This window comes from Alnus glutinosa, chromosome 9 (assembly GCF_958979055.1).
Source record: "Alnus glutinosa chromosome 9, dhAlnGlut1.1, whole genome shotgun sequence".
NCBI classification, from domain to species: Eukaryota; Viridiplantae; Streptophyta; class Magnoliopsida; order Fagales; family Betulaceae; genus Alnus; species Alnus glutinosa.
This window is the reverse complement of record NC_084894.1, coordinates 11,964,202-12,036,290: the sequence shown is the minus strand read 5'-3', so window position 1 is coordinate 12,036,290 and position 72,089 is coordinate 11,964,202. Positions and strand designations below refer to the sequence as shown.

The window sequence follows — 72,089 nt, the reverse complement described above, 5'->3', positions numbered from 1 at the left end:
AAAAAAAAAAAAAAAAATTACATATTAAAGGAAAATGCATAAGAGATAAATCTGACTTATATAAAAGATAGATTAAACAAGGTAATCTATCAAGCTAAAGAGGCAATAGATGACCTCATCCATATATATTAGGATCGGCATAAAGACCCTAACCGTCCTGACCTTCCTCCTCCATTCCTGCACAATCATCCTAATTGTGGGCATTACCACAATCCCATATGCAATTAAATGAGTCAACCGTTTTAATAATATAATAGTTACTGATTTCTTTAGGAGCACATAATAAAAAATATATATAATATAACCTTATGTCAATATATATATATATATAAACAATTCATGATCAATAGTCATGAAGTGAATATATATATAAAGCAACAAAGCAATGATATGATGTAAAGAAAGTTTTGTATGCAAAATCTTATTTATTTTCTTTCACTCCATTCGTTTAGAGCCAACACTCGGTTAACAAATATTTTTGGAGCCAACACTCCCACCATGTAAAGCTTATTTGTTTGTTGCTGGAAGCTTATGGTCCCCTGATTGAAAGCCTAAGGTCTCAGTCTTGTTTATTTTTAAATCTTTCACGGGAGCCTAAGGTCCCACTAGCAGCCATTTCACTCCCTGCTACTCACTAACTTTGTTATTAACATATTCATTAGTCACAATAGTATACATAATATGCAATGTTTTATTCACACACATACATTTAAACAAACCTGCAATCATTATATTATGGAAATCAATATCATATCTCAGTAAGTAATTTATACTTATTATTCTCCACTTTTAGAGAATATCCACACAAGTGATTACTGTAACAAAATTTTGTACATGTGATAGTAAATTAGTATAAATTGCTAAAAAGATTATTTTATCACTTTTGCCACTTTTGACTTTTAAATAAATTATCATAGCTCCTAATGCTATTTAGACATTATATTGGTGTATAAAAATAGATATATAGCATTACCACATATTTTCATATGGGTATCACTACAACATTTATATAGTTAATGCTTAAAATACTTTTAAACTAAACTAGGCATCATAACGGCATTAGTATGCTAAAAGCTTAATATTTTTGTATAAAAATGGACATAGTATCCCCATTAGTATAAATAATAGTTACAATATTTAAAAACACACGGGCAGCATAATGGCATAATTATGGATAGTTCCTATCATATTCTTTGTAAAATTTTGGCAGAATAACGGCATTAGTGTAACTAATATTTTAAAACATTGGACAGCGTAACGGTGCATTTATAGAATACTCAAATGATTTTGGACATTATAATAGTATTTTTGATAAACAAATATACCACTTTTGAATATAAATCTAAAAATACTATTTTAAGCCTATATTAAACTTAAAACAACATTATAACCTTAAAGTTACAAAAATTAAGGAAATATACTTTTAAGAACTCACCAAAACGCTCCTAAAAGAAGTTGAAATGCTATGCCCAAGATACCCAAATGCTGCTAGTCGAGAGAGTAAAATTTGAGAGTTGTTTTCTGTTATAAAAAAGAGGAGTGAATGCGACGTGAAAGGGCTACCTTTTATAAACATTTGAAGGGCTGAGATTATTTTGCTTCGGTTAGATCAAGGGCTGGGGAGACAATCATTCACGTGGCCATTGGTTTCAGTGAGAAGGAATAAAGCCAATTAATGATGGCTTTTATATAATATATCTTATCTCTAAGCTATAGTGTTTAGGTTCTAACTAAAATGAAAATTAGTCATTAACTAAGGCTCCTCATAAGGCTTGTTTTGTCTTCATTAATGTCTAAGGATTGCAATCTGATGAGTTTGAGAATAAATTAGAAGGAAAAATCAAAGTAAGTAATGATTACTTTTCATGATATCTAAAAAAATATCAATCCAATAGTGTTGGACGTGAATGCTGCACCCTATAGCTAGTATTTTCGTCCAGCCCAACAGCTGTACATTCCGCGAGTGTTTTTCACATCTTTATCGAAGTCCAAAAATCATGAAATTTGGAGGGTATATAGAGGATTCCGAGTAGAGTTTTCTAGATTTTGAATTAGCTAAATTAGAGTTCGTTTGACCCTATTTTCGTCATTCCAAAGTTTAAGGTCCATTAAATTTTTTCATCACATTGGAGCCTTAAATGTACTCCAATTGACTCCAAATTTCTACTATGTGTTCTTCACACTTTTAATTCGTAGTGGTAATAATTTTTTCATAAAAATCTTTTTAAAATTGAATCCTAATTTGTAGTCACGTGATTGAGTAATAAAAGAAAAAATATTCTTTATTATTTCTCATAAAACATTGCAATTTCCTTAATACTTCTAAGGCTATTTTATGACTTTAAATAATTATTTCCTTGGGCGTTACACTTTTAAGTATTTAGTTGTTTAGATTTTTAAATACGTCATTATAATGCTCAAGTATTTTTTTTTTTTATAGAAATTGGTAAATATTATAATAATGTCATAATAATGGTCATATAAAGTTATAAGTGAAAAATCTATATTGTTGTTATATTGCTCGGATAACATTATAATATTTTTGTTATGAATATTACAAGGTTATATATAATGTATAAATTGTGATATGGTGACTATATTAATATACTTTGTGTGGCGGGATATTGTTTAAATGTTACTCGCATGAAACCCACGTAAAAATGGGCATGCACGAGTATAAATTACGCACGTAAACACGTTGTTAAAAGAAAAGATGTTTCAAAGAAAACGTTTCATAAAAAGTCAAGGATTGGAGGGAAAATCAGTTTTACAAAAATGTCATAATATTGCATGTGAAAGAAAATACATGTTTATGTTAAAAGTATGATGTGATAAAATGATTTGATGAAATGATGAAGGTAGTTATCCGGCGGTTAAGTGGTGTTATACACTTAACACTTCGATGTTAGAAATGGGAAAAAAAAGTTGTCTAACTGACTCGACAGTTAAATGGGATTATACATTTAGCACCTTTGAACTATAAGAGGGATAAATTTGTAGCAACCCGGCACATTAAGTGGTGGTATTTGATAAGTGTTGAATGTTTACATTCAAAGCCCCTTAATTCGCACATGTTAAACCCTAAAATGTATTTTTAGATAGTATGTTATTGTATTTTAGTGTTTTAACTATTTTTTAGGTCCTAATTGGAAACGAGAGCAAAATCATCAAAATTAGGCCTAAGATACATCAAGGACAAAATTGAAGACATTTGAGGTTCAAGTGCTCTTGCCAAGAAGAGAAAAAAATCGATCAAGTATAATTGATCAATCTAAAATTCCATGCATAAAGAATGCGATTGATCGATTCATCAGTCGATCTAAAAGCGATCGATCTATATGCGACCGATCGAAAATTTCAAGGTTAAATAATCGATCGATCGACTTCAGATATTTTAGAAAAGATCTTCAGATGTTGACATATTTTTGTGTGATCCAAATTCGTCCTCCAGCTGTGCGGTTATAATCAGATGTTGTCACCCTTCATTTGTGCGGCTGAAAGTGATTGAATGGGATAGATTCGTTATATCGAATTCTCTATAAATAGAGAATGAACGTGAGAGTTAAAAGGGATAGAGTTTTTAGTCTTTATATTTTAGTTTTAGTTTTTGTGCATTTCTTTTGATGCACCATTTCCTTCATATTTTCCAGAGAGCTTAGATTTAGTATATTTTAGTTTTGTAACTCAATTTAATTCCGTTTTTATTCAAGTAAAGTTTGAAATTAGTTTAATGCAATTTTCCTTTATATTTTCCAGCAACTTCTTTCTTATTCCTTTCTTGTTTGTTTCATTTTATGTTTGATACAACCTTGGAATCCGAAAATTCCAGAGAGTTTGGCATTAAAGCTAGTTCCTTTAATGCTTTTCTTTAGATTTTCCTTTCCTTCATTCTTGTTTTTAATTGTTCTTAGTTATTAGTTTAGTTTCTTTGATTAAAATAAGTTGTTTACATATTGTTGGCTTGATTTATAGTCTCTAAATCATCTTAGAGAAATGGGTTCTTCTTATTCTATAAGAGAATCTCATATCTCCATGATTAGCTAAACTAGTTATAGGGTATTGATGAAACTCCTTCCAATTGCCATGGTTTGATTGTGTTATTTTTAGATTTCTATACATGTGTGATGATTACATAGCTTAGAGGTTTGCAAAACTCTTGTGAATGTTCTTCAAAACAAATTCAATCTTGAAAAGAATGATCTATTGTCTATGAGAATCCTTTGATTCTTAATTGAGCTCAACATTTCTTTTCTTTTCTTTTTTTATTAAGGGAATGATGGTTATGTAATGGTGCTTGTGACATAATTTATGTGAACTTGATGAATCATGCTAGGGAATATGTATTACTCCACATCCTTTTAGTTTAATTGTTGTTTAGATGCTTTTCAATTATAGTGTAATTTTATGTGGAGGTTATGTACTAAACTAAGATGGTTTATGCTTTTTCCATAGATATGTATGCTTATTGAGAGGTCTTATAGTCCATACTAGGGAGCATTAATCATTCATGCATAGATATTAGTTGGATGACTATTGTATAAGTAGATGGATTATCATTACCTTTTAATTAGAGTAATTTCATGTTGAGGTCGTCGTGTGATTGACAATCATTACGCGCTCGTATTATACATGTAAAGGAAATCCGAGATAGACATAATATGCCATGTATGAGGATTGAGTGAAATCAATTCCCTATATTTTTCATTTTCTTAAATCTCTCTACTTTTAAATCGTTTTTAGTTCATGCTAGCTTAGTGATAAAAATCAAACAAAATATCTTTTTTTAGTTAAATTGGAGAGCGTCTTAAGTATTTCATAGCCAAACAACCCCCAATCCTTGTGGTACGACACCCTCCTTAGTCCTATTCTGCAAAGTCTCGTACTATTGCGAGTGGTTACAAATATTAAAATCCACGTAGTTGTGAAAACCGATTAAGTTTCAAAACCAAAATTCTTTATTTTTAATCATCGGTTGGAACACTACCAGTATTCGCTTAACAAACTCCATAGTTCAAATAGCAGTATGGATTCACTTGTCTTTGAGAAACAGAAATGTATGTGAGAAGAAAAAAATGTGAAAAAGGAAAATAATATGAAAAATAAATGATGTTGAATTTGCATGTCTATTTAAAGAATGAGAGTTAAGCTTATTATATTATATTCTATATGTTGTTTTCAGTATCATGTTATGAAATGTTTTTATTACTCCATATTATGTGATATGGAATTATATGTATATTGAAAAGAAAATGCCAAGGAAAAATAAAGAGGACTTTTGTATGTATATGTATAAACTTCTCTAAGAGAGTGGTCATTTCATCAGTTATGACATTTTTGGTGGCAAACTATATTTTAGGGAGAACTCTGGAATAACTGTTATTATAAACTTCCATTAGAGGTATCTTAAAAAATAGGGCTTTTATTATAAATGATAAGTTTGATTAAACTTATTGAACTGTGAACTCATACATTCACCTGTAAAATTGCAGTAATTTTACAGATGTTGCAGGTGAAGAAGAAGATGACGATCCATATGCATGTCTTGGGTTTTGTGTTTGATTCTGATTGGAAGCCTCAATCTTTTGGATGACTAACTGATTTTTATTAGTAAATTTATTATATGTTGATGTGTTGCATGTGGCACATTTTGATAAACAGCATGTAGATATGTGTATATTAAGTTTGTAATAACAATGTTTATTTAAATAGAGGTTTGTCTAGAAGCTAAGGTATATTATTATTGAGATGAGTTTGTGGTGTCATATGATGAAAAGAAAATTTTATTCGTGATTATTTTTTGTTGCAATATTTTTGATTTTACATGATATAGTAGTGTCACATGAAAAATTTGTTCTAATTGTGACTTGTTAATAAGTCATGGCATTACAGGATGTGAGGAGTCTTTAAAGTCAACAAAACATATTATGAGTTGCTAATGCAGTTGATTGCACTCGAACCTCAAATCAACAAAGCTTGTAAGATGTAGCAGAAAGTAAGCTTGAAAACATTGTCAGCGGAGGATTACTCTAATGCTTAAATTAGATGGAACCTTTGGAGAAGAGAATTAGACAACTCTTTAGCTAGTGAATAGATCAAAGGGATGAAATAAGACTTGAATGAGTTGTCCTCTTTGATTTTTTATACACAACATCCATTTACTGTGCCTTTGTTACTGGGCATTGTTAACCGGTGGATCATGGGTTTGGGGGAGTAATGGAATTGGATTCCCACCCTTTTTAGTAGCCCCATTGTTGCCTTATTCTTTGTTGAGAATATCAGAGCAATTAAGGTGATATGATTGGGTTATTATCCTCTACATTATTCCATTTTTCCTGCTCATGTGTCTATGTTGATAAGTGGCTTGGTTTGTCAATGGTTCAAGTTTAAATCATATATTATTGGATTAAGGACCCAAGGCTTCCTATGTCGAGGACCTCAGACCTAGTTAAGTGTATATTGGATCCACCAGTTTCCCTCTATTGCCACGTCAGATGAATTTGTTTAATCGGACAGGGGAATCTTGTCGAGCACACTTCCTCCTCTGGATTGTAACAGCCTTTGTCTCGAGAGTCGTATGACCACATTGATTGCAATATGCGTTTGCTAGTGGTGTTGTGTATCTGATGGTTGGGATAACACGTGACAACCTTTTGTCATTTCGACCGAGGCTCTTGGGAACCTACTATCCCGAGCTTGGTCGATCGAGGGGGTCATTGGAAGCACTTAGATTTCTAAAAAAATGCTCCAAAAACCCGCCTTTTGATCTATTTTCACTTCAACGAGTCCATAGATATCCTTTAAAATGTCTATACATTGAAAACTACCGATTGAAAATGTTGAAAAACGTCCAACTTTTGAATCCATGAACAAAACCCTAGTTTTGTAAAAATTATATTTTTATACCTCATGTTCGTCATAAAAAAAATTTAGGTAGTACAACAATGCATTAATGCAAGTTTTCCACATACGATGCAAACCCCTTTTTGTATTTGTATCAAAATAACTCTAAAACTCATTTTATCAATATACAACACAATAATAAAACTACTCATGTGGTATCACAATATTGTCAATATTTTACTCTAGTATAGTCATGTACAATATCTATATGGGAACTATAACGATGTTATAATAACTATAAGAATGGACAAAGCGAAAGTGTGAGAGTTATACCTCTCAAGCTTTATCTCGCGAGCACTTCCTTACTCTGCATGTTGGGATTTCACTCCTGTAGGGCTTCGCCACTCCTAAAACCTCCATCTCAAGCCTCACACAGGTCACTCAGCATTTCAAAAGAAGAGACTAAAAGTTCTGGCACTTGTCTTAAGGTTTTAAGCTCTATTTATAAAGTTTCACACTAATGCTACAATTAGGCTCTGTCGATCGAGATCTTTTTCATCTTAACCATGCATCAAGTGACATGTGTCTCAATCGATCGAGTTTGACACTCGGTCGACCAATTCATCATGATTTGCATTTAATGCTGGTCAAATTCAAGTCATCTCAGTCTAGCACACCCACAATGTGTAGGCTTTGTCGATCAACCACGTGGCTTGATAGATCTGGATTGACTTTTTCCCAATTAAATTTTCTCAGCCTGCCACGTGTCCACTCTCGTTCAATCAAGCTTGTTGCGATAAACCTAAACTTCATGATTTCAAACTCGTTTTTTTGTCATGTTTCATTATATCTTCCTTGAGTACTTTCGTACTTAATCGATCATATATATATATATATATGCATTTCATCCCTATATTGATATTTTGCCAAAAAACTGTCTTACACGATGATATGTTTTACTTTGAAACCTATTTTTTTCTTTTTTCTTTTTTCTTTTTTCTTTTTCTTTTTAACAAAACTTATGAGTTCATTGCTTATATAATTACCTTTCATGTGATATTTACTCATTAATTCGTGGACTTATACTTGATTTGTATCCACCTGTAAAAACATGTTTGTTTTACAGTTAGTTAGCTAATAGATAGCAAATCCTGTGAGGAGGTATATGGTTGTGGATAACTTAGCCAGGCTAGCAGTTATGGAGCTAGACCCTGACTGATGGCATTATATGTGGTTGGGTTTTAGGGTTGATCTAATGAATTCATTGAAGTGCTATTCTTGGTGTATTGTGCCTGTTGTTGATTGAATATCATAGAATGGTTTTCTGCAGGCGTGGATGACTTAGATTCGCATGCTTAGTTTTGATTTTGTGATAATGATATTTGGTGACATTATTTTCTATTATGTTGCTTTAAAGATATTTTTGGAGAGTTGTTTTAGGTTTTAGATTTTGATGGTTTTATTTTACTTTGGAAGACTAGTATATTTACTCTTCATTTCTTTTACTTTTCACATTTCGACTTTCCATATAATTGAGCTTTTTTTAGGTCATTTCATTTCCTTGAGCCGAGTGCACTAATGCCATGATGCAATGCATTCATTAATGTTTCTCGATTGCTGTTGCAGAACATATTTCTAAAGATCTTTCTGTTGAAGCTTTTGTGGATGAGAAACAATGGCTATGGTTACATTCCAATAATCCATGTGGGAATGTCTTTACATACCAACATTTGAAAAAGGTACATGTATGTTTATCTATGTTGTAAATTTTGAAACACGCGTTTTTCTTCAATTTTGTTTTTACTTTTTACTATTTCGGAAATATTGGATGACAACTAGATGAAGTGCGTGTCATTTAGTGAAAACACAATATTTTTATGGACAGATACCATCTTATATTTGGTTAGAAACTCATGAAATAAATTGAAATTTTATCATTTCACGCTGAGGGTTAATTTGGAAAACCCCTTACTCTCCCCCCAACACACTGTACCGTGCCAGACGTTTGTTGTGAATTTGCGTGAAAAGTAAGCTTTTTTCTCTTGCAAACCGGCTGTTGACTGAAGCGTGAAAAGTGACTAATGAAAGACCTTCAACAACAACTTACTTTTTCACGCAAAATGACCAACTTGCCACAAAAAAAAAAAAAAAAAAAAAAAAAAAAAAAAAACTCTAGAATGTTAGCACATGAATGTACTTTATTCTACCTTCTTCAATGCAAAGACTGGCAATGAGCCCGCGCCTCTTCTTTCTCTCTCTCTGTTTGAAGTAGCCACCTCTACCAGCTCCATGATGTCGTTGTCCCTGTCCACCTTGGCGAGTCAACGACCACTCAACCCCAACGACACCTCCATGACCTTGATCGGCTAGCTTTTCCTCCATTACAAGAATACCTTGTGTGCCCCCTCTCTCTCTCTCTCTCTCATTTTTCCATTTGTTTTCATAGAATTTAGGAAAAGCAATTAGCGGTATTTTAACGGTTAACAATTTTAGCTTTTTTAGCCAATAATCGCTAATCATAATCGCTAATCATAACCGCCTTTTCAGCCCTAGCATTGACAAAGGAGCGAGTGGATGCACAATTGATCAGGCTTTCAAGTTTGAGACAAAAGGAGAGAAAAATAGAGAGAAAAAAAAATGTGGGAATGAGAAAAGAGAAGGTTGAGTTTTTCCCTCCTCCCCGATCAACACTCACAAAGAGGAGAAAAACTCATCGGGGAGTGGTGAAGGCTCCACAGGGGAGCAGATGCACGATTTTATTTTTTCCTACTTAATACGATTGGTTTTACATCGAAAGGTTCACAAGTCTTCTTTTTTCTAATTTTGGTTGACCTCTAGTAGATTATGATGATCTTTTATTCTTTACAATGAAGTAACCGGCTAAAATGTTTAGTAGCAATTAAATATTTGAAAATATTTTCTATATCATTTTTAATGATTTAACCAAACAATTGAAAATAAGTTACTTTTCACAAAATTTCTTTTAATCCTCAAAAAATATTTTATCTCAAAACAAAACTAATTTATAGGTGAAATTTGGTTAAATCAAATCATCCACATATTGCAAGGTATTTTTGTCATTCAAGATTTTTCGGAATTTAGGTTTGAGGTTTCTGTCTTTCATGGATTATACAAAAAAATATTTTTTTTAGTAGAACTTAGGACACTTTCAGGGTTTGGTATGGGACCATTAGTCCCTACACACGGCTAAGGGTGTACAACCGGTTGCAGTTATTCCCTCCTAACCATAACTAGTTTACGCAGTTATTCATTTTTAAATAACCACAACTACAATCGCTAGGCCGATTAGCAATTAACCGCAACCGGCGGTTATGCGGTTATTGGAGGCCGGTAATCGCTTTTCATAAAGATTTAAAACACCATTTTTTTAGCCAAAAATTGTTGCACTATTTCAATTTTTTTTTTTTGAAATAACCGCATATTAAAATAAATGACAGAATGACTTTTTGATGAATAAAATTTGGATGGAAATAGGCTATTTTGATATGGATTATATTGCTAGGTTGGGTGGAAAGATGATGGTGAAAATTCACTTTGAATTTGTGTTGAATTGAGTTCTGAATTCCAATTCATTAAGCATATAATACTGGACATAAATGTATATCTTAGCTATCTTGAAGATTGCCACTGAACTTATTTTGCTGCAGATATTTCTAATAATTCAAAATGCTGGGAATGAGATTGTTCCTTGCATGTTCATAATAAGGTTGTGATTATTTGCGGTTAGTGGTTGTTAGCTGTAATACCCAAAAATAATAAAATAAAGATAACAAGTAAATAACCATTATATACTCATACTACTAATTTATTCAACTAGTACCCTAAAATAATTTTCTTATATATATATGTTAACCCCTGCCCGAACATTCGATGAGTTGTTGTGAGTTTTAAAAGTATTCGCAAGCGCACGAATCGTTTGCAATATAGTGTATGTGCAAGTGCGAGGTCGATCCCACAGGAAATTGTATTGTGAAAATTAATCTCTATTTAAACTAATCCTATTTTAATCTAGTTCCGAATTTTTGGATTTTTTTTTAGAATCAAAACACAAAAGAAAAAATGATTAACTAAACAGAAAGAAAAGCACTAAGGTTTTGGAATCCACCAAACCAAATCAAACACCACATTCTTGCATGCTAATTATAAATCCGATTGAAATGAGTTGGCTATTCAAGTTCTTTAATAGATCATAAATCATTTGATGAATCCAACTCTAAGACAAATCACAACGATTATCCCTTTGAGATCAAATCATTCATTGTATCCGTTTGTCAAACAAATCACAATGGATATCCATTCTCAACGAAATCAATCGATGTATCCATCGGTTGAAACACATCAAATATCTACTAGAAAATAAAATATTCAATTTAAAGACATGAGTCAATAAACTGAATTAGAACTTGAATTTTATAAAATATCGAATTTATAAATTTCATGACAAGAATGTTGGTGTTATCATTGATGAGGTTTTATCCTCAACCTTAGTTGAAGATTTTAGCCTACCATAACTAAAAACACCAAACAAGAATAAACTTGTAATGAAAACATGAAATAAAACTAAGACAGAAAATAAAATAAATGGAGAAGGTAGAATGACAGAAATTAAACTAAATTAAACATAAAATAAAAGAAACTAAAGAGATGAAAAAGATAAAAAGACAGAAATTAAACTAAAGTACAAAAGAAAGAAAAGAACTTGTAATGCAAACATAAAACTATTGAAAGGTAGAATAGAGAAGATAGAAATAAAGAATTAATCTAAATTAAAAAAAAAAAAATAGAAAAACAATGCTTTGCAAAGAAAATGTGTATATACAATGATCGATATATCCTAAGTGGTGCCTAGCATGGGGTTTTTTATAGCAAAACATTAGGTTAAACCCCATATTTTCAAAATGGCACATCTACCCCTCAAAATCCTAATAAGAGAAAATAATGTTAGGGTTTTGAGTGTCTGCAACGGCCAAGTGCAAAGAAATTCGTGTACTTATATTGCGAGGCACTTATAACATAGAAGATGTTCGAATTAGGAAAATCCTATTTCACAATGATTTGTAGAATTTTGAATTAGCTTTCCAACACTACTAATTTCACTTTAATTTGATAATTGAGCTGAAAGTTATGGTCAAAATACTCTGACTTGTGCAGAACCTGAAATTTAATCCAATCCGATTTTGACTATAACTAGAGAAATTTCGATTTAATTCTTTCATTGATTTAATTAAACATAACCATATCATCTAGGTCTTTTCAAAGTGTGCTTTCTTCCAAATTTTACATTTTTTCACTTTAAAACTGCCGTTTTCTCTCTATGATCTACAAAATACCAAAATACAAAAACTAACCAAAAAGATTAAAAAATAACAAAACTAAAGGTTTAACAAATTTGAATTAAGGGGTCAAAATATACAATATTTGGCACTCATCAAATACCAACAAACTTACATTTTGCTAGTCCCTTAGCAAAACAAAATGAAAAATAAAATCAAAGCAAGAAACATAAGTCCGCTGTCGTAGGAGAGATGATTGCATTTAACATATGCAACAAGCCTTTTCAATCCATAGGAATCCCTAGTGGACGAGTGAAGTCTCGTGAGGGTTTGCTAGAAATGATACCCACAAACATTTTAGAGCACTTTGTTGTTGACAAACAATGATTTTCACACAAACACATGGTTCATACATCATGAGTAGGTTTAACAAGGTGAACACCACATCATCAGGACATAAAAAATCAATCAACTCATAGCTAGAAAATTGAGACAACACATGCTCCAATCAGTGCAACGTGAGATTACTATAGACTCATGAGGTTTCAATTTTTCTCAAAATTTGTGTACCCCAAAATTCATAGGAATTTTATCAGATGAAAACAATCAAGGCTTAAATCAAAATGTGCAATTTTTCTTTTCTTCTTCTTCTTCTTTTTTTTTTTTTTTAGGCTATGCAATATCTGACTCCCTTAAGCTTTCTAATTGACCTATGTAACGAGTGTTGGGTCAGTGACTCTCAAACCAGATGATTTTAAGGCACTAGATGTAAAAATATCCATAAGACCTTAATTACTCAAGTTAAAAAGGCTACGAAGACAAACTAGCCATACCATCAATCAAATTGAATTTCTCATCTTTTTATGCGAACGCTCAATGTTTAGTGAGGCAAGAGGCCAGGTTACTCAATGAGAACTCAAATTGATGATTTATTATTATTATTATTATTATTATTTATTTATTTATTTAAACCAAGGTTTCATCAACAAATCATCTTACAAATCTTAAGATACACATTTCTTAATTCAAATCTTATACCTCACATAACCAATGTTAATGTGCTCGTGAAAAATAATTCAAACAAGTGAAGTCTCTCTAATCCAACAAATGAGTCAATAGATTCAGAGTTCTAAAGACATGCAGTGTTCAACATGTTAAACAAACCAATGATACGCAAACCACAGTAGCAATGTAATCATGTTCAATTAACAATATAGTTTTTTTTTTTTTTTTGTTGAAAATTTTCTAGAATAAAATGACAAATAAACAAACAAACAAACATACAGTGTTTTTCCATACTCCCAACTTGAATTACATATTTTCCTTAATGTGTAGTATAGAAATACATTACCAGAAGTAAGGAAACATCAAAGTGTGAAAAAGGCCAGGGCGTCCCCCAAACTTAAACACGAGCACACCTGTCACAAACTAACAGCAATGTTTCTCACAGAAACACACATCACAAGGTTAATTGCTATTAGGGAAAAAAAAAAAAAAAAAAAAGAGACACAAATGAAATGAAAAAGGACTAAAATAAAATGTGCGAAAAATAAAATGTAAAAGAAAAGTTACCGCACTTTTCCCGATTATTGGGATGTCCAACTAATCCCTTCCAACCTTTCTTCTTTAGAATTTGATATCCTTTTGGCATAATGTTTCGCCATCTCAGGTAACCTACTTGCTTGCTTCAAAGGATCTTCATAGGAAGATGATTCCTAGATTTGTGACATTGTGTGCATAGATCCTTGACAAATTCATCATAAGATGGCTATTTGAGACATTGAAGAACTAAAGCTTGTAGCTCATGAAGTGTCTCAAAATGGATGGTGATGAAGGAATGAGCGTCAGTACTCACTTCCTTGTCATTGGATTGATTTGGAGTTGACGAGGGCTCAATTCGCTCCAGGTGCTCGATAGACTCCAAGTGCTCATCTTTCTCTTCCTCCTTAGCTGCTGATGAAAATGTGTCAGGGGATAATATCTCAGTGGTTTCCCCATTCTCATGTCATATCTCAGGAGTGGAATCCAATAAAGCCTCAGCTTGCTCACTTACCATGTCAAGGTCCATATTAAATTCGAATTGAGCACAACTCTCTTCCAAAGGATCTTTCTGACTTGGCTCATTAACAATCTCTTCAACAACTTCTTCACTCCCAAGTGTGGTGGTGGCATGGGCATGCTCATGATGAGGGTTTACTCATTCTCATCAATCATGTAGTGCCTTTCAACCATCCACTGACTCAGAAGCTCCTCTTCCTCCATTCTATTTAACTCAGCAACCAGATGATCAAACTGTCCTTTTAACCTTTCAACCACTAAAGTGTTGGCCATAGTGGCATAATTAATCTCTTGAATGGCTAGGATATCGACCATGGTGACATCCTTAAGCTCTTGCATGGTTTGGCTATTTGAATGTATGAATGCTTTGAATGTGTCTTCCAATGATAACTTTGATTGTGGCACTTGAATGGTGGATTGGTCAGTTCTCTCCATAAATACCTTCAACGTATCTTCCAATGATAACTTTGGCTGTGGCACTTGAATGGTGAATTGGCCAGTTCTCTCCATAAATATCTTCAACGTGTCTTCCAATGACGATTTTTGAGGAAGGGGATCATATGATGAAGGATGGAGGACTTGGTTTTCGAATTGCTGATATTCAGGATGATGCAGTTCATGAAATTGAGGAGCATAATTTCCCATGACTTAAGCTTGCCACGAGAAATCAGGATGGTTGCCCCAGTCCGGGTTGTAAAAATTTGAATTTGATTCAAACCCTGGACTGGAGAAATTCATGTTTATTTGCTCATATAAAAAATTGAAGAGTTGTCCCCAGGATGGACAATTACTCGAACTATGGTAAGGATTAGAGCAATATGAACATGGTCCATGTGGGTGAAAATTTTGAGGGTAGTTGGTAGGAACTGGCGCCCTACAACTATGTGAAGCATGTTGTACAGAAAAATTATTGAAAACATCAAATGAAAAATTCATGTTTCACCCTCACTCATATTAACATGCAGATATCCCATAAACTGGACCATTTTTTTTTTTTACTAAAATTTAACTAAGAATAAAATACAAGAGGGGTAAACAGAATTATCCAAGGTTCAGCCAAGTTAATTCCCAGGAAAGTGAGGGGGGTCACAAGGATACTCTTCAATTCCAAGACTTTCCTAACTAGAACTTTCCTAGACATTTGCATTATTGGATAATAACACAGAAGCAAAAAATAATAATATAAAATTAAAAAAAAAATTAACACAGAAGCACAAACAAATACACCAAAAATTAAAAACTAAAACTTAAAAACTCACAAAATGGACAAAAAATAATTTTTTGGCAAAGTTTCAGCTACTAATCTGCCGCAGGTGGTGCCCTTTGCGTTGGTGTGCTTGAGTACAATTCCGTGGATTATCTCACTAAAGCTGCAAACAATGATAGAAATTTTTTTCTTTTTCTTTTTCTTTTTCTTTGTTTTTTTTTTTTTTCTTTTGTTCTCCTTTTTTTTTTTTTTTTTTTTTTGGTTAGACAATAAAGCAAAAACAAATAAAAATAAAAATAAAACAAAAATCTACCTAAACTAGTAGAAAAATAAAATCAATTCAAACAAAAATCAATTTCCACAAACAAAACAATTCCCCGGCAAGCCAAAAACTTGTTGTGAGTTTTAAAAGTACTCGCAAGCGCACGAATCGTTTGCAATATAGTGTATGTGCAAGTGCGAGGTCGATCCCACAGGGAATTGTGTTGCGAAAATTAATCTCTATTTTAACTAATCCTATTTTAACCTAGTTTCGAATTTTTGGATTTTTTTAAGAATCAAAACACAAAAGAAAAGATAATTAACTAAACAGAAAGAAAAGCACTAAGGTTTCGGAATCCACCAAATCAAATCAAACACCACATTCTTTCATGCTAATTATAAATTCAATTGAAATGAGTTGGCTATTCAAGTTCTTTAATAAATCGTAAATCATTTGATGAATTCAACTCTAAGAAAAATCACAACGATTATCCCTTTGAGATCAAATCATCCATTGTATCCGTTTGTCAAACAAATCACAATGGATATCCATTCTAAACGAAATCAATCAATGTATCCATCGGTTGAAACACATCAAATATCCACTAGGAAATAAAATATTCAATTTAAAGACATGAGTCAATAAACTGAATTAGAACTTGAATTTTATAAAATATCAAATTTATAAATTTCATGACAAGAATGTTGGTGTTATCATTGATGAGGTTTCAGATAAAAAGACAGAAATTAAACTAAAGTACAAAAGAAAAAAAAAAGAACTTGTAATGCAAACATAAAAATAAATGAAAGGTAGAATAAAGAAAATAAAAATAAAGAATTAATCTAAATTAAAAAAGAGAAAAGAGCTAAAAACAATGCTCTGAAAAGAAAATGTGTATATACAATGATCGGAATATCTTAAGTGGTGCCTACCATGGGGATTTTATAGCAAAACATTGATTCAACCCCATATTTTCAAAATGACACCTCTACCCTTCAAAACCCTAATAAGATAAAAGAATGCTAGGGTTTGGAGTGTCTGCAGCCGCCAGAAGTAAGGAAATTCGCGTGCTTATATTGAGGAGCGCTTATAACATAGAGGAAGTTCGAATTAGGAAAATCATATTTCACCATGATTTGTAGTATTTTGAATTAACTTTACAACGCCACTAATTTTACCTTAATCAGATAATTGAGCTGAAGGTTATGGTCAAAATACTATGACTTGTGCAGAACTTGAAATTTAATCTAATCCGATTTTGACTCTAATTAGAGAAATTTCGATTTAATTATTTCATTGACTTGGTTAAACATAAACATATTATCTACGTCTTCTCAAAGTGTGCTTTCTTCCAAACTTTGCATTTTTCACTTTAAAACTATCGTTTTCTCTCAATGATCTGCAAAATACCAAAATACAAAAACTAACAAAAAACATTAAAAAATAACAAAGTTAAAGGTTTAATAAATGTGAATTAAGGGGTCAAAATATACAATATTTGGCACTCATCACGAGTCTCTGGAATGCTCGATGTGGACCATTTACCTTGTTCATAAATAGTACACCGAATGTTCGACCATGCCTGAAAAATAATTTTAACCTACTATCCATATCATTCAGCTTTATCCACTACAAACCACGGCTATTTAAGTCACCCCACGCCCTTCAGATTTCCATACTCCTCCATGCATCTTAGCTACCCCCATTTCTTGAGAGAGAGAGAGAGAGAGAGAGAGAGAGAGAAAGATGTGATTTTGGTGTTATCCAATCTTCATTAAGGTATACTTTGAACTTTAAACTCGTTTTTCATGTTGTTAGTATTATGTTCATGTGATTTATCATGTTTTTATGAGTTTTGAACATGCTATTAAGAGTTCATAATTTATCTCTCTAAAAAAGAAATAGTTTTCTAAAAGGTTGGGAACTTATCCTTATTTTTCCTAAACCCTCATGTTGACATGGTTTAGCATGTTTTTATAAGGCTATTGTGAGCTTTGGTTAGGATACAAATGGTCTGGGTAGGAGCTTTGAGTTTTTCATGCATTTTGGTACCCTTTCGAACGTTCACTACATTTGACCAAACGTTCAAACCTTGCTTATCGAACGTTCGACCCCGATACCGAACGTTTGATTGTGTCCAGAAATTGTTAATTAGGGTTTTAATAATAGGTTAGAGTGCCAATGTTGTATTTAGGATTTTTACGTGCATGAGTTAGAACTCTCATTGTATTATGTTTAATTATAGGGTATGTTTTGCAGTAGCGAAAGTTCGAGATGCCCGAGCCTATGGATGAGTGTTTGAGGTAAGTTAATACTTAAAAAATTGATCTCACTTTAACGTGCAATATGTTAATGAACTGAGCATATTTTATTCTTCATAATGATATGTCATGAGCTTACTATTTTTAAAACTGCTTCAAGACGAGTATTACTTATTTCATGATGACGATAAATGAACAATAATTACATTGTATGACATGGTATACCAGTATGTGTAGTAGGACGACCATGGGCTTACTATACGATGCTTGACCCAATGGTCAACGAGATTTATGATTATGATATGATGGGTCTTGGATCCAATGGTTTTTTTTTTATTGGTGCACCATGTTTGAATGTGGGTCACGGTTACGGCTTTGCTAGTAGCAACGGCTACCCGAGGTCGGACTTGGTCGGGCTGCTAGTATATGACAGTATGTGTACAATATCCGAGGCACCGGTATTGTATTACAGGTTCCTCAGGACATCACAAACCCTCTCAGGAAAGGGTTCATATCCTGGGTAGACTATATAGAGAATAATTATGACTTTAATTGTGTGCATGTGTAGCATGTTTTTGGATTTAAAATATTAGTGTTTGTTACTGAAATTATGCCTCATAAATTATTTAAAACAAACCTACCTAAGGCTCATTGCATAACCGGTTTTGTAATAATTTATTTACTAAATGGTGGACTTACACAATTATTTTTTCTCAATCCGTTGGACACCTTGGTGTTTACGGCTTAGCAGGTTGCAAGGCGTTAGAATGAGAATTCACTGGAATGAAGATGCCAAGTGGATGACTCATAACATCAAGTTGGGTAATTAGTAATTAATTGTTATAGTAATTCTGTTTGGAGGCTTTCAGTCTATGATCATTGATACATGATTATGTCTTAAAGGTTTATTGCTAAAAGTCTCATATTATGATTCCTACTTTCCACATTATTTTTACACTAATAAGTTTTTGGGTAATTCCACTGGTTAGTTACAAGTTAATTGATCTGGAGGAATCATTGGCAACTCTCAAAGTTAAGTAAATGCAATTACCTATTTTTTTGGGGCATTATATTAGCAGTTAGCGGTTAATAACCGCTCAGCTTGTACACTCCTACATACGGCTCTAGTCTCTTGATCGAAGTAACCAAACCACTCTCCACTCCTTATTTCCTTCAGATGAGCTAAAAATAAAATGCCTTCATGAACAAATTTAAAGGTGTGGGTGAAAGAAGTAAAAGAAAATAAAAACTAGGTTTGGATCTGATAAATTGCTTTATGTTTGTAGAAATTAAAAAAGAAAAAGTACACTTACCACCCTTAAACTACTATTAGACTGTCAATGTCCCCCCAAACTAAATATTGCATCAATGCCCTTCCCTTTCAAAAAATACCAAAAATTGTCAGTCACCCAATGACAAAAATACCCTTAATAATTTATTTTTTTTTGTTTTTTAAAAAAAACGACTAAAAGCTAAAAGAAAAAAAGAGAGACTTGTTATTTCTCCATCTCTCATCCATATTTTTTTTCAAATTCATCATTGGATCTGTAGGATTCACATGTGGGTCCTAGAGATTTAATGATGGATTTGAAAAAAAAAAAAAAAGGTTTGAAATCGATGGGAGATGGAAAAATAGCATTTCTAAAAAAAAGAAAAAAGAAAAAAGGTTTCAATAAGGGGTGGCCCTTGGCCGTTGTTCTAATGGGAGGTGGCCAAACCATCTCCTTTGGCCTCATGGGAGTGGTCGAATCACTCTCTGGCTATTTAGGGGTCGTTTGGTCATCCCCGGTGGTTTTGGCCACCTCAAATGGCCAGGGGGTGGTTCGGCCACCCTTAGGCCTATAAATGATCGTACGACATTGTTAGCAATGTGGGCCACTTGGAGTCGTATCCGATCAAGCTATTTTAATGATAGTTGCTAGTTGTGCACATCGGGGCAGCGGTCTTGTACCAGGAGTTTTTTCAAGAACGCATAAACCCTATTAGGAAAGGGTAAGAGCCTGAATATACCATATGAAGTTAAACTATAATAGTATAATAAGAATTTATTATGTACTTATATCTATATTGCACTGCATTCTTATTTATTAATGTTATCAACTGCCTTACACAATGATATGTTTTAACTTGGGAGAACCATTTTATTTAAACCATGAGTTCACAAAATAAATAATTGCCTTTCATGTGATTTTACTTCACTAAGTCGTGAACTTACACTTGTTTTCCTTTCGACCTGTGAAATACAATTGTGCTTTACAATTAGTCAGTAGCTAGATGATGAGTCATTTGAGACGGTATGTAATTGTGAATGATATATTCATAATCATCTTTAAGGAGCTAGATTCTGAGTGGTTGGAAAGCATGTGAGATAGCAATGGAGATACGCGTAGCGAATTCATCGAGATATTTTATCTGATTTATCTTTTCAAGACTAGACTTTGGTCTTTAATGTTGGAGATTAATTTCTTTAGTATTTGCTGATTTGAGGTTATTTTGAGAATTGTACAGTGAAAAAAGAAGTCTCATGGCAGGATGATATGAAATTCCGTCGTGCATCAGAATATTAAATAAGATTTTACTTAATAAGTTTTTTACGCACGAATATTTTTGTTAGTTTTGGAGGTATATTTCGTTTACTTTTATGACACAAAACGACAGTTTTGAACACATCACAAATCCTCATATTTTATTTTTAATATTTGTTCGCCATCACCCAATCCTTACCGATGACCAAAACCGCGGTTCCCACCATCCGACTATCACCATCCTTGTCCATGGTCAGGCCGGCATCTTTAATGTCATTTTGTTTCACTTCAACAACCACGTCAATCACTATCAAGCCAACGCATTATTTAAGACTAAAGATTAGGGGATTTTTTTAATCGAATAATATTAGAAATCGTATTTTTATTTTACAATATTAACGTAACAATTTTAACCGTTAAATTTTCTTTTATTTTTTTTTTAAAAATAATTGTTTAAAGACTTTTTTAGAACTGCAATATTAGTATTACATAAGATAATTATAAAATAAAAATGTAATTTTTGATATTAATCTTTTAGATTATATATATATATGAATAGAATATTAAATATTAGGGGCGTACATTAATTTTACTATCCCACGTGTAGATACAATTAGTAAAAACCATACCATTATCCACATATGTAGTTGCAAATATCGATTTTATGCATGCGTATGCAATTCCTTTTATATATATATAAAATAAATTTACCAATATGACATCGTTTTAGATCAAGTATAAGCTATGTTTACATTGGTTTAATTAATTGTATTACTTTTCCGTGTAACACTCAAAGTAAACAAACAAAAGTAATGTAAAATTAATATATTTTCAAAAAATTAAGTTTTAAAAAGAAATTAAAACAAGCCCAAAACACTAAAACTCGACTTAAATTATTTTCAAAATTGTTTAAAATAACTCATAATAGAGACCTAAAGAATGTCCAAAAGGCTAAAATAAACCAAAAATACACTTTACTTAACATATGTTAACAACGAATAATAATCGCATTTAATAATCTTAATATAACTGTACGAATGTAGTTATCATTACAAAAATATGACGTGTGGATACAGGTATTGTAAATAACTGCATTCATGTGTACATTCCACTTAAATATTAAATATAATGTAGTTTCACGACGTTAAATCCCTTGTTTGGTATACAATTTATACACGAACAGAATATTAAATATGATTCTAATTTATTGAACCAGTTACACTGATTTAAAAACTGGGTTTACCATTTGGAATAAAACCCAAATTTTTGAACCAAAATGTATTAAAAAAAATTTGAGACAACCGAGGCATCAATAAAAACGGATTTCAGCCTCAAATGCCAAGGAATATTCCCTTTCTAATCTAAACTAAATGTTCTAGCATGTTATAAAATTGGATGATTACCGATTAAGATTCATATCGTTAATCTCCGGAGGGGTGGCATCCAATTCCCTCTAATTATATTGCCAAATTCCGTCAAGCATTCTTGTCCTATGCCATGCTACAAACACCATTTAAGACAAGTTTTACACGTAACAACTTCCTCAGGCATATTTATTGAAGGCAGAGAGATGCTATAAACTGGTGTCGTCTTTGATCTTCAGACAATTTTACTAGAAAAAGGTTAAGCATTTGATCGTCTACTAGAAGCTATGGGGATTGATTGGTTAGGGACCCAAAAGGAGTAGGATTTTGAGGCAACACTGATATCATTTCCTACAATTCCGAATTACCAATTAAACAGCTAAAAGCATAAAAACTATCCACTACAAACACCACTACCAGGAAATAACATAGCACAGCTTATACTCTTATTTTAGCTCATCAGCTTTATTATACTCTATATTCCAATTCAACCCAATGGGATTTCAAGTCAAACTGAAACACCACTTTAATATGATGATATACTCCCCCATCCGAGCATTTCTTCATCAGAAAGATGCAGATACCCAAGGAAACTGCCAACTAGTTGAAACCTGGGCATCTGTTCTCAATTTCAGAAGAAATCAGTCAACTACAAAGAAACAAGCTACTCCTGACCTCCAATGCAAGCAACTGCAGGATTCAGCTTCTTACCTTGGAAGATCACCGGCATTCGCTAATCCGTCAGTAGAAGGCTAGAAGCAGATCATTGATGCTACAGAACCACCCAAACAGCGAATTCTTCCCAAGGTTCAATGCCTTGAATAAGCCATCCCTCTTAAACCAGTATAAAGGAGTGCATATTCCTCAAATTTTATGCATAATGGCCAAAAGAAAGTATTGCTAAATGCCCATGAGATGAAAACCCAGACTTATTTTTTGCTCAGAAGATAGGACAAAAATCTAAGAGATCTTGGAAACAAGAGATCTATTGAACATATCATAAGAGTGGGGAAAACTTCATTAAGATGTAGAGAAGAGTGTCTTTTTTATTGGAAAGTCACATAAAATCCAATGGGACTTCAACCCACAACCTTTATCTCCACTCTATTTTCACGTTGGAAAAAAATGTCATTTGAGCAGTAACTCATTGGCTGTAAATGGGGGATCCTGATCTGTAAACAGGTGACTCAATTAAAAATGGGGAAGAATTTTCTTTTTGTTCAAACCTAATTTACAAAGTCGGTTATCTAGAAAACCCTTCAGCTGTAATGAAGTTGAGCTATTAAAGAAGAAAGGCCACTAATAATGAGGAGTTCACTTAATTCAATTTGACGGTATTTTTAGATTACCGAGGAGTAAAGCAACAATGAGTCTATTGAGCATTTCGTGGGGAGAGAAACAAAACAAAACAAAACAAAGAGTAATAAGAATAGAGAAGAAAAGATGAAATTAGAGTAAAATTCTTGCAACTGAAGCTACTTCCACTACATATAAGAGAAAAAAGAGAGCACACAAAATGTAATGAAATGTATGATTACCTGGTGTAAAATCCAGCTTGCACTTACTGGGCTTTACAAATGCTATAATCATAAAGAGCAGTGGCATCAAACCATCCGAGACAAAATCCTATTTCAAAGAATAAAACACAACTGGAAAAAAATGATAATCCAAGCAAATAATGGTATAGACATGGATGTGAAAAAAAAAATACTTAAATGTCAAATCAAGCAAAAGATTTTACCAAAAGATGTTGTCCAAACCACAAAATTTGTTATGTTACCAAAACATGTTATCCATGCTTATTATGATGTCAGGAGGAAAGTAAACACAAAAGAGTGCAGTAGTCAATCCAGGTAGAGAAGGTAAGAAAAAACGTTGTTTAGTAACACACTTAAAAATATGGAGAGACACAGTGTTCTCTGCCACAAAGTTCTACCAGTACACCAACACTTTTTAAGAAACAAGATATTGGAACCAAAAGTACTACATTGTTTTGAAAATATGTGAAGGGGTGATAACTACTAAAATAGAAAGAAAAATACACGTTTGAGAGTCTGGTCTTTAAAGAAGGCAAATAATTACTTTTCAGCACAAATTTAAAGACGTCGTTTGCAAGAGTGCCTGGAACTTCAGAAGAATCACCAGAGTCCAAAATTAAATGATTGATGCATCTATGAGAGGATCTGCACAATGAATACATAAAGCATAAAAATACTAAATTCAAAAACCAAATATTTAGAGTAGGAGAGTACATATAAAAACTAAATGCATAAAACTTTATAGAATTTGATGAGATGTGTAATACATTTTTCAGTGTTATCCCAATATTCTCTTCAACTAAAATCTGATCAGAGAAATGTTTTGTAGCAAAATGAAGCACTATAATATCATGATTAAATTTCATGTTCGAATAAATCTTGGAAATATACTGTGATAAAAAGAAAGTGTTACAAAATTATGTAGTGAAAGTTAGAAAAATGGCCATTTCTAGATGAAAGTCGATGTCCAATACAAGGTAATACCACATAATTCAATCACGAAAGTTGTAGAATTAGTTAAGATGAGAACTACAAACAAAAGAAACAACAAAATGGTTTCCTAGATATTCTACGAACTGACATGGGACCTAGATTTTAAGCAATATATTTAGTGAGATATACAGCATATCGCCAACAATGAAAAATACATTATCAATGTGAAAAAGACTAAACAGATGTACCTGAAGAGTTATTACAACTCATTATTCAATGCAAATGTAAAGCAACCATAATTGCTGGAACCCAAATCTAGACGCTGGCTAGACAGGAACCAAAGATCAAGAAAGCAGTAGTCAAAGAAATCATGGGTCAATAGTGTTGTCCAATTCAACACTGTTTTTACCCCCACATTATAACCTCAAGAGGGAGATCCCTCATACAAAAATATAACCCTCAACCACACTTCAATCAGCAATAATCAGAATGTGAGATACAGGTGAATATAAATGACAAGACTGTAAGACAAGAATAGAAAGAACAAGGTCAAGACATCCGATGGGTTCATTATGCTACCACATTTTAATATATAATCCCAAGAAACTCTAACAAATTCAATGGGTAGCCAAGTAAACTGATTTGACACATCTAAGTAATATATCACACTACCACCTTAATGAGGGTGAGATAAAGAACCAATATGTTGAAAAAAAAAAAAAAGCAAAGGCTTGGCACTATGTTTTCTAAATTGCACCAGATTGCTCCAAACCATCACAGACACCATAACAACTAAACAAGATTCAAAGACCTATCCCAACTATTACCTACTCCTTCAAGTCTTAGACAACAACCCTGTATCTTTGGACAACTGCTTTTGATTCTCCTATAGTGATTAACTTTCATGATTTTCTTGTTCTTTTTGCTCCTACTAGTCAGATAGTTTCTCTTGTATACTCCTCATGTACCTACGGGTGCCTTATGCGTTTAATGATATCTCGATTACTTATTAAAAAAAAAGTTTTAGCCAACAACTTTAAGAAATCTACTAGGCCAGGACTAAGTGTACACGTTATTAAACAGACTCCCCTGCACAAGTGCACTTTAGGTTACAAGGAACAAAGAACAAATTATTCCTCCTTGTCGGCATTTAGCAATATTATCTTCACAGTTGAACAAAAGGTTGATCTGATATAAAACACCCCTTATCTAAACCATCATCCTTTTCCCTATATAACTCTCATCCTTTTTAAGCCCCTCTCCCTCTATGAACTTTTTTTCTTCTTTTTTTGGTTCTAAACAAAGCATATTCATGTTATTGAGAAACAGTTTCACCTCTAATTTTGTACATAACAATTCCAGAAAAGAGATATAGGTCTCAAAACCATGGCACCACACCTCATGCCTCAAGCTCATAAGCTCAAGAATGTTTAAAATGCTATTATTATAAGAAACTGTACCTAATGGATGGAAGTGCATGCTTGTCAACCTCTAAAAACATCGAAGAAATTGTTAAAAAAACGTATTAAGCACTATCGTTATGCATGGAAAAAACCTTTAGCGAGCTATACCAGTTAGTAATGTTGCTGTGTAGAACTACGAATTATACAAGCAAGTAATTCAGACTACACTATATCTGCAAGTTCAATGTGCATGTTCATAATATTATTCTGCTTAATATATGATTTTACTCGCCAAAATAAAGTGAGGGTGAAGAAAAAGGGGGGGAGCGGGGACAGTTGCAGGCTTTAAAAATTCGAACAGAGCAGCCATAAACACTACAAAAAAAATAATGAACCAGACTAGGTGGAGGAAACCAATATTTAGGGACCAAATGGGGAGTATAATGTGTTAGAGACTCTACCTTCTTCCACAAAACTCTCAGTTAGTAATACTCGAGACATGTTTAAAAATGAATTTTGTAATATTAATGGAATTCAATATCATAGGGGTATTACGTTGTGGTGACCATGACAATAATAAACGAGAACACAAACAATGAATAATACATTGAACATCCAACTGAATGATCTTAAAGCGCATAGTTGACAGATCCAATTCGTTTTGACAGCTGAAAAGCACAAGTTTAAATAGAAGAAAACCAGCAAGACCAATTTATTAAATGTTCATCATTTAGCAAATGACGAATACAAGAAAATAAATGTGCATAACATCGAGCCAAACTTTTTTTAAAGACAGATTTTGATGTTCATTAGAAACAATAGGAATTTGTAGTTAAAATGATAACAGGCTGAATGCAATTAAAAGTATCTCAAATGTCAACAAACACATCTAAACGTTTCTTGATTTAAACATGTTTGACAGGTTCACTAAATCCAAAATCACATAAGCTGTTTTTCGTGGATCACATAAGCTGTTTTTTTGTGGATCACATAAGCTGTTTTGTGGAAGCGGAAAAAGTTACTTAACACAGAAGTAGTAAGTATTTTTTTAATGGCTCTGAAAAGTGATTTTTTTTATTTTTTTATTTTTATATATATATAAGTATTTGAAAATGTTTTTGATGTAATATAAAATGGACAAGTGTTTTTGGTAAGGTCCACATTTGAAACAAAAAGTTTTCGGCAGGTTCCATTTGAAGAAAAATGTTGGCAAACTTTTTGGAAAGTGTTTTGAGGTTTCAAATAAACAAATACTAAACATACAAAACACAAACAGGTGTGGAAACTTCTTACTTAAAAAAATGAATAAAATAAAATAAAATTAGGGGTCGCACAAAACACAACTTCTTGCTAACCATATTGAGAAGCTTCACATGATTTCTTATAGGGTAGGCTAGGCAAAGAGTTCAAATATCACCTAGTAAGCTAGTCTAAGGTTTGTTCTCCAGTCTCGGAGGAAGGGCTAGGGTTCCAAAACTGATCGTGCTCTCTTAGAGAAATGGCTTTGGCGCTATGTTCATGAGAGAGGTTCAGTGGAAAGTTGTGGTGGACTCTAAATTTGGTAGTTCGTGGGGTGTGTGGTGTTCTAATGAGCCTCTTGAGAAATATGTGGTTGGATTATGGAAGAATATTAGGAGGTGTTGGGAGAAGTTCTCTAGCAATACTAGATTTAAGGTGGGAGATGGCTCCAAGGTTAGCTTCTGGCATGATTAGTGGTGTGGGGATTTAACCCTTAAGGAAGCCTTTTCAGATTTATATGGCATTGCTTGTGCAAGGATACTTTGCGGCTCACTTGGAGATTTCAGGTGGCTCCAATCAATGGAATGTTAGCTTTGCTAGAGTGGCACACGACTGAGAGGTGGATGTCTTTATCTCGTTCTTCAGGGTGTTGTATTCAACTAGAGTCAGACGGGTAGGTGAAGACAAGCCTTGGTTCGCACTGATGGCTCTCATTTCCTTTGGGAGAGCATTTGGCGAACTAAGGTTCCATTGAGGGTGGCTTTTTTTGCTTAGTCGGCGACCCTATGTAAAATCATTATCATGGACAATATGAGGAAACGACATGTCATCATGGTTGACAGGTGATACATGTGTAAAAGAAATGGGAAATCTGTCAGCCATCTTCCTTTCCATTGTGAGATTGTCGGGGCGTTATGGGATGTTTTCTTCAATTGTTTTAGGCGGTCTTGGGTTATACCTAGATGAGCAGTTGACTTATATGCATGTTGGTGAAGTGTTGTTGTGTGAAAGATGGTGCCTTCGTGTTTGTTGTGATGTCTATAAAGGGAAAGGAAATAAGGAATGACAAAAGTTTTGAGGACGGTAAGGAGAAGATTTAGGCTAAGCTTCTTTTGTTTCTCCTTTGGTGATTAGTTATCAAGATTTTCTTGGTTCTTTTTTCTCCTTTTAGCCAAGTGTTTTCTCTTATATACTTCATTGTGTACCTGAGAGCGCCTTACTCCTTTTAATGATATCTCAATTACTTATAAAAACTAAGTTAGCCTAAAAAATTATCCTTTTTCTCAAAATATTCCTTCCTTTGAAAAGTTTTCTGAAAGTGAAGTGTTTTATTTTTTGAGTAGTATTTGTGTTTCGTTTTTAAAAAGTGAATTGTTTGTTAAAACTTTTGGAAAAAGTTTTTGTGGCTTTGGAAAGAGAAAATACTTTTTGAAAGCGATACCAAACATTGCCGGTTATTATTTTTTTTAGCAAAAACAAGTTACTGAATTGTTCCTAAAACCCTACGTTTCCTTATTTGTCCACTACATACCCAGATTACCAGCTTTATGCTGTTCAACCTCTCTCTTTTACTACAAAGAAAAAAGAGACAATTCACAATATATTGTGAACTTAATTAGATAGCAAAAAAAAAATCAGGTAGAGGAGAAACTAGATTCTACCAAATATACCTGACACTCGCCTAATGACCCATGTATGGTGGACCACCGCCCGGATGAGGCCTAGCAGCACTACTCTGCCCCATTTGTGGGTTCTGATAGCCACCCTGCATGACCGGCTGGTTCCCATAGCTCCCACCAGCCTGATTCCCGTATCCTGCTGGAGGCCCAGCCTGGTTCATCGGCGCACCGCCAAGGCCTCCAAGCAGATTACCAAGTCCCAAGCCAGCTCCCTGGGTGGCAAGCAATGTAGTCAGGGCCTGGCCCAGCACAGGGTTCAAAGCCTGCGTGGGATTGAACCCCACCGCGGGGCCCGACGGTGCCATCAAATGGCCAGGCCCAGGCCCTGGCCCAGCGGAATACTTGTTCTTCTCCTTTCTAGAATGGAAATGCGGTTGGTGATGATGAGGGTGGTGCTGCTGCTGTTGTTGATGATACGGCCTGGTGGGTTTCGGACCATCTATAGCCCTCTGACAATGCAATGTATGCCCCTCAAAGTTTTTGTGTGGCTCTTCCAAAGCCTTCTTCGCACTCTCTACGCTCTTGTACACAAAAAGCGCGAATCCCTTAGGCTTCCCAGTCTGTTTATCGAGCCCCAAGGGGCCATCCTCAATCTCCCCATACAGCTTAAAGTAGTCGAGCAGCTTGTTGGGATCGACCTCCGCCGACACATTGCTCACAAAGATCTTGCGCTGAGTGTATTCCGATACCGGAGGGGTCACCGGCGGTGGGGCCGGCACGGGCCCTGAGGAGGCGAGCTGGCAGGAGGTGGTGCGATTGCCGATCTGCTTCTGGGGCTGCCGGAGGGCTTTGCGGGCCCCGCTCCGGTGCTTGAAGAGGATGAAAGCGTAGCCCTTGGATTTGCCCGATACGCGGTCGGTGACGGCCTTGCAGTCCTCGATCTCGCCGTACTTGCCGAAGACGGAGGTTAGGGTTTCGGCGGTGGTGTCCCAGCCGAGGCCGTGAACGAAGATCTTGCGGTGGGCTGGGTCGGCATCAGCCAGCTCTCTCACGCTCTCGATCAAATCCGGGTGCTTGTCCACCGCCCTTTTGACGAGGGCCACCAGCTGCTCCTTCGAGAAGGGTTCCAGGAGGTTCTCCACGGGTTCTTCGTCGTCGTCGTCCTCCTCCTCTTCCTCCGCCGCGGCTTCAGCTCCATTTGCTTCAACGGGTAGGGCTTCAGATGGAACGGCTTCGTTTGAGGCGTCTACGCTTTCGCGCTCTTCTTCTTCTTCTTCTTCTTCTTCTTTTAGTTGATGCTGTTCTTGCTCTCGGGAATCTTCCTGCTCTTCTTCTTTGGAATCGTCTACGGCCATGTTCTCTTGTTCCTCCTGGGAAGGGTCTTCTTGTATTGGCTCTGGCTCAGACTGCAGCCGTTGTTCTTCTACCTCTTGTGGTTCTGATTCTGGCTCCGGTTCAGGGACTTTGGTGGGTTCGGGGTCAGAGGATCGCAGCTTGCGCTTCTTTGCCATGGCGGATGGCGTACAAGTCTAGGGTTTGGTAATGGGAAAAAGGGGGCTAGGGTTTGAGATGGGGAGGGACAGTGGATAGGGTTTCTCTATAGCTAATCAGAAAGGGAGGATGAGAATTGAGATGAGAGGAGTAGAGGAGAGAGACTTCACAATCACGTGCTCGCCAAAAGCCCTCGTCGATTTTAAAACATTTTAATGCTCCCCTTGAATTGGACTCTGAACATCCGGGCTAGTCTCGTGGGCCTTTTATTTGGGAAATTGTCCCGGAACCCCACTTTTAGTTTTAGGGCAGGGGTAAGGTAAATAGCGACACCAAATTATATAAACTTTGAGTAGAACTCGTCTCTCAAAGTTAGCTTAAAAAAAAGAGGATATTAATTCATGTGGGACACAAGGATTGTGACATACCATTACGTTCACTCTATCGACACTGACCCGATGATAAATCTTCTCTTTTGACGGCATCACTTATCTATCAGTATTTTAATGCAGCCTATAGTTCGCCCACTCTGTGACTCGAACTTATGACATGGTGTTTAGCTCTGATACTATTTGTAACAGTTCAATTCTGCTACCAAGAATTTGAAAAAGAAAACTATAAAGGAATGGTATTTGATTGAAATTAGCACATCAATATTGTGAAATAATAATTATATAAAAATGAAGTTTCTAAACATTTTACTCTTGGCAATTTGGTCCTAGCGCTTTCCTAGGCGAAATGATGTGCACTTCGTTTAATTCGGTTGAGTTCAATTTCTAGTAGTCGTGTGAGTTGCAATTTTTATTATGTGATCGGTATGGTCGCTGTGTGAGTTTTCAGTTTCTAGTTGGTTTTGTTTGCAGATGGTGATGTAATTTTTATTTATTAAGGTTTTTAATTTCTATTAGATACTTGTTATTGGCTTCATTGAATTGTTTGGTTGGAAAATACATTGGGTTAAAAAGATCTTATAAGAAATTTAATAGATTTGTGAGAACCAGAGTGATGGGAAAATGGGTTTTAAAAAGAATAGAGATAATGTTGTTATGTGCCGTAATTGGAACATTTTAGAGTAGATGCTAGTTTAAGGTGCAGTTGGTCTAGGGAGTTTTAGATTCACTTTTTATATGGTGTTTTCTACGGTTGCTTGTTTCTGCGTATTTGTTTGTAGGGGTATAGAGGAACAAAGTTACCTGTAAGCTCGTCAAGGTTAGGCTCGATAAAGCTCGATTCGTGCGCAATTCGGTTATTAAATAATTATTCGTGGACACGAAACTATACTTTATTTTCAAACTATCAAACGATACATATTCGTATAAGGGCTCAGCTCGCTTATTAACGCGGCTTGTATATATTTTTATATATATATATATATATATATATATATATATATATATTAGCTATTAAAAATAAATTATATAGTATATTACTTATTAAGTAACAATGACCGGTTGGTATACGACTTGTAATTATTTCTATAAAGTATAGACTATAATTAAATAATTATATCTATAAGTATTTTGATAAAAGTTAATCATATGGTCATATCTTAAATGATCTAACAATAAAGTTTTTAATGGTAGTTAAATCAATATATATTAAGTATATGTTATATCATATGATCTAATGATAATTTCAGTACTTCATCTTATTATTTATATATACTGTTAGTTTTTATATTGACTACATTCTGGGTAAAACAAAAACACTTTATGTAATGGTTGTAGGACAATCGATTTTTACAATCTTCAGATATTTGACAGTCGGTTTTCAAATTGGAATCTTCATACATAGAGACATCTAATGCTCACAAGCTTCTAGAAGATACCCATGAAGTGTCCATTGCAAAAACCAAGACAAATCAGCCGGTGCCTGTGCAATTGTCCGGACGGGCCTTTGAAAGCGTCTGGACGCCCCGTAGTGTCTTACAGATAAACATTGAAGACGTCCGGACGTCAGAGCAACACCGTCCGGACACTCGGTCAATTAGTATTCAACAAGGAGTCTGTTCTCAAAAGTCGACACTGTTTGGAAAGTTTATACAATCCGTCCGGACGACTTGGCAATACGTCCGGACGATATCCAGTAATTCAGATAACTCCAGAATTTCGTTCGAAGGAGGAAAGGATTTCAGTGAAGACCATCCGGACGCTCGGTCAAGTCGTCCGGATGTAAACCTGATAAAGATTGAGTTACGCTGTTTCTGAAGTATATCGCAGAAAACCGTCCGGACGTGGCTAACTTCCTTCCGGACGCTCGACAAATAGAGTCCGATTTTCAACAGTTTTTAAGGTCTCTTAAAGCCTATAAAGAGGGGGTTCTATGTCTGTGTTTTGTCTAGAATTCGATAGTGAATTCCATAATGCTTTGAAAGGGTGTTTAAGGAGAATCGAAGATCCCTCAAGCCGTTGCCGGTGTGTGTTCGTTGTTTGTGTGAAGTCTATCTTAGGGGTCGGCCCTAGGGTAAAGGAATCCATCAAAAACCCCTTCAGGTGGAAGATCTGGTTAGAAAGCGTTCGTGTTGGGCTACAAGGCAGAGTTAAATGTATGACTACTGCATAGGGTTATGTGAGTACGAGTGTCTTGTAACTAGCTTTGTTTTTGGATAGTGAATTTTCTGGGTTTGGCTGCCCCGGAGTGGTTTTTTCTCTTTATAGAGTTTCCACTTCGTAACAAATATCTGTCTCATTTAAATTCCGCATTTAAGATATTTATTTGCACACAAACCAAACTTGGTTTGTTTTAGAAGTCAATAAATTTATTTTCATATACAATGACAATGTGATTTATATAATTCCAAATTAAGTAATTAGCATTGGAATCAATAACATGTTTCTTATAATTACAAATTAAGTGACATAACAATATTAGCTCATATGATTATATGATATAAATTGTAATAATAATACTTAGATCATATGGCCACATAATCATATGATCATAAGTATTATTATTAAAATTTAAATCATATAATAACATGATCTAACATTGTGCCATATGATCATATTATCATTAGATCAAAGTATTATCATTATATGCTTAGAATTATATGATCATATGATCTAAGTATTAGGGGTAATTACCTTTTCCCCCCATGAACTACCAAAAAATGCGCGATGCCCCCATGAACTACCAACTCAACCAAAATAGAGCATTCAACTACCAAAGACAATCATTTTCCCCCCTTCCGTCAGTCAAATGGGTTAAAACAAACGGTCAACGGGTCACGTGATCGTCACAAGCCGTTTTACCCTCATTTTCTTCATCTTTTCCCCCCATGAACTACCACCATCTTCCAACATGCCCCCATGTAAAATGGCACATGACCCGTTGACTGTTTCTTTTAACCCCTCTAACTGACGGAAGGGGGAAAAATGGTTGTCTTTGGTAGTTGAATGCTCTATTTTGGTCGAGTTGGTAGTTCATGGGGGCATCGCGCATTTTTTGGTAGTTCATGGGGGGAAAAGGTAATTACCCCAAAGTATTATTATTATATTTTAAATCATATAATCTAAGTATAGTTAGAAATCTTTAGATAATTTTTTCAAAAAAAAAAAATGTTATATAATCATATAATATCACATAAGTATAGAAATTCATATTTATACAATGATTAAGTATCTAAATACTTAAATACAATGATTAAGTATCTAGTTAACATAAATACTAATATCTTATAGTAAAGATATAAAGATTGTAGTCATGTATTGTGTAAGTATTTATGGTTAACTATTGTATATTAATCATAGTTAACTAAATAGCTAATTAGTTAATACATACTACTTATAGTTAACTAGTATTTCTTAACCATAGTTAACTAACTAGTTAATTAGTTTAGTGTGTGTATATATAATATAGTTAAATGATTATAGGTATATATATTATATTTGTATAATTGTATTCATATTAAATAGTTAGTACTTAGTATACTAAGTATTAATATGTTAATGTATATAAGTATTAAGTATATCAGTATATTGGGAATTGTGACTGTACTGCATTTGCTGCATATCATTTATTCAAGACCAACAAGATCTAATTGACAAATTAAAAAAAAAATGAAATCAGGAATATCACATCACAAGACTCACATGCAAACCCACTTTTGTTTGTTGTCTGCCCAAAAACTAGTTTTCACTAGCTACACATTTTTGTCTTCCCAAAAATCCAGCTATCACGCACAACACATCACCAAAATCCCAACCGTTCATCCTATATTATCTCAACCGTCCAACAACCACTAACCTAAAACATAGTCATTATGCATTCCTAAACTTCATGCCTCGTTTCCTCTCTTGCCAGAAACCGCTCTTAATGTGTCGTTTCCTCTCTTACTCGAACTACTCTTTAGAGCTGGGTGCGTCACTGGCCACTGCACCATGTAGTGTCCGTGTGCTGTTGTCTTTTGTAACCACTCTCCCTCAATGATACAACATTATTCGCTTTTGGCTCCCCCGAATCAGACTTTCTAAGAGATCACCCATCTTGGTACTACTTTCGTAGAAGTACGCTTAACTGTGGAGTTCTGATAGATTCATAGCCATCGCATCTTTAAAACGCGTTGTGTCAAGAAGGGTATGAATATACATATAAGCATATACCCATTCTCATACCCAGGCGATGTGTGACGTCACATCTTCAGTCTATGGGGAGTGTCAGCATTAGGTGGAGCGTCGATTTGCGAGTGAAATCGATTGAGAAAGAGGGTGTTTGTTGGTGGCGCAGTGGTAGACGGCTACAAAGTACGTCGGGGCAACTGTCACACGCATTTTTTGGCCTTTAGGTGGTGGTCTTATGAAGTTTTGGGGGTTGGAGAGACTGTATTTAGTTGGGGGCTGAGCCTGAGTACGACTCAGGCTCCTCAGGTACCTTCCTTAGCAACTGGTGTAGTGGATTACTGAATTTCAAGGACGAAATTCTTATAAAGAAAGGAGATTGTAATAACCCCGATCCTCTTTCGAGGATAGAATGGTCAATTGTTATCTATGAGAATGGATGTCTGGACAACATTAAAACACCCATTTCTTTTTTTTTTTTTTAAAAAAAATATAATAAGAAAAAAAAATTATAATAAAATAAGATAAAAACTCGATTTGATATTTTAAATATTAAATATTTGATTTTACATTTAATAATTTTAATATTACTATTAAAATACATATTTTTCATACGTAAAACCCTAGCAGCCAAAGAGTGAAACCCTAATCCTATAAATAAGTGTTTTAGCCATCACCTTCCTCACACCTTAGAATATTTTACAAGCTAGTCGCACCTCTCTCTCCCTCTTGCTAGGAATTTTGGTTTTCTACAGACAAGGTAATCTTTTTGTCCATTTTATATTTTATCTCTTTGGTTAACAATAGTATGTATATATTGTCTCTCCTTTTCTTTTTAACTTCTTGTACCGATATCACATGCATCGTCCTTCTCCTATTTCTTTTCTTTTCTGAGTACCGTTGTACCAGAACATGCTCATGAATTGGCCCTTGTTAGTTCTTTTCCCTTGAATTGATTTGAATAATTGATTTATTTATTTTCTTCTTCTCTTCTCCTATTTACCATAGCATGATATCACATGACTTGCTTTATCCCTCATTTTGGTTTTTTTTTTTCTTCTTATCTATAGCAAGTCATGAGAGTCAACATATTATTTTTTTTCTTCTTCTTCCCTTTTTACCTATTGCCACCGAGAACCATTGAGAGTTGGTACCTTGTATATATATTTTTTTCTCTCCCTGTTCTAGCCAAACACAAATTCAGACTTGCTGAATTATTGAGTTCTCTTCCTTTTCGATACAGCCAGATGCTATTTTGAGAAATTATCATCTGTTGTTTTGTTTTGTTTTCCCTTCTCTGTACAGATTTTGGTTGCCTTAAATTTCTTCCATAAAGAGACATGTATAGTTCTGAAAATTGTTCTCTTTGTACAAAACAGTTTTAGTTCTAGTGTTTCTAACACTCCTATAAATTGCTTAAAAACAAGGAGCTTTTAATAATTTATTTTGAGTATTACCTATATGTATAATTCTGAAATACCTATGTTTTACAAAATTACAGTTACTACCACCAGTTAATACTTTCTGTAATATATGTTGACACGTGTACACAAATCGCAAAGGGGTTGAAATTGATGAGTTAAATCTATTTAATTATTCCTTGAGAATCCATTCTCAATAGGCTAGCAAGACGAATCTTAGTGACGTCAGTGTGTCGTCTAGTGACTAGCATGAGGTATTAATTTATTTAAACCTGTATCAGGTAACTAGCTAGCTGTCGAGATATTCATTAGCAGCAAGTAGAGAGGTAAGGGATCCTCTACCCCTTCTAGAATTGTTTTTATGTATTATTATTTTATCCATTTATTCAAACATATTTGTGAATAATTATTCTCATCAGGTATTTAAAATTATATTGTTGCATAAAAATTGTTTTAAAATAGTGTTAATGTAAAAGTTATTGGTGGAAATGATATTCTTGAAATCAACGATTTTGAAAAAAACCTTAGTTATAAAAGACTTTCTAATTATAAAAAATTACTTATATTATTCCAGAGATGGGAAGTCACTACTTTCTGATAGTAATGAAAAGAGAAGTGTAAAAACAATCCCACACGTTGCCTTAAGAGTTACCAAGCATAAAGAAAAAAGTAACAATAGTTATGAAAAGGAGAAAGAATTTTTATTTTATTTATAAATGAGGAATGTGTGTGGAGGAGACTATTATTTTAGCCCCATAGATATTCACAGAGATTTACATAGGCTTAAGCTCGGTACCGTTGCTTGGATGGAAGTGCAACCGTTGAAGGACTTTGAGAAGGCGATAATTCATCCCTAGGTCATTCTAAGTACACTTTGATTAATTAGCTGACGGGGCAGGCATGTGGCCACAATTTACCTGCCTAGGTCGCATTGACCTCACAACCCTAGTACACAGGGCGTAATAGTGTACATGGACCCTAAATATGAGGAGTTTTATTTATCAACCAGTAATTTTATGCTTTAAGAAAAATGCCGAACTTATATTTTGTATCCTGGAAATTTAGATTTCAAGTGTGCTTTAATAATCGTTTTGAAGAAAATCAATTTAACTCAACCATTTTATAGTTGAGGGTTACCTTTATTGAGCATCTCTCGCTTACCCTTATTTTGTTTTTGTTTTCAGGTTATGAGCAAAGAGACCTAAGCGGTCGGAATAGGATCTAGGCCAGCATTAGGACATTGCATTTCATTTACCTTAATAAGTGCACCAACACAATAAATTTAGTTTTACTTTGGATTTTCATTTATTTTATCGAATATAATTATTCTTTTTAAAATACTTGTTTTCGCATTTATTGAAGCTCTGAGTTTAAAATTATTTTTCTGGTAATTTATTTAATTCGGCATATTAGCTAGGTTATCTGGCAGACCTTATGAATCTTTGCGACTTTGTGCAAGAAAATAGACAAACCTAACCTTAGCGGTTTGGGGGCGTTACAGTTAAAGTCCACGAAAACAGGTGATTAAAGTCTTACGGCATTTATCTATGGTAAGACTGGAGATGGTAAAATACCCACAGCAATGATAAGGCCATATCATGTGTTAAAGTCTCACAACATCTATCTATATATCTATCTATCTATATATCTATCTATCTATGGTAAGACCAGAGATGGTAAAATACTCATGGCAATGGTAAGACCATATCATGTGTTAAAGTCTCACAACATCTATCTATTCATCTGTACATGATAAGATCGTATTATGAGTTAGAGTCTCATGACATCTATAAATGAGACTGTGCATATAGAACTGTTAATGAGATCGTGCGTATAGATCTGTCATTACATCATATTGTTGCATTGTATATTGTTAAATAAATCAGCACTTTGTTATATTATTGAAGGCAGTTGACTCATTTGATTATAGTATGGTATTGTGGTGACTCACTTGATTACAGTATGGGATTGTGGTGATAACCACAATTACATATATGTTTATGCAAGACAGGATAAAGGTCAGAACTACTAGGATTATTATGCTGATCTTGATATTTATGAATGAGAATCTTAAGTGTTGTTTTTAATATGTAATATTCTAAGGTTTGTATTAGGTTAAAACAGTGGTGACGTTATATTAGTGCCGCATGTGGTACATGTGTTAATGCTTATGTGTAATTATTATTTGAGAACATGCTGGTCATCTTTAATTATATATTGAGGTAAATCAGCCAACTCTGATGTGTTATATTCCTAAGTTGTTAAGAAAAAATATATTCCGCTGTCATATCTCAACTCTGATGATGTTGTGACTTTACATGGAAATCGAAATTTACACTTACGCCTTTTTGTAAAAGGCGAGGCGTCACACACATATCCCAAACAAAATGCCCAATATACACGACTTCAATTTTAGAAGCCTAAATATGGGGCAATCGAGACCTCATCGATGCCTACATCTTCTGCAACCACAAGATTTATGCGATTGTGGGATTGCCACAATAACATAGGCGAATATGTAAGTCAATGGTCTCAACAAGTATAATAATCACTAACTTTCCACAATGAACCGACTTTCCATTTTTTTCTACAATAGTTTACAATAACAGCTACCATTGATAAACAATACATTTTAAAAAGCATTTACGCAGCTGATAAAGTAAACACCGTCGGTACGAATACCCTTTAAAAACATACTATATAAATATGCTTATATAGACGTGCCCTAATCTCCTGCTTGGAAACATACACATATAAACCCATCTATGTGATACGTGCTTGTGTATATATAACTTAGCTATACACATATACATGCATTCCATCCCCTTTTGGTGAAACACATGCATAGAAGCACATTTAAGCAATAAACCATAAATCATCATCTGCAGCCAGCTGTAATTGTATGCATATGCTCTGTTCCATTCAAACACATAAGCATACTGATACATTTAGCATGAAATCCCTGATAAATTCATCATATAAAGCAACCATGAATTCCATGCCATACGTGCTTTCATTTGTTCATTCTTTACCTTCCTTTTTTCATGTATCATGCTATGCTCAAATACAAGCAGATTAGCCTTGACCATGCGAATGAACAAATACAGGTTGAACACCTTGTCCCTAATGCTTATAATCCATTGAACCATTGTACCATTGCTCACACTGTGTAATCATGTACGTGTTTGTTGGGACTGGTGTCCAAAACTCTAATTGCATTCATGCTGCTTTTTTATAATTGTATAATATTGAACATTGAACATATATATTATTGCTTTACATGTACATATATGTTTGAATATTTTCATATAATATACGTATAAGGTCTCTAACTTATATTGTATTTGACTAAGGTGTGAGTAATGAGATTATCACACAGAAAATCATAGTTATAGGTTCTTATAATTTATAAAAGATTGTTCGTAGTCATAAATAGAACTAGGAAATCCATTTAGACTATAACATGTTAATCTTAAGAATCTATCTTGATTAGGAGAAGCAGGAAGGGCTTCGGGTTAATATGTTGGTGTAAGTGCAAGGTAGTACCATGCATCGAATGGACTACATGAGTCATCATTCTTATAACAATTACTCTAAATTCTGAGAAGATTGTGAACTCAGATGTAAAGTGTAGGTCATTTTGATGTACGAGAATGAGATTAAATCGCTGGTCAACACTTCTATGCGTTAAGTGATTGCATGTAGGATTGTGGGAACACCTTCTTCAAGAAATAATCCAAATCCTCTGTCATGGAACAAAGAAATAAGGAATATTCCACTTGATATAAATTTATTGCGAATGATTATCCTAAAGCTCGGGCTTGAGTGTTTCAATGGTATTTACTAAAACTTTGTTTTGTGCAAGGATGAGATGAAAATTCCACAAGGTACAAAAAAGGTATATCATGTAATTAAATCAAGTGTATCACTGAAAAGAGGTAGTGAACTAAGTAACAGTATTATTGACTTTGGTTCAACTACGAAATGATTCCTTGGAGGGGTAATAAGTAATAAATAAGTACGTTGCAAGAATTGATTCATTAATTTGAAAATACATATTAGAGTGTAGTCACATTTGTTTAGCCAAATCAATTGTGATTAAATAGGGTCGTGTGATATTGTCACAGACCTATTTAAAGATATTTGTATTTTTCCCTTTAGGTCCCTCTTTGAGCTTATGTAAATTGACCATATACTATGAGCCTCGGTTATGTATTTATTTATTTTGGATTGTTTTATTTGATAGAACATGAGTCAAAGAAATATGATTCATAAGTGACTCATTACTTAGAGATGATTGGGCTTAGAAATTAATTTCCTATGCGCTTAAGTAGTTAAAGAGCTATGGGCTTAGAAATTAATTTCTATGAACTTAAACAATTAAAGAGCTATTATCCCTAGCCAATGCTAAATAGTTGGTAGCAATATGCTAAGGTTAAAACCTTAGCCCTAGACGGATGGGAAGATAATTATCTCCTCATGACCGTGTGGTGCATGGCTAATGGAGTGTTCACTCCCCTTGGCCGTGCACCCTAGATAGTAGGAGATGGAATTCAAGTCCTCCTATGACTTCTATCCTATCTATGCTACAACTCTATCTTTTCTCCTAACCCTATCATAAGTGTAAATCTAAGTCTATAAACAGATGGTCATAGTGAAGTATTATTTACCAATTCACTGCTTCAAGTTGTGAGTCCACACTCACGGTCATATTCAGTCATTAGAGAGAAGATCTGTAGGTTGAGTCAAGAACACGAAGAACACGTTCTTTACCATTCAACATGCAAGGAGCAAATCAATGAGAGTCAACTGGCTCTAGTAGCCTAGAAGAGGTCGATTTCAATTGTAACTACCATGAACATGTTAGTTTAATTAATCTAGCCTTCTTTATCTTGAGGAAATTTTTTCTGGGATCAGTATTCCGTTGCGCATACTTTGATTAACGCATGATCCCCAACAGTGCTCATGATGTTTAACGACCCACCCCTAATGACACAATACTGTCTGCTTTTAGCTCCCCCAAACCAAACTTCTCATGATACCATACTGTAATGCCCTGCTTTTTACTAGGGGTGGGTATCGGGGGAAACGGTGACAGTAGGGGGTTTTCCTCCTACCGTCCCGACTTTGTCGGTGAAATCGGTAATTTCACCGACAAAGTGCCGATATCTCATATTTCGACCATTACCATCACCGGTTAACAGGTGATGGTAACAGTCGGTTAGATGGAGGTTAGACATGCAGAAGAAGAAGAAGATGGCTGGTTGAGTAACAAAATCTTTTCCTCCTGTGCGAATGTACCTCAGCTCTTTTCAAATCAAGCCTCAAGTAACGAAATCTACTTCACTGTAACCACTAACCATGACCATAAAGAAAGGGAAGGTTGCTGCTGCTGCTGTAATGGAAAGAAATGAGAGGGTGCGGCAGAGTCAGACACCTAACACAGTGGGAGTTTAGACGGGGAGAGAAGAAGATAACAGGAGAGACAAAAGAGACAAAACTCTAGAAAACATTTCTTACCAATAGATATTACCAAAAAATTAATAAATGAAGTAAAAAAATAATAATAAAAAAATAATTAATGATGACACGAATTACAAGGTAATGAACGTATCAAGCATGGATTTACTTCATTACTTGGGCAGTGTAAAATGTGTAATGAAGGCATCAGGTATAGTGTGAAGCGACAAGTGAAAGTTGTGAAACCTGACGAATTGGATTTCCAAGGTAGAATTGTGTATAGATCTACTATATATGGAGTGATCACTTTAAAAAACAAAAAATAATAAAAATTAAAATTATATTCTAAATAATTCAAGTTTACCACTGATAATATAACAATTAAAATGCAATATTCAAGAATTCAACAACTAAACATGCACTATGGCTGCCTGGCACACTGCTTCAGACCCTGCGTCTTAGTTTTGATAGAGACAAGCCGTGTTCTCACTTCTCACTGTGCGGCAGACGTGCGAAAACCGTGTTATCAACTGGCATAATACTTTTGTCTTTTGGTCATGGTTTTAAATGGGTGTCAAACTTTTCCTCCTTCCTAGACTAAGTTGTGCGAAATAAGGTATAAAGTATTAGAGTGATAAAACTTACAAATAAAAAAAAGAAAAAAAAAAAGAAGAAGAAAAGAAATAAGGCAAGGCAAAAATAAAAGAACAAGCTTTAGCGGTGTGTTTACCCTTCAAAGTAAGTCACTCCACGACTCGGCAAGAGATTGAGAGAGAATGAGTTTAAGAATGCAGAGTTTGACGATGGCAACAGCAGCCTTTCAGCCTCAGGTTAGGTTAGGTTTTTGAGTTTTTCATGTTGATGAATATATAGAATGAAGAATGCGGAGACTCTCTGCCATCTGTTTCTACTTCTTGTAAATACAAAACGGTGTCGTTTTTTGTTATTTTTTTTTTAAAAAAAAAAAGGAAATAAGACCGTCGGTTCAAGTCGGTTTGAAAACCGACTTCACGGAAATCATTTTGCCTGCCGACGGAACCGACGTTAGTAAGCGAAATCTGTACAGCCTACCGGCCGCTTGTTGTCGGTGGCGGCTCGATGTCGGCGCGGTGACGGCCGGTGGTCGGCCGGTGGGCGGCAGGTGGCCGATCTGCACAGAGCTACTTTTTACAAAAATGCAAGTGAAAATTTCGATTTCCATGTGGCATTACGATCATCAGAGTTAAGAAATTGGCAGCAGAATATATTTTTTCTTAATACTTAGGGATATAACATAACAAAGCTGACTGAATTACCTCTATATATTAAAAATATGCACCATGTGTTCTGACATAATAAATATACACAACGCAATAACACATGCGACACTTAATAATACATAACCACTGTTTCTCCTAAAACAAACTAACATCACCATATAATCACACCAAAATTACCATATAATCGAACAAGTATCACTCTCAGTAAGTATTCTAGTAATACTTACTTACACATATGCCTAAACAATTGCATATCATTAAATAAACATATACATCACCACATTAAAGAATTCAGTATCATTCTCAGTGAGTAGAGATGGGGATGTCATCTCACTCGATGACGTAACGTTACGTGAAAGTTGAAAAAATTTCACTTACACCTTTTTGTAAAAGGTGGGGCGTTGCATGATGCATGCCATAAAATGATACCTTACTTTGCTTTCATGCTCATGCAAACATTTACTTCATTTCTTAAACACATTCCATTACATTTCGTATCCTTTATGAAGACAGTAAATACTCATAAATCATTCATCAAGAATATCTTAACATCATTCAAACTATCAAAAGTACTCATAGACTGTACTCATATCATATCATTAGTTCGAATTAAACAATCATATCATACTTGGAAATTTATTTAAAAATCATTATATAGCATAGCAAGTAATGATGCCTACTAAACTTTAGAACATATAAGAACATAAAGCAATAAACATAATATCTTTTCTCAGTGGGTAATATACTCACAACTTTTCGCTTGATGGTTTCAAGATGGATTCCCAAATCGAGTTGCAACGCCTCCTGCATCATAACATTGCAAATAAGACTATTAATTATTACCCACAACTCTACCTAAACTCTACACAACTCATTGACACTTGGATATAACAAATATCAACTATCCATGGCAACTCATAGGAATCTAGAGTCCCATTTGACAACCCATTAACTAACAACCTTAATCCTTAGAGAAACTCTAGGGTTAGATGCTAAAATCCCCCAATTCACAACACTTAGAGAAAAATAGGATTTTGGCTCATACCTTAATTTTCTGTAGATATCTGAAGTTTCTATCCATGAAACCCCAACGGGATTAAAACTTATAACTCCTCAATCAACGAAAACCCTAAGAAAATTGCTAGCATTAAGCATAAGCCCCCAAATCTATCGGTGAAAGCGGAGTTTCAACACCAAGAATCATGTTCCCATTGTTAGATTTGGCTTTAGAAACTTCTTGTATCAATACTCACACCCAAAACTCAAACCATAGGAGAGAGAAGAGACAGTTGGTGTGAAAGAGGAAGAAGATGGGAGAAAATGGGGTGAAAATTGCGTGCAACCTATTTATACTTTCGTGACTTGTACAAACAAGTGAGTGCTCGTACAAATGAGATTGCAAACAAATCTCTTTGTTCCCCCCTCGTCTACAACGCGTACGCACGGCATTGTAGACGAGCCTTTGGAGTCCATCATCATCTGAAACTCGTAAGAATGGTATTGCAGGCAAGCAACACTGGGCAACTCAGCTACAACGTGTACAACCGAGATTTACAAACGAGCACACAAGGCAGAATTTTCCTACTTTTTCTTCTTAAATCCCATCTTATTTTTAACACTTTGGATCCATTTAAAACACTTCTAAATTAATTCCAAGTGTTTCTCTTGGGCGTTACAGGTGTCATGGGAAGATTTAAAACTTTTTAGACCTTAGAGAAAAGGTCCATTCAAAGGGAGAGGAATGTTAGGGATAGGGTTATTAGGTCCATTTAGAAGTTGTATTAAAATAGGATTTTATTTAATAAGAATTAAATGTTATTTTAATATTAGTTTTATCCATTAGGGTTTAAATTAGTTTTATTATCATTATTTTAAGATTAGACTTACCATCAGAGTATTATTTATCTAATTCATTTGTAATTCTATTTAAAGACTACTTAATGTTAACAAAATGAGTAATACTAAATACTATATATTTATTCTACAATTGTCCAACAATATTGACTTGGCACTCTCAACTAACCATTAAATTAATCATTGTTAAATAGTAATAATAAAAAGATTCAATGATTGATTTGGAGTGCCACACCAATATTGTTAAATAATTGTAAAATAAAAGTATAATATCTAGCATTACTCTAATAAAAATCATCATGAGAGTTTATTTCCCAAACATTAATCGTTTGTTGAAGAGGATTAAGGTGCCTCAAACTACCTTGGCCATAATCTATTATCTTTTACCTTGTCCGTTACAAGCTTAAGAAATTAAGCATGTAACAAGCTTACTTATGGTGGGTAGGGTTTCTTTTTTAGTACTAATGTTTTTGGAGGGTGGTTTTTTTTTTTTTGAAAAGAAAAGAAAAGAAAAGAAAAAGGTGTTGTGATGTGACATTAAGGTGAAAATTGTTTTGTATTTTTCTAAGTGTTTTATGTTTGGTTCTTTGTTTTGAATAAATAAAAAAACAAAAACAAAAATTTTAACAGATGAAACCTGATTTTTCATCTTTATGGCCAAGATGATGGAGAGACTTGATGGGAAACACGTGATCTTTCATCAGGTCATTGAGGGCATGGACAACATGAAGATTTGCATTGGAAGCGAATTGAAGGCCTAAGAGCACTAGCAGCAGATTCCCAACCATTTTTCCTATTTTAGGAAAAATTTAGGGAACCAAACCACTTTTTGATTCCCTATAAAAAAACACTTCACAATAAATTTCCTTATCTTTCCCTATATCAATTAAATACTCTTTTCTTACTCTTATTTTATTCTTTTTTTTTCTCTTTCCTACTTTTTGTTATTTTACTCTTCCAACCAATTCCCAACTAACTCTTTTCCAATCCTCCATGTCTTTGTTTTTATATTCATACAATTATTTAATGACCATTTATTGGCTAATTTAAATTTTGGATGATAGATAGAACTCAATTAATTTTTGCTGGAACAATTTCAAAATTTTGCATTAACTTATGGTTCCACCAATTAAATTTCTTGCGCCCTGCTTTCGTGACTAAATCTCCACCATCGTCAGAATCATCTATCAATGTTATCTAAATAGCCATTAGCATCTACAAGCACAAGAGCAGATGTCACACTGACTTGCCAATCCAAAAGTGAATAGAACTAGTGTCTTGCAAGATTGTAGCGAGTAGTCATCACCAATGCTAGGAATTAAATGCTATGAACTACTTCGAATTAAATTACTTCAACAACTGTGAACTATTGCTGCAACGACTGTGAACTAGGAATTAAATGTAATGAACCACTTCGAATTAAATTACTTCAATGACAGTGAAAACGTTTGGCAACGGCTAGGAATTAAATGTTCAACGGCTAGGAATTAAATGTTCAACAGCTGTGAATTAAATTGATGCCAAGCAACGGTAAATTAAATGAGTGTTCTTTTGATTTAAATTGTTCACAACCAAACATGAGTGTTCTTTCAATTTAAATAGACCCATTGTCTCATTGATTTTCATCCATTTCACAACCGAACGTTTCGTGTTCTTTCAATTTAAATAGACTTATAGCCTCACTGATTTTAATCCATTTCAATACCCTTTTCCTCAATGAATCATATTCTTGAACTCGATAGCCTTCTATATGATTCTTCTTCTGATGATGAGTTGGAAATAATTTCAACTTTAGATATCGTAAAAGGACGATTGGATGGTGAAGGAGGATCAAGGTCACGGCATGATTCTGCACGACGCCGCAATACCATTTGGCGTGATTCTTTGCAAGGTGAAGAAAACCTATTCAGCGATTATTTTGCAGAATCGCCAGTTTTTCCTCCCAAAAAATTTCGAAGGATGTTTCGTATGCGTCGTGACCTTTTTATGCGCATTCATGATGCAATAATATCTCATGACAGATATTTTGTCCAACGAAGAAATGCTGCTAAAAAGCTCGGACATTCATCTCTACAGAAGATGACTACTGCAATTAGGATGCTCGCTTATGGAGTAACAGCAGATTTTATGGATGAATACTTACGGATTGGAGAAAGGACCGCAATGGATAGCTTTATACGGTTTGTTAAAGCAGTAGTTTCAGTTTTTTCTGCCGAGTACTTAAGGTCGCCAAACCCAAAAGACATTGCTAGATTGCTAGCAATTGGCGAAAGCCGTGGATTTCCCGGAATGTTGGAAAGCATCGATTGCATGCATTGGAAGTGGAAGAATTGTCCAAATGCTTGGAGAGGTATGTATTCTGGCCATATTCGTGAACCTACAATTATTTTGGAAGCCGTGACGTCCAATGATCTTTGGATATGGCATGCATTTTTTGGATTACCAGGGTCTCATAATAATATCAATGTATTAGAATGGTCTAATGTGTTTGCCAATCTAGCTGAAGGGTGTGCTCCTCCAGTCAACTACTCAGTCAATGGTCATGATTATACAATGGGATACTATCTTGCCGATGGTATATATCCTTCGTGGGCAACATTCGTAAAGACAATTCATGCTCCACAAGGAAATAAGAGAAAAAATTTTGCTGCAGCTCAAGAGTCAGCAAGAAAGGATGTGGAGCGAGCATTTGGAGTGCTTCAAGCACGATTTGCAATTGTGCGTGGACCGGCACGGTTATACAAACCTGAACTTCTTAAAGATATTATGATGGTGTGCATAATGTTGCATAACATGATCGTTGAGGATGAATGAGATTTATATATTGGAGCAGATGAATTCAATTACGAGCAAATCAATGATATTCCACTCGAACCACCGTCACACGAATGTACAGATGAAATTGTGGAGTTTATGCAAATTCGTCATCGTATTAGAGACCAAGAAACACATTCTCAACTCCAGTTAGATCTCATCGAGCATTTATGGCAAATACATAGCCAATCGTAAGAAATTGTTATCTCTAAATTTGGTATCATGTTATTTAGCTTGGAAAATCAGATATTCCCAAGTATTTATGTCCACTTGACTTCTTTTGTAATTTTTCTTTTTTATTTATTTATTTATTTTTATTTTTGTTGTAATTGGAATTTGGTTAACTACTAAGTTTTTTGTCAACAAAGCTACGAACCAGTTTTTTGTCAACTGTTACATTATGTAAAAAGGTCGTTGAAGGCCATCGCAGGTAATATTTTGCTGCCAATTGTGTAGCTATTATATGTGCTCTATATATTTGTCCCCGGCATATATTCTTAATGACCTGTTTTTAGTTCAGAGCTGAGCATTCTTTGCACACACAAATAGCAGATAGACCAAAGGAAGAAACGAATTATAATAGCAGATAGACCAAAGGAAGAAGATTATTTCTATGCCAACCCATATGAGTGTCTGCAATTGTTAGATGAACCATGGAGAAGCACATGATGTCTTTCTTCATGTTTGGACCCAGTTTTAGTCACCTACTTTATAATAGATGGGTTATCTTAATTCTTTCACAGTGGTTTAAAGTTTAAATACACAGAATTTGGAATGGACTTTGGAAATGTGTTTCCAGGATATTATAATATTTCACAATTTTGAATAATAAGATTTATGTACATATTGAATACCCTTCCATTTTTGGGGCTGATATTAAATCAGTTAAAGCTAAATTGTAAAGAGAAGTGGAGATTTTTCTGCATGGGGGGTTTTTGGAATGGTTACAACCATACCCCCCCAGATATTTCATGTTCTTGTACATTTGTTAGCTGTCAATTTTTAATAAAAGACTCAGCTTCTATACTCTCCAAGCATGTCCTTAAACCCTTGAGTGTTGTAGCTAGAATACACAGATTGGTTAGGAAACATACTCTCTACCTATAGCAAATGGAACTAGACTCCTACTCTCCTAATCCTAATCCTATTGACATTAAATTGTTGCTCATCAAAGCTTATTGACTCCTGCAAAGGATTCTTCTAGACAAATCCTACTCCAAACCTACTTCTGCCAATATTTGCTGCTTCCATCTTGTGGTCTATCAAATTTCCAAACAGGATGATCACAATTACACCAAGTTTCATAAAAACCAATAGACCCAATAGTAGCACAAAAAGCAACTCAAGCATTCACAAAAGCCAAGGTCACAACCATCAAAGAGATTTCCCTTTTGTCTTTTCTAGTTTACAAAAAGCTAAGGGCATAAACAAAAAGCTAATGACATAAACAAAATCCAATACAAAATATATACGGCATAAACAAAAGCCAAGGTCACAACCATCAAAGAGATTTCCCTTTTGTCTTTTTTAGTCTACAAAAAGCCAAGGGCATAAATCAAAAGCTAATGGCATAAACAAAAGCCAATACAAAATATATACGGCATAAACAAAAGCCAATACAAAATATATACGGCATAAACAAAAGCCAATGACATGATTAGTTCATTTAAAATATATACCTAGGCAATTACCAATGACTAGTTAGCCCTACACTTCTGCATGATTTCCATTTGGAGAGATTGAATATATTCAAGCTGAATTGAAGACAAGTAGCTTGTATCCATCATCATAATTTCTCTTTCTTCTTTCTTTTGTTCCCTTGCCTCTTTCCTAAGTTCAATCTCAAGCTTTTGTTTCTCAATACGAACAATCTCTTCTTTTGCCATATCAATATCTTTCTTTCTCTCCTCATACGATCTTTTCTTCACTTCTGTTAATTCAGTCAAAACCTCTATCACAATCTCTTTCTCTCCACAATCTTTGCTCTTTCTTTTTTTCTCCCTCTCTTTCGCAGCCTTCTTGCCTATAGGTCTCTCTAAGTCTACAGTAACATTTTCATCATCATTGACTTCCCCTAGATTTATCACAAGTTGAGGAGAAGAAGGACTTATACCAATGGATTTCCTTCTCAACATTGGCTTCAATTGCTTCCATTTTGGCAATGTCTTCAACAAGTTCCAACAATGTTCAAATTGAAATCCGATAGAGTATTCGTCCCGGTACATATCCTTTGCCAAATTAATCTGAAAAAAAAATGAAAAATAATTAAAATCTTCAAACTAAATAAGGTTAATTTATTCTACTAGTAACAATTCATTTTTACCTTATCTTCCTCAGTAGCACCACTTGGATTCTTTGTTTCAACTTGCGCTAAGAACCCACAGAATTTGTTGGTAAACTTTTGGATTGATGACCATCGATTTGATAAAGAATGAACCGTACGTTCCACCGTGTTTCCTTTCTTGTTCTCATGATAGTCTTTGCCAATTCTATCCCAAAATTTGCTGCCTTTTTGATCAGTCCCTTGAATTGGATCAATGCTAGTTCTGATCCAAGCATTTACTAGTAGAATGTCTTCTTCAATAGAGAAGTTTGATTTTTTAGTAGATTTCATTTTAGGTTAGGATGGAGTTGCATTGTAGTTTTGCAACCCCGATTGTAAGAGCGTAGTGAAGCTTTGGTTCTCGTCAAGTGAATCCGTGAGACTAGACTACCAAACAATAGGAAGCCAAAATTAAAAACATGAAAGTTATTTTCTAGCAAGTGTGGTGAATAAGGATGTTCATGAATGTAGCTTGATTTACATTTAAATGTATGCAACAATTCATTTAATTGTATTAGTAAACTTTGTCTTAATGGTTAATGACTAAAGAAAGGATTAGCATTAACATAGATAAAAAGAATAATAGTAAAGATGTTCATTTCTTAGCCAATCAATTGTTGTTCCATATCCAAGTAACTACTTACATTTCTTATTATCAAGAAATTGTGCAAGACCCTAATACTCATTAGCACAAAATTCAAATTACAACACATTTAAGAACATGATTGCAACTAAAGGGACCACCAAATTGCTCTTGCACCTAGAAAATATTGAAATAAAGCACACCAATTTTTAACATTAATTGCTATAATTAATCTCATGCATGATTCCTTCACAACAAAAATGAATCATCTTTCAACATATCCATCGGTATATGTACAGCTCAGTGAGTAACTTGCTTGGTGAGAAGAAACCTTGTATGGTAGGACATAGTAGAATAGAATAAGGCTTTTACTGTGAGTGCACATTTAATTAAGGGTAGAATTCATAATTATATGTTAATTATTTACACAATGTGACATTTCTTTTTAAACACTATCAATGCATAGCATATCTCATTTAGCTATTTTTCATGTTTTACACATATTTTTGCTGTTTGGTACAAACGGAAACATAATCGTTTGGGTCCATGTAAAGCCACCATAAACAGCCCAAATTGAAATGTAGCATGTAAGTTCACAAATACTCATGATCCATTTGTATAGAATGTTTTGCGGTTATACCTTACAATAGGTTATTGGATATCAACTATAGGTGTAAGAAAGAATCTATACTTATCAAAATGCTTTTTTTTTTTTTTTTTTTTTTTTTTTTTTGTGTGTGTGTGTGTGTAAATAAATGTATCAAAATGATAATTCATTTGGTTTCCTGATTTCCCTTACATCTGCTCATGTACCCAACATTATAAACATACAAATCTTTTCTTTTAGTTTACTTTTTAGTTCAATGATCTAGGACGAACAAAATCCACCAATATATAATCGCACACGGGCAAGCTAGCTAAATAGAAAGCCAAACAAGAACACCCAAAAAACCAAAAACAGAAAATCGACATAAAAATCCAATCTGTAGAAAGAGCCAAACAAGCAAAACAGAAAAATCATAAACAGATGCAATGAAATAAATAGAACCCATATCTAATTCCAACAACGTTTCAATAACCAAGCTTACATAAACAGAAGAAAAATATTGTCAAAAACTTGAAATCACGCAAGCAATATAATTACGATGATCAGGAAACGAAAAAACTCATCAACAAAAGGTAAAATATCATAACTATAATAAGAACATAAATCCAATGCAACCCATCTCAGTTTACCCCACAACCAAAACCCCCAAAAGACAAAACGTGGACAACACAGGTAGGAATTTCATGAGAGAGAGAGAGAGAGAGATAAAACAAATAAAACCCATATGGGGATTCATATTTCACGCCCACAAAAGCAAAGACATTCAATTAAAATGAACATAATCCAAAAATCTGTCATCCACAAAACAACAATCAACCCAATAGACAAAACAGAGCAAACCCAGATGGGGATTTCATGTATTAAGACCAAAGAAAACAAAAGGGAGACAAAATTTCATAATTAGACCACTCCAAGTCTCCAACAGAAAGACGAAGCCATTTTTGTATAACAAAGCACTCCCATTTTCAGAAACAGAGATGCAGAAATTTCATGAGAGAGAGAGAGAGAGAGAGAGAGAGAGAGAGAGAGAGAGAGAACCTATGCTTTGAGTGTTCTCTGCTGCTCCAGCCACACACCAGGTATTGCAAGACGACAATGGCCCTTACAAAATCTGCTGCTCCTCTCTCTCACTCTCGCTGTGCAGAAAGTGAAGAATGAGATAGAGGCGTGAAGGAGTTGTTTTTTTGTGTCTGGCACGAGGTCGATTTTCATATGGAGGGAAAACGAAAGTGGAATTGGGGATGCGTGAAGGTGAGAGAAGCCGGACCAATTTTTTTATAATTATATAAATTATTGGGTAGATACAGTGCTACCCAATGTATTGTGAAGCACTGTAGCTTCCTCTAAAATAGGGTAACTGCTGTAGTTTGATTTTTTGTGACTTTTTCTAAATTTTTCCTATTTTAAGGAATAGAACTACTTATAGGGCATCTGTTACTAGTGCTCTAATAAGTTTTTATGAGTAATGCTACACACACTTCCACCTACTCACACCCATTTTTATACTTACCATCATTGAATTAAAATTCAATAAAAATCTACAAAAAAACAAAAAAAAACCTACAGACCAAAGACAGGTGAAAGGAGTTTGTTGATTGAAATTTAAAAGCTGGACGAAAAATGAATAGTTAGAACAATGATATAATCAGAAGATATTAACAAGATTTATGAACATAAATGTGGATATCCCAACTGTACATAATAGCCAAAAAAAAAAAAAACGAAAGGGAACTGGGGAATAATGAAAACCGACTTTGACTAGAATGGGAAGTCCTCCCACAAAGAATGAGACATCCCTAATACCCCCATGTTTATGGGAGAGGAGAAGATACATTAGATCAAGATCCTATTGAGTATATTTTATTTAGAAGAAAAAAAGAAAAAAGAAAAAAGAAGATCTTATTGAGTTAAGAGTCATATTTTAAAGGGTTAAATACACCTCTGATCCCTGAGTTTTGGAAACTTTATTTTTTGGTCTCTGAGTTTCAATTCGCATTACAGATGATACTTCAGTTTTGAGAAATGATCGAATTAATAACTCAGTTAAGTTTTCCGTTCAAAAATTAACGGCTCGCTGAGGTTGACACGTGACACTATATAAAAAAAAAATTAAAAATTAAAAATCTTTAAAAATTAATTAAAAAATAATAAAATTTTTTTAAAAAAACATATTAAAAAATTTAAAAAAAAAAATTGAAAAAAATATTTTTTTAATTTTTTTATATAGTGCCACATGTCAACCTCAGATGTTGACACGTGGCGGGCCGTTAGTTTTTGGACAAAAAACTTGACTGAGGTACTAATTTGGTATTTTACCAAAATTGGGATATTATCTGTAATGCAAATTGAAACTCAAAGACTACAAAATAAAGTTGTCAAAATGCAAGGACCAAAAAAGTGTTTAACCCTATTTTAAAATATTTTTAAATTTTCTTTAATTCATTGCATATAGCATGTGATAATTCTAAGGTAGCAAAATTTGAAGCATTTTTAATGTAGAAATAATGATTAGAACTTAAAGAAATTATACAAGATAAATTTTCCTAAAAATTATCTGTCATGAATTAGTTAGCAAATACGTATAAATTAGAGCTAACCAATCATATACTCATATTATATGTGTGTACATATACAGGAAGAAGTTGTAGAACTGATAAGAGCTAATCAAACCATGGTCCCAATTAAACACATTACATGTATTTACAAACAAAACGCAATCAGATCGAGACTGCACTGCAGTCTAACGAGAAGCCCATGTTTGAAAATTATTTGCGTTGTGCATAAATTCTTGTTAATAACAAAATAATATTAATCCGAAATTAACAATAAGATAAATTGAATGTAAGATGTTAAAATAAGAACACGATAATGTTGGCTTTAAAGGTTGATTTCATGCTTTCGGAGTTTTCAACTAGGTACAATCGGGTCTCTTGAACATGCAACCTCTTATAATTAGACTCTAGCGTCTAACTTTGTTAAGGAAGCACTTTCAAATACGAAGGTCAAATGAAAAATCTGTCCTTTCCATGCAGTCGGGAAACAGCACCCAACAACTTTATTTTCAGCCGGAACCTAAATAGTTTTGAAGCAAAAAAAAAGAAAAGAAAACTCACCAAGAATATGAGCTTGAAATCAGTAATAATCAAAAGGATTAGGTAAAACTCTTCTCTACTTTACATCAATACATATTAATGTCTTGAACATCTTAGAAAGAGCACAATAATTTAGTAGTCGCTGTAAAATTTACAAATAATTATATATAAGGGACTGAATTTGCTACCAATCCCATTACACTGTGAGTAATTCACTTCCACTTTTGAAGCACATGTCTAATTCCATGCAAGGATGAGGTTTTGCAGCATCATACATCTCATGAGCAGTTAGTGTCATAACTTGCAAGCCCCAGCAACTCTGGACCTTCTAACCGAGGATTATTCTCAAAGCTACAACATTGGAACAAAATAAAGGTAAATTCCTTTGGCAGGTTTGGATGACTCAAATAAAAGAGAGTAGAAGACAGTAGCTAGCAATGAAATTAAAAATAATGAAGAAATTTGGCAAAGTTCGATTATGGTGCATGCCCTCCAGATGAAGCAGCAACTGCATAGATTATTGTTGAGATGCAAACAAATACAAAACAAACCATTAAATTTGTCACTACTGAGTAATGCTTCTATCAAAGCAAGCATTTAATATGCCCCTAAAGCATGGACCTAAAGATGACACAATCAAGTGAACTCAAGTTAAGCAGTAAACCACCACAACTGTGTTCCTCAAAAAGCTGCCAATTTTTAGAACTAAGCAAAGCTAATACTGGATTTTTTTTTTAAAAAAAAAAACTTCCAGCACAAGGTACTATGTCCAAGGTTACTATTTAGCATTAACCCAACAATCTGAAAGCATCAAATATGAGAAGTCAAACAGTCCATCTAGGAGCTTGAGTGCTTTATGTGCTTGATGGTCCAACCCTAAAGCTTGGTCCTGCAACCATACCCTATGTCCTCATGGAATTGCACAAAAGTGAATTTAGAATAATCTGGATGATAACTTTTTTTTTTGATAAGTAGAATAATCTGGATGATTAATAGAATTGTATCATAGAACAATCCTACAATTTGTAATGCAATTCTAATAATGAAATTAGATCGAGGCCCAGATTTATGGAGCATCAGAACCTTCTCAATTTGAACGAAAGAGAGAAAATGTAGGTAACAAACATACAGATGATTCATTCCATTTCTTAAAAAGGCACATAGAGAAAGGCAACAAACTTGAGATTTGAAGGGATCCTCACCGAGAGCATCTTTAGAATGGGTTTTAAGGAACCTATTTCATTTTAAATGACGTCTTTCACCAATCTAAAAATGTATGTGACACCTTGTAGTTATACACCACATATGAATTTTGGGTAAACAGAAAGTTGCAAATCACTCTAAGCATCATACTTAGCCATACAAACTCTATAAAAGTAAGATACTGTCTAACTGTCTAGTGCCTAATTATCATATAGAGTCTCAGAGTGTCAATGGTTAATAGCAACTTCTCATTGAATTATCATATGAGATTCACATTATTCGTCTCCAACTCCTTTGATCAAGGAAGAAGATAAACACATACTTCTACATACCAGACATGCATTACACACATATACTAGAATTTAATATGAACTCTTATATGGCATAAGGGAGAGAGAAAGGCGCATAATTATTTCACATCTAAGTCATAAGAAAAATTCTTAGAAAAAACATGCACTTTCAAGGTCTATGTGAAGCCTGACACAAGAGTCAAAGCAAAATAAATTCCAATGGTAGGATGCCGTCTATGCTCGAGGCTAAAGCAGAACACATTAAGATGGAGAATGACAAAGAAGAAATACCTAGGAAAATATAATTGACCTCCTCTGTGTTAGGCTGTAAACTATGGAACTACTCTAAAGTTAGTTTAAAACACTTAATCCCCTTACGGTCATGTCCAAAGTGTAAAAGTCAACATATATAGAACAGATTATACAATTAATCCTTAACAATGTGATTAGTTCTACACTAGACATGTTGACTTTATTCTTTGAAGTTAACCACAAGGAGATTATGTTACAAACCAAACTTAAGGGAGGATCCATGTTTTATGGCCTAACCATAGGAGACTAAAATGTATTTCCGCAAAGAGATAAACATAAACACCTACTTGTTCAAAGGGATGTGCTCAAATGGGCCACTGGTTGGAATAGTTCCACACAAATCATTGTTTGAGACATCCCTGAAAAGAGAGGTGAAGTGAAGACTGTCTATAAGTGTGTTACTCCACAAAATAGTAAAGAAGACTACATTTACCAAAAACATTAATATAACTTACACGACTTTGAGGCTTGAAATACCAGCAAGTCCCCTGGGGATAGGCCCATTTAACCTGTTGTCATTAAGCCGTCTGCCAAACCATGTATTTATGAGAAAGACAATTCGCTGGATGTTTCCATGCTATAGAAATTATAGTTAAAACCAGCGAGAAGAGAATAACCACCAGATCAAGTAATAATATGACAACAATTTTTTCAATACCCAATTACATTAATTCGATAAAAATAGCAGTTAACCCCAATATCGATGTTCAAATGTTCAATTGGCATCTAAATTTAGGATCCTGGTTGATTCAACTATCTGCCACATTTATTATTTTCAGGTATTTGAGAGAAAATGAAGGTAAAAAGAAAAAAATCAACCAGCTTTTTAATCTAAGAAGACAAGTGAGAGAAAGCAAAGCCCAAAGCAGAGTCTAATCATGCATAAAGAGAAATACTGTATTTAATCAAACTTACAAAAACACAAGAGACTTCAATTTCCCCAATGAAGATGGAATTGTCCCGGAGATGTTGTTATTGTATAAGTCCAAGCTGATTAGACTCTTCAGGTTACCAAGCTCTGAAGGGATAGCTCCTTGAATGTTGTTTTTATATAGCTCCCTATTTCAACAAAGAGAAAAGTGCTGTCAAGTGAGATACCCAGATATGAACACCATCCTGCAAATAATACTGCATGGCAGTCAAAGCTATACACAAATGCCTTTAAATATTAAATACGTGATCATTTGGGAACTAACTATAAATCAAGTGAGCAACTTTCCGCCTTCATGCACACTATCAAGAAAAGATAAACAAACCGACATACAGATACTGTAGATGCTCTAGCTTCCCGAGTTCAGGTACCAGATGTCCAGACAAATTTGAATTACCAAGATCACTGCAATATGAGAAAAAAATAAAAATATTATAATAATAATATCTTCTTGAGAGAGAGAGAGAGAGAGAGAGAGAGTGCTCATATAACTTAAAAATTAATTGGGCAAACAGTTGCAACTCAAACATGAAAAAACGCAATAGAAAAAGAACACAGTGCGTCATAACAGCATAGAGGAATTTCATACCATAATTGATACAACAAATCATGACAAGCCAAATCAACAGGTTCCCAATCAACCAATACTTCACAAATAGCATAGAAGAACTCAACATTCAACAGGGAAATTCATTCCGGTAGAGTACACCAAAGGTAGCAAAATAAATTATTCTTTTCCACTTCAGAATCTGTATTGTAAATTTATAATTGCTCTCTCCTTATTTTATTGTGATAGGAAGGAAAATGAAGATTCCCAAATAGCAAAATGGATGAAAGAAAGGAAAGATAAATAAGACTTACTTTTAACAACAAAACTATAATCCAAAAACAGAGAACACGACAACAAGTCCAAATTAAGTGATCAGAATTTTCAACTTAACATGTTTACAATTGGCCAAAAAAGCCAGCTCCTCCATCCACTAATTTAGCAGAAAACTGCAAACAGATATGATAAAGAAAGTTGTCGAGAGACAGTGGTAACATCATTGGCAACAATTCGTCCTTTGCCCATCAAATAGCACATTAAGGACATCTCCCAAATCCTACAATAAGTTCTTTGATTTGAAAAATTCACCAACAAGCTTTAAATATATAAAGTCAGCACTTTGGATATGGGTCTTTTCAAATTAAACATAAAAATTCAAATGAAGGTACAATCATTGTGTTGGTTTCAAACCTCCCATAGTATTTTTTTAAAAATACATACATATACTCACACACAGAAAATGCACGTATACAACAGTGGCCCAAATCAAAGGAGTCATTCTTTCACATCAACGATTTGTGTATGTATATGAACATTGTAGCATCCTCACCATGCCCGAGTCCTCTTTGCAAAGTTCCAAAGTTGAGAAGTCAATATCGTGTCATATCCTTTCACCTAGTTCATGTCTACCCAAAATAGCCCGTATCGTGAACCTCTCGCAATAATGGAGGTAAAAAAATGTTAAATGCAGTGGCCACCCCCCCAATCCCAAAGATAAAAGGAAAATAATAACATCCCAAATCTTAGTTTTGCAAGACCTCTAACACCAAAATCTCCTATGTACCCAAGGTTAAGGTAAATGCGTCCTATTGAGAAACAAACCCCAAGTAAGCAGGAAAGAAACTGCAAAGATCCAATACCTAAAGATTTAAGAAAAAAAAAATGAAATACTGGAATGTTCTCGAATCCCAAGCTACAGAAACCTAAGGCGATGTAGCAACAACCTTCATGTTTTCTATAACGTTTGAACGACGCTGCACCAACCATCAAACTATCTACTCTCCGCTTCTACTGTGATAAACAAAACCTGGGTATTAGAAAATATAACGAGGGTAAAAAAGAGCAAGACACTAAATCATGTCCAAATCAATGGTTAGGAGACCGACAGAAACACGAACATCCACACAGAAAGCAAACCCAACGGACAAAAAGTTTCATCAATTAGAGTTTCTATTCGTCATGGAAACCAAAAGGCAGTAGGAAATGAAAGCTTCGGCTAGCAAAACAAAGACACCCGGCACGGTTTTCGCCGCTAAAATTGGAAAAGTTTTTCTCCAATAAATTCTTAACCACAGTGAGTCAGACGAATATATTCAATTAATTCAGAGCTCAAAACCAGGATTTATAATCCTTATAGCACTGTGAAAATAATAAAATGAAATGAAAACTGAAGCAGAAAAAGCGATCCAAAAAAAAAAAGAGAATCGATTGGACCAACTTGATCATAATTCATATGCATCATAGGGAGGGAGGGAGGGAGATGATAAACTGACAGGCGGGTGACGCGGTTGTCCTGGTTGCAGGTGATGTGGAACCAAGTACAGGGGTTGACAAGGGTAGGATCCCAGCTCTGGAGGACGTTGTCGGGATCTGATAAGCTCCGCCTGAGCGTGTACAGAGCGTCCCCTTCCGAGTTGGCGTTGACTAATCGGAGAGTGAGGAGCAGCGAGAGGCTCCATATCCAGCTCGGCGCTGCCATGGCTGAGCTCGCTCTGGATCGCTCTAGGGTTTGTTTTGGTAATATCTAGAGAAAGAGAGACAAAGAGTCAACAACAACAACAAGGACGGGAGGATCGGCTTTGGGAATATCAGAGAGTAAAACATGGAGCCTTTTTCCCTTCTCTTCTTTTGCATTTTTTGTTTGTTTTGTTCCTAATTTATGAACTATTTGTTATTCTTTAAATCACTTGATGTGATTTTTCATTCATGCATCGGTGAATCGGTGATCGTGACTGGGAGTCACGTAATTACTTTTCTGATTTTTTAAAAATTTATTTTCCGTTTCTCTTTTTCATCGTTAAATGGTTTTCATGGTAAAATAGTTTTAAAAGAATCATTTGTTTTGAAAAAAATAATTTTAACTGAAAGTATTTTTTTGGTGTTTAGTTCTTACAAAAAAATAACAAATATTTTTTATATTTTTATTCAGTCATATTAACTTATAAAAATCAATTTTTATTCACAACATATAAATGTTAATATAAAAATCAGTAATGACGAGATTCCGTCATTGATCGGCTGAATTCAAGCCACTTTCACTGGATTTCGACTACTATTGCCTGAATCCAGGATAAAGGTTGGAATCCGGATAATTTTGTTGGAATCTGGGTTTGTCGAATTTAAGCGAAAGTGACCGGAATCTGGCCATTTGTACCGAAATTCGGCCAGTAGACTTGAAGCCCGCCAGAACGATTGGAATTCGGCTGAAAGAATCCTGCCAGATTGGTCGGATTTCAAGCCGTTCTAGTCATTGGAATCTGGGCTAACCAGATTCTGGCAAAGGTGACCGGAATCCGATCACCGAAATCCGACGAAGGTGGCCAAAATTCGGCGACAGTGACTGAACGTTATCGGATTCCGGCACAGGCCATATTCCGGTGGTAGTTGACTGCTTGAACGTGAAGGTCAACTACATCGTTTAAAAGAGCGTCGAATGCGTCTGACGTTCTGGGAAATTGATTTACGTTTTTAAAAAGCGTAAATCATTTTCTGAAATTTACTAAGCATTTTTAGTCAAACAAAAATCATTTTTCGATTGACTATTATTTTTGCCCCCACCAAATACTGAAAAATGTTGAAATCATTTTACGCTGAAAAAAACGGAGCATTATACGAAATTCATCTCTTTAAATAAATTTTGAAGAGTAATACTAAGAAAAAAGATTCATCTTCTTTTTCGGTCCTCTCAAAATTAAAGTGGTTATCTCTATCACCATTAGATGTGTGATAAATTATTATTAAATTTGGATCTAATGGTGATTTTAAAAATCACATCAATTTTGAAATGACTCAAAGAGCACATGAGTCCTCCTTATAGCATTAATCAAACATGAGTCCTCCTTATAACGTTATTTATCTTTCACATTACCCGTCTGACCACCTCTTCGAACAAGTAAGTTTGATATGAAGTCTCTCACGTTATCTACTTAAATTACTAAAAATTTAGACACATAACTGTCGCAGATCTTTTATCTAGTTGATGCGATTCGTTATTCTTTCACTTTGTCAATGTGAATTGTCATTCATGTGGGTAAGTGAGCGGGAATTGTGATTTAGAGTAGTTATTTGTTTGAATTATTAGCTATTTATACAGGTAATATGATAAACTTTATATGAGATTCTATAAATAAATTTTTGAGTTGTCCAACCACATACTCAAGTAAATAAGTTTCGTACAAAATCTCATGTTATTTATCTAAATTACTAAAATTTGGACACATAATTATCGTGAATCCCGGCTAGGTGTGAATTTTGTAATTTTTTTTTTTATTAAAAAAAATTAACAAGTGGTAAGTGGTGTGGATTCCTTTTTTCCTCACCAATAAAACATTTTCGTTTTTATCAAAAAAAAAAAAAACATTTTCGTTTTCGGTTGCCAACTCAGCTGGCCGGGTCACTTTTGAAAACTACCACTAATCCCTAATGCCACTACTAAGTACTTACTCCACTATACCTAACCCTTACATCAAGCTCAGGTTTGAATTGTTTATAAACAACAATATTTATTAACTAATCTTCATTTAAAAAAGAAAATGAAAAAGAAAAAAACAAAAACAAAAGATGCTTGAGAAAATTATTTTCCATGGATATCATAGAACTTAGAGTTACAATGAGATCAAATGAAAACTAACTTGTTCATGGGTCATATCTTTCTAGCACAATCTATTTATCATTGTTACTCAAGTTCATATTATTTTTTAAAAAGTATTTATTTTGATCTTCCTCTTAATTTTTTTCAAGTTTGAGAATAAACCTCCATCATCTAAACAACGTGCATAATTAGAAAAAAGAAAAGAAAAGAAAGTAATAGCGATTTTATTTTTGAAATCTATACACTTGTGTTTTTTCAAATTTAAAACGCAAAAGAGTATAGATATTGTTTTATTTGCTTGAAAATTTAAGATTTTTACACTTTATAACTTGAAACCATGACCTTCCTAACCTTTTAATTTAGGTAATTAATCTCCTAATTTAAGGAATTATTGTAACGTATTTTTGTCGTTAAATATAATTAAAATAAAACACAATGACTAAAATACTCCTCAACACAAATTACTCTTCGTTGCAAATAAAAAATCATCAAGCAAAACGCAAAAAATTGACCAAACCCTTCATTGAAAAATTCAAAAATAATTATAGTTGAGCGAGGATCTCTTCGGTGAAGAACTACACAAAAGAGGACTTCTCAATCATTTTTCACAACAACTTTGGGCTTTACTGTTTAAGATAAGATAAGGTTTTGTATCCACTTAAACTCTATGGGTTACTTTATAAGGTGAAGTTTCTTAAATCTTAATTATTGCTTTAAATTTAAATGGTTTAAATTAATAATTATGAAAAATATTGAGAAAGTAAAATCAAGTTATTAAATTACTGAAATTTTAAGAATCCCAAAACGTTAAAATGGAATTCGTGGGAGTTTAGTCTTACAAAAATGGCCCACCTTCTTGTTTTTCTTTTCATTAGGGTGGTTAAAGTTTGACCATTCGTAGTGTACTTTTGAACTTATTCAAAAGGTAATCACCACTAAAGTTATTATGACTTGGTCAAATGCTCGAAAAAAAAAAAAAAAAAAAGAAGAAGAAGAAAAAAGAACAAAGGTGACACACTGACACCACCCACCCTATATAATGACAAAGTTGTCACCATTAAAGTTGTAATGACATGGTCAAATAACCTGACATCCTACATAAACTTTTCCAACCAATCCTCTTTAAATTCGAACCAACCTAATTAGCCTAACAAAAACATAAATTAAAAACTTAAACGAAAAAAATTCATATACCTCTTCAAACTACCACTTTTATTAATGTGCTTCAAAATTATTAATTGTGTCAATATTTTTCTTTAAATTATTAAAAAAGATCAATATTCCAATATGCTATTGTTACTAAACAACGGATGTGTTGTTAGGAATTTACAGAGCCTTCAAATTGTCTTTTCTGCCATGGCTGTATTAAAAGCAGAGACCTTTTCTTTCATTGTGGTTTTAGTCGCAGAATTTGGTATGCTCTCATTAGGGCTGGCAAAACGGGTCACCCGACACGACCCGTTTATGACCCGTTAAGAACCGTGACCCGTTTAGCCTAAACCCAGACACGACCCGTTTATGTTAACGGGTCATGCATGCTTGTGGCTATCCTAATCCTCTTTCAAACTAGGATCCAGTTGTGGGTGTGTTGCTAGGCTGAAGGGTAAAACTTTAAAATCTTGCCTCGCAAAGCTTTGTCTTGGTGCTTGCATCTATCACTTGTGAAAGCAACGAAATGCCTTGCTTCATGGCATTTCTCCCAGAATTGAGGAAGCCATTTTTTGCAAGATTAGATGGGAAGTGCGTTCCAGAATTTTGGCAAAAGTTTCTTTTACAGTATGCCTTGTAATGGTTGATGTTTAGTAGGTATTTTGTTGGTTCTGTGGTCTAGTGTATTTCCTAGTTAAGGAAATGTGGATCCAGTTTACTAGAAAGACTTTTTTGTAATGCTGAGTTTGTTCTATAAAGGTTCTTAATTCATAAAAAAAAAAAAAAAAAATATTTGTCAATATACCCCTAAAGCCAACAAAAAGACAAAAATAACCATAAAAAGTTTTAATAAGACAAATATATTCTTATAAATTAAAAAAAAAACTAAAACTTAAAATAAATAAATAAATAAACAAACAATTTTTTTTTTGAAAGATTGAAAAAAATAACATTTTTTTTTTAAAAAAAAGAGAAAAATGAAAATCCAAAGGGGTGACCCAAACTGAAAATTATATGAAACAAAATCTAAAAATCATTTTTTTGAATTTTTGTGGAGCACATTGACATTGCTTGGTAGTTTATGGAAGGCATTGACACAATTGATAGTTTTAGGGGCACATTGACAATTGAGTAGTAGTTTAAGGGAAGTATGTGTACTTTTCCCAAACTTAAATCACATATTGAAAATCTTAAATCCAAGGCAATTAGTATTGATTCTAAGGGCTCTAGGATCAATATTGTCTGTCTGAGATCGATCTAAGGGGACCATAGATCAATCATACAGGGTTGGGATCAATCGTGCCTTAGCTAGGATCGATCCTGCCCTAGCTAGGATTGATCATGTTTGGCATGTATTGATCCTGCACTAATCTTGTGCTTTCCAACACTAGTTTCGAGCCTTTCCGAGCTCCAAAACGCGCATCTAAACATTCTCGAACATCTCTAGGGTTTCAACAACAACTAGAAACGTCCAAGAATAATTTTTAGGTCTCAAGGTTACATTCTTGATACGAGAATCAAAAAGAGTTTTGCTTTAACTACCTTAACACATCAAAACTATTATGAAATAAATTGATGCGTGTGATTGTGCTTGTTTAAATTAGTTATAGAGTACGTAAAACTTTAAAAATGTCAACCAAAATCATAATCGTCACTTTAAAATTATCAATCGATGAGAAATATGATATATCAACTTTTTTTTTTAAAAAAAAATAATTATTTGAAAGCTATTGTTTAAATCATATATTTATTTATTTTAACAAAAAACTCATCCCGTCATGAAAATACAATCCAATTAATTAAACAATAAGGTTACGACATAAATAAAATATGAAACTTAAAGATTAAAGGCTTTGGGTAGGAATATATGAGAAACATCAAAGTCATTGGCTTTACCTTGCAAGAATGAATAGAAATAAATAGAATACGGCTTAGGAACTGGTAAGAGACGTTAATTTTTGGCTTCTTCCACACCTTGTCTTCACTTTCAAGCTCTGGGAGGCTAGGTTTTTGAGCAAATATGTATCAATAGGTTTAAGGAGGCTTAAATATAGCTTAGTGTAATACCCCGAGAATGGAACGAGGCATTATGTCTGATGCCCATTCGAACAAAAATAGAACGAACTAAGAACGAGACATCCTATATGTCACCATTTGAACGGAAATAGAACGGGACTGGAACAAGACTTGCTGAAATGTATTTTATTACTAATTTAGAGTCCCGTTAGAATGAGAATCCTCACAGTTCAAACGAAACACTGAAAAATATTTTTCTAAAAGCTTTGGTTTTTCTAAAAGCTTTTTAAGAAAAATTCCTATGACATTACTTCTAATTTATTATTTAATTCATTTTAACTACAATAAACCTTTTAATTATCTTCTTGGGCTTTACATTTTTATGTTGGGTAGTGCACAATCATGTGGGTAGGTAAGAAATGAGACATTTACTAAAAAAGACAAGCTTGTGTGTGTTTCTCATGTTTGGTCTTAGTTCTCCAAATATGCAATTTGGCTAGAAAAAGATTTAGACTCCCAATGTACGTTAATGGTTGAAAATATCAGTTCAAGAAACTAATTAAGGTTTAACCTATAACGCCTAAGAAAATAATTATTTAAGGTCATAAAATGGCCTTAGAAGTATTAAGGAAATTGAAATGTTTTATCTTTTATTACTCAAACCCATGACTAAAAAATTAGGATTCAATTTTGAAGAGATTTTTATGAAAGAAATTATTAACATTACAAATTAAAAGTGTGGAGAACACATGGTAGAAATTGGAGTCAATTGGAGCACATTTAAGGCTCCAATTTGATGAGAAAGTGAAATAAACCTTGAACTTTAAAATGACGAAAATAGAGTCAAACGAACTCTGATTTAATTGATTCAAAATCTATAATACTTTTATCGGAGTCCTCTATCTACCCTCCAAATTTCATGATTTTTGGACTTTGATAAGGATGCGAAAACACCCTCGGAGCACGTTGCCCCTAGGCTGGATGAAAATGCTACATGGGAGTCCAAGGGACTGCCACGACAACATTCATATCCAGCAGTTGGTGGACTGATTATTGGGATATTTCTAATTGACTTAGTCCACGTATAGCTAGCTTTTAGTTGGGAGTTAAGGCTAGTTTTGGGCTTAGTTAAGATGTAATCACCATAAGTTAGAGATAAGAGATATTATAGGCAAAACTCATGATTGCTTGCTTTCACTTCGTCTCATTTAAGCCAGCCACGTGAGTAAGCATTCCTTAGTCATTGATGTAAATAAAACAAGCTATCATGGCCAGTTTTAGGCTTAGTTAAAATGTAATCATCATGAGTTAAAGATAAAGAGATATTATGGGCAAAACTCATGATTGCTTTGTAAGATATTATCTTCATATATGGCCTATATGCCACATATACGGTATTTATTATATTTTAATTAATAAATATAATATACGGTATTACGGTTATGGTAATTTCTATTAATTTAAATTACCATAATGGAATCGTTTAATTTAAAATCAATTAATAATATTATTTTCTTGATGGGAGGAACAATACGATGTTTACTATATTTGAGAGTCCCTCACTTAGCCTCTAAATATACAGCATGTGTACACCATCAGTACGGCAATACAGTAAGACATAGGTTAGAAAATCACGCAAATAATATTTTTTGTTCTTCAGATTTTCGTGAAAACGCTTGAGCAAAGATGGCTAGAGGTAGGCCTAGATCCTTGTCTTTTATTTTTTCGCTGCGTATGTTAGTTTGGCAAAATATATTTATCTGTGCTAACATGTGCTATCAAAGCCACCTTTATGCCATTTTGCTTAGCGTTAAGTTTTGCTATGCATTATTATTATTGAATCCAACAGATTTTGCGAACATATTTTATTTAAAATTATGTCTACTATTTACATTACTATTGAAAGCATGAAAGCTTTGATATGGGTATTTTCTATAAGTATTTACTATTTTGCCCTTGTGAAACCTACTGTATATTCAATATTCACTCACTGCCGTGAACTGCCATGACCGTAAACTGGCAGATTTTCGCCGCATAAAGGAAGCAACGACGATGGCATTTGGAAGGGGCTATGGGCGGCAGCTAGGGTTTGAAGCTTTTCGGGTTGGAACATGAGGAACCAGGTCTAATCCGAGTAGGGTTTCAAACTCATTCATGTTTTCAGATCACTAAGTGGGCTGGCCCATTTGCTGACCCGAATGGGCCAGCCCAATGAGGTTATTTAAAAAAAAAAAAAAACTGGGTTGTGAAGTGGTCTGACCCGCTTGGGCCGGTCCAACCCAATTAAAGAACTGACCAAATAAAAAGCCTCAGCTTGATTAAGTGGGCTGGCCCAATTGAGTCAACCCAATACAGTAGCCCGCCCGATTTAAAGGTTGACCCAGCAGCCCAATCAAATTTTGTTAAAAGAAGATAAAACTAGGCTCATGTGGGGCTATAACTTGGGTCCTTTGAGCCCATTAAGTGTCAAGCTTCAAACCATTAAGCTAAGCATGATTTTATGCTTTCATATTAAGTTTTTATTCCATTTATTTACATTGTTCTGTATTAAAATTATTGTTCCTTTGATACATGAACTTGAGAATATATTTAATTGTTCAAATATAAATTGCTTGATGCCTGGACCTAAGAATAATTAACAATACCATATAAGCTGGTGTGTAATTATGGTACTATCCAAGAATGCAATGTCTGGAAAAGTTTTGGTAAGGAAAGTTTTGGGATTTAAGAGGGTCCATGTGACCACCTCGCTTTCTTGGGAACTCACTTGATTGCATATTGGAGAATGCTGTTTACCCCATTTAGTTATTGTTTTGTTTTATCATAATAATTTTGGGAGAGCCACAACATCACAATTTTTTAATGATAATTGCATCAGGATTACACACACGTAATTATCATAATAATTTTGGAAGAGCCACAGCATCCCATTATTAATGATAATTACATCAAGATTACACGTATGAACATCATAAAGAATTTTATTAGATGTTCATGAATTGCAGCGTGATTATTATGATTTTGGAAGAGCCACAACATCTCAATTTTATAATAATTGCATAAAGATCATACATATGAACTTCATATTGAAAAATTAACATTGTGTTGTAATTAATTCATAAATTTAATTACTTATCCCCACAGGGAGGGTTTTATTTTTATGACTTAATTAGAATAAGATAACAAATTTAGTATTAAAAATAAAATTTCTCTTAGTTGCCCACAGGTACAGATAATTTTATTTATTAATATTTAAATTTGCTTTTAGTCTTATTAATAATGAATAAATTTCATGCGTGATGCAACCTTTACCCATAGGTAGGTTGAAATTTACTATTTAAATTGGCATTGGCTAATTTAAAATAAAGTTACTTCATAGCATTAAAGTATTCTTATTTTAATTTTATTGGTGATTGCAGCTATTCCTATTACTCTACCTTTTGGTAGTTTTATGTTCCAATACTTCATGGTTAATTTTTTTTTTTTTTTTTTTTTTTTTCTGACTAGAAAAGATTAATATGTTTTTTTCACTTGGGGTGTTAGAAATTTGGTGTTCTGTGTGGACAAACCTCTTACTTCCACAAAATTAAGTATGCCATATGAGATTATTAAGCATGAACAGTGGGAGTGATTTAATCACCTAACTTAGATGTTCATGAAATCTCATGTCACCAAAGTCATCAGGGATGTATTCCTGAATGTTTTATGGCTAAAGATTTTATAAAGGTTGCTTATGAACATTTAGTAAGTTCAAAGAAAGTTTGGCCAGCACCTTAATAGAAAAAGCTTTAAAGACAAACATTTTACAGTTTCTAAAGTGTTTCTAATCCCATTATGGGAATGAAGGATATATATATATATGAGGTATATATTTATAAATAACTGATATTCGGTAACTCAATAAGGAAATAAAAATATTCCCAAAGTACCGTTATGCCGTTCAATTGTTTTAAAATAATATTAGGCATTTAATATACTAATGCCGTTATTCTACCCGATTTAAAATATGTAATATTAATATCTATGCCATGGTGTCGTATAATATTATATAATTGTGTATATATTCAATCTATGTCTATGATTCGCGACCATAGACTATATATTGCATATACATGTGATTATATATTTGCATTGTGTTGCATTTATTAAATAAACCAGCATTCATTATATTATTAGAAACAACGAATTCACTTAGGTATTTTGTATTACTGTTTTCCTCTTTATATTATATATTATTACAGGATATGAAGATGAGGAGTACCAAGATTACCCAGATCCTTAGGTGGATCCTGTTGACACCGATCTTGAAACCTATCTTATTTTGATACTGATCATAGCCTATACTTTGGTATTAATTCCAAATTATAACTTAGATCCTAGAGACCTCAACTTTAATTAATCCTATGGTCCACAAAGTCGATCTGCTATGATGCAAGATCCTATTCACTCCTTAGATCCTATAGAAGTTAGACTCTAATAAGATCAACTCCTACAGTCCATAGAGCAAACTGTTCTGATATCATCTTGTCACGCCCCTGTTTTGGGATATAAGGGGAAACGCGAAATTGAGTGTTAAAAACATATAAATGAAAGCGTATATTTACAACATATAGATTGTAATTTCCTATTTTATTATTTATGCCTATTAATAATTCTTTACAATGCCATGAATTCCAAAAAGAGACATACTATACAATATAAAGGTTAGGTCGGTCCACAACGATCTAACGATCTATTGCTCTTAGCGAGGTCTATGTCATTACAAAGAAATGACTCCGTCTTACTGTGTCATCTAAAAAGATTTGGGGAAAAATAGGTGAGTTTGACAACTCAGTATGGAAAGCACAACAAACAAGAGTATGATATTTTCAAGAATTCTAAATAGAGTTCAAATAATTTAGCAAGTAAAGAAACAGTTAAATGACATACAATTAGATCAACTGCAGAATGATGCATGAATCATTTATGCAGCGTGTAAGTTTTAACCTCCACCGGCCCACCTCTGTTATTTAGCCGTGAGCGGCGCAAGTTACGTTTGGCACGTCCAAAATGATCAATCCCGAAGGACCTAAACGCTCATCCTATTGTCATAGGGGAGAATCGACAGGTTAGGAACTTCCACAGGTGAAGGCCTCTCGACTGATAGCCCACACTTTTGGTGTGGTTGCCACGCTACCCATATGGATCCGGATCGTAACACGATGCTACCGTGGGGTAAAACTTTGTGTAATATATGCACATATAATTACGATGATGCCATCATTTTTCGCTCATATGGAGCACATGCAACATATATGATATGATGCACAAATACAACTATACATAACCTCATGAAATCATCATATAACACATATACATTTCGAGAACCATAATTTCATTAACTTCATTCATATGGTGCAAGTGTAACTCATTCGCAATTCATACTTTGAGAGCTATAATTTTATCTACATCATATAATCACATGAATTCTCTATCACATTTGATAATAAGAGTAATATCATGACAAAATTTTAAAAGACAAGTAATGCAGAGAAGTGAAAGAGTTTTAGGAAAATCCTCGACTTTTTCTCTTGAAAAAGATCTATTAAAATTTTGCCGGGGTTTTAAGGTTGTGTTCCCTTACCTAGATTTGCCATTAGCGTTGGGGTCGACCTTCTACTTTGAGGATTTTCGTTCAACATAGAAAGCCCACCGAAAAGTGCTAAGATTGACAACGAAACAATCCTCCACACCACTCGTTGGAAACAAACCTTTAACCCACCAGAATCAATCCTTCTGGCTTCGTCGGCGTTGTCAGCTCCAACCCATCAACGACCCACTCCAAAATCAGGCCTCTCGATCTCTTACTCGGTGAATCTCCCTCTCAAAAACTTTGAATCTCCCTCTCTCTTGAATCAGCTCTCTCACTCTCCTCTTTCTCTTCTTCTCTCTCTCTCTCTCTCTCGGTCTCTTGCTGGTTTGTGGGCGAAAAACAACCCCAAAAAGAGAAGAACAAAAGAAAGAAAGAAGAAAGATAAAAAATAAAAAAAATAAATAAATAAAAAAGGGAAAGGAAAGGAAAGGAAAGGAAAAGGCCAACGTGTCTGCAACGGGGTGTGCATGTTTGAAACGTGTCTAAGGACCAAGAAAAACTCAGTGACACGTCTAGGACATGTATCATTTCTTCGACACGTTTAGGTTGGAAAAGAAGTCTATTATTTCTAGACGCTTCCTGCCACATTTTTTTTTTTTTTTAATATCATATAAAATTTTTATGCAAATAGCTTGATACCATAATCTTATAAAACTCCTAAAAAAAATCTTTTTAATCTCTTCTCATCTCTTATAAAAATTTTAATTTTTTTTAATCTACTATACAAAATTTTTCTTTGAGTTCTCTTTAATAAAAAAGAAAATGCTAAATTTTCTGGGATGTTACAGTAAAACCATTATAAAGTAGGTCGTACCTTCCATATATCACAATGTAAACCATTCCTTACACGAGTACTTTATGGATAGTCAAGCTTTATGAATGAACATCCTGTAAGTCATTCGAGTCCAACTTTATTTATACTTATGGATAAAATAACAAATGTGCACAAAATCTTTATTATAATAAGTCCGTGTCTATAGACGAAAAAGAGACAAATCAAGCAAAAAATGAATTAATGAGTCTCAGATACTCCGCATGACTTTATACTTTCTTTACCGGTAAACTTTTCTACTTCTACTCTTTATTCTTATAAAAGAAAACTATAGTAGAATTACCGCATAGTATCTTTATGGTCTAACTGTAAAATCGACAATATTAAGACTTTCAACAAAATGTCTCATACATCATGCCTGTGTAATAAATTCATAGCATGCAAGAATTTTAGCTTTCTTGGTAGACGTAGCCATTATAGTCTGCTTACTGCATCTCCAGGATATATCTCTTAATAAGAAAATAAATCCTGAAGTGGACTTTCTACTATCTACACAATCAGTAAATTCATAACTGAATAACCAACCACCTCCAAATGGTAAGTGTATCTTTAGGTTAAGTTGTACTTCTTAATTCCTTGCGTATACTACAGGACTTTATTTGCAATACTTTATTGACCCAATATTCTTACTGTCAGTCCAATGGTTAAGTCTAGTGCAAGTCTATGTTTGCATTGGTTGTACAATGCATATGCTTACAAAAGACTTTTATCTGCCCTTGTTCCAATACATTTTGGGACATTTAATATGTATTGAATTTGTCTCTCTTAGTTGCTTCTGAATGTGCAAAATCCTTCATTCTAAATCTTTCAAAACCTTTTCAATGTAGGCCTTCTGAGACAATGTTAATATTTTTTAATTTATGTCTCTGTGAATCTCTATATCAAAGACATAAAAGGCTTCACCCAAATCCTTCATTTCAAAGTTTTGTTAAAGGAACATCATGTAGCAAACCCAAATCACCACTTGCAAAAATAATATCTACGTATGGGTCTAGAAAGATTACTTTACTCCCACTGACCTTAAGGTATATATACTAATTAACAAGGTTTTCAATAAACAATGAAGCAATAACCTTGTAAAAAA

The 72,089-nt window shown here is 34.0% G+C and overlaps 3 protein-coding genes and 1 pseudogene across 3 annotated transcripts; 1 reads left to right on the top strand and 3 right to left on the bottom strand.

The window, feature by feature from the left end:
• Positions 1-23,665: 23,665 nt before the first annotated feature.
• LOC133878338 (UBP1-associated protein 2A-like) lies at positions 23,666-30,240 on the bottom strand. Its single transcript, XM_062316864.1, has 2 exons — positions 28,595-30,240; positions 23,666-23,994 (listed from the first exon to the last, which is right to left on the bottom strand). The coding sequence occupies exon 1, from the start codon at positions 30,052-30,054 to the stop codon at positions 28,606-28,608; it is 1,449 nt and encodes a 482-aa protein (XP_062172848.1). The 5' UTR covers positions 30,055-30,240; the 3' UTR covers positions 23,666-23,994; positions 28,595-28,605.
• A 16,060-nt stretch (positions 30,241-46,300) lies between these two features.
• Positions 46,301-47,593, top strand: LOC133876771 (uncharacterized; annotated as a pseudogene).
• Positions 47,594-49,095: 1,502 nt separating this feature from the next.
• Positions 49,096-50,012, bottom strand: LOC133876770 (glutathione S-transferase T3-like). Its single transcript, XM_062315017.1, has 2 exons — positions 49,722-50,012; positions 49,096-49,641 (listed from the first exon to the last, which is right to left on the bottom strand). Exons 1-2 carry the CDS (start codon positions 50,010-50,012, stop codon positions 49,096-49,098), a joined length of 837 nt encoding a protein of 278 aa, XP_062171001.1.
• A 4,020-nt stretch (positions 50,013-54,032) lies between these two features.
• LOC133877962 (leucine-rich repeat protein 1) lies at positions 54,033-59,425 on the bottom strand. Its single transcript, XM_062316425.1, has 6 exons — positions 59,059-59,425; positions 57,073-57,144; positions 56,724-56,867; positions 56,264-56,335; positions 56,096-56,167; positions 54,033-54,354 (listed from the first exon to the last, which is right to left on the bottom strand). The coding sequence occupies exons 1-6, from the start codon at positions 59,262-59,264 to the stop codon at positions 54,282-54,284; spliced, it is 639 nt and encodes a 212-aa protein (XP_062172409.1). The 5' UTR covers positions 59,265-59,425; the 3' UTR covers positions 54,033-54,281.
• Between the last annotated feature and the right edge of the window lie 12,664 nt (positions 59,426-72,089).

Coding starts and splice junctions, on each gene's coding strand:
- LOC133878338 (XM_062316864.1), bottom strand. CDS start 30,054: ATGGCAAAGAAGCGCAAGCTGCGATCCTCTGACCCCGAACCCACCAAA.
- LOC133876770 (XM_062315017.1), bottom strand. CDS start 50,012: ATGAAATCTACTAAAAAATCAAACTTCTCTATTGAAGAAGACATTCTA. Junction 49,642..49,721: donor GTGCTACTGAGGAAGATAAG/GTAAAAATGAAT, acceptor TTTTTTTTTCAG/ATTAATTTGGCAAAGGATAT.
- LOC133877962 (XM_062316425.1), bottom strand. CDS start 59,264: ATGGCAGCGCCGAGCTGGATATGGAGCCTCTCGCTGCTCCTCACTCTC. Junction 57,145..59,058: donor GACAACCGCGTCACCCGCCT/GTCAGTTTATCA, acceptor CTCATATTGCAG/TGATCTTGGTAATTCAAATT. Junction 56,336..56,723: donor TTGAAGTCTCTTGTGTTTTT/GTAAGTTTGATT, acceptor ATGGTTTGGCAG/ACGGCTTAATGACAACAGGT.